Below are 72089 nucleotides of genomic sequence, written 5' to 3' on the forward strand. Positions count from 1 at the left end.
AAATGAAGGAATTTTATGCCAGACTGAGGAGCCGAACACCAGACCGATCTCAGCGGCCTCAGCTCTGCTAGTAAAGTGTTTGCGACATGGACCGAATTACGTGTAGTAACTGATCAGTTGCCAAACATTGTCCCCTGGTGTCGCGTTGCACACAGGCCCTCAGTGGCTGCATCGGCCCGGGGTGTCCACTTTGGTGCCTTGCCCTTATCGTTCCATCTGTCTCCAAATCATCAATGTTTGCTGGAGTCTTGCAGACTGGGTCAATAGGGGCATGCTGGATTGTATGGCAGCATCTGAAACAATCAGGTCAAAGTCATACGTATTCTTGTGTGCCACCTACTTGGGTGAAGGTCTGCACAGACACAGACAGACGGCAACAGACACTTCGTCGAGTTTTGTCGGATCAGTGAAAATATCTCTTTATCTTTTTGCTATTTTCTAATGCTTTGAGTTTAACCTTCCGTCCCTAGTAAGATTAATGGCTGTCAACTCAGATTGTAATCCAGTTTGCAAGGGCCTAGTTATATTACAATATCAGAAATTAATATTGCTGGATAATCAGGTGGTTTAAAAAATATTATAGCCTATATACACTTACCGGCCACTTTATCAGGAACACTGCTCGTTAATGCATCTAATCAGCCAAAGTCTATCAGACTGGTTCAGCTGATAGAAAGACAACAGTAACTCAAATAACCACTGGTTATAACCGAGGTCTGCAGAAGAGCATCTCTGAACTCACAACACGTCGAACCTTGAAGCAGAAGAGCCACAGCAGCAGAACACACACAGGTGACACTCCTGTCAGATGAGGACAGGAAACCGAGGTTACAGTTCGCACGAGCTCACCAAAATTGCACAGTAGAAGATAGGAAAAACGTGTCTGGTCTGATGAGTCTCGATTTCTGCTGGTACATTCAGATGGAGGGTCAGAATTTGGCATAAACAACATGAAAGCATGGATCCATCCTAACTTGTATCAACGGTTCAGGCTGCTGGTGGCTGGTGTTGAATATTTCTTGTCACACTTTGTGCCCCTTAGTACCAATTGAGCATCGTTTAAACACCACAGTCTACCTAGTATTGTTGCTGACCATGTCCATCTCTTTATGACCACAGTGTATCATCTTCTGATGGATACTTCCAGCAGGAACACACCATGTCACAAAGCTCAAATCATCTCAAACTGGTTAGACATTGACAATGAGTTCACTAAACTCAAATGGCCTCCATAGTTTTGGGATGTGGAGGAACGGGAGATTCGCATCATGGATGTGCAGCCGACAAATCTGCAGCAACTGCGTGATGATTTCATGTCAATTTGGACCAAAACCTCTGAGGAATATTTCCAGCACCTTGTTGAATTTTTTAATCGAGGAATTAAGGCAGTTCTGAAGGCAAAAGGGGGTTCAAGGTGTACCTAACAAAGTGGCCGGTGAGTGTGTGTATACATATCCTAAAATGCACATAAATATACTTTATATTTTTTTTAAATCGCCTTTACGAAAAACAAAGGGTTGCTTGACACATACCATTATAAAGCCTGTCTGCACATTGCCAGAAATGTCTAACTTCAATGGATGAAACAAAGTCTTCTGTTACAGAAAGCTGTTAATAAGAAAATAAAATATTTTTCAAGGTATTCAATGCGTTCTTGTGAGTGCTGTTTGATGCTAAAACAAACTGACAAGAGTGTTAGAGGCCAAACTTGAATTCAGGCCTCCAATAACTTCCCGAATGACTTCCATTATTAAGAAACCACAAGCACACAATATTAACACTGTTATATATGTTAGAATCATTCAGGAGTCAACATCAGGAAAGGCCATGTTCAGACAGCAGCAGAATACGGTTGTCAGTCCACTATTTGACTCCTTAATGCGCTATGTTCACACACAGTTCAGTTATTTTAAGGACCTGTGTTGTGTGAACGCAACTGGTCTGGACAACTAGTTGTCTGTCATGTCATACAGTGTTAGAGAGCTGCTCTGCGCTGCACAAACAAAGTAACAGAGTAAATGTAGCCTAAGATATGGTATCTGATTTTACAAACATACTCTTTTGGCCAGCTGCAAAATTCCCAATATTTTTTTAACTAAGGCAAAGCAACAATATTTCATAAATCAAATGAAGCTGAAAGGTGCAGTCAGTAATTTTTTGTCATAAAGGCACACGTAGTGTTGACCTCTATACTGACACCTACTGGCCTGGATGTATGACGTTTGTTTACTAACTGCAATAGTTTATTTTTTGGAAACTGATCAGCCTAGAGCAGTGATTCTCAAACTTATATGATTAAACAATATTTTGAACAATTCAGCAATACAGACAGCATATTTACTTCTGGAATGATGACAGATGTGCTCCATTAAAGTTACAATTTAAGGAGTACAATTTCGGGAAGCAGTCCTGCGCAGATGGTCTCTACAAGATAATACAATATTGTAAACTCAAATATAATATTTTTTCAAAGTATTTATTTTTTTAGTAACTAGCCACTTTGTGACCAGCAACAATGCCCAACTACCTGTACATTACACTTTATGTACATTAATTTATTTTTAATAATTATAAATAAGTCATCTTGAAGCTCCCTAGAAATGTAATGCAACCACTTGGTTGAGAACCACCAGCCTAGTGTAGCCTAAAATTCATCTCAGCATTTTACAGATGTTTTCCAAAACTGTTGTGCATTTCTAAAACTTTGCTTGGGGAAAAAAATGACTGAGTGCACCTTTAAGCTCAAATAAAAGAAAAAAATAAATACTGAGCTCAACAGCCCGGCTCAGGGCCTAAACGCACCGTTGGATAGCTAGTAGGTTGTTTACAGGTACCTTCAGCCCATAGCACCTAAAGTAGACAATAAATTAAAAGCATCTATAGGTCGAATAACCAAAGAGCCTTCTTGACACACACACACATGCTGATTTCTGCCAGGGATTTGTGCATACAGAGGCAATGAACATGAATGCATCCACCTATCATCCTCCTCTTACATCAAATACAGCCTAATAGGATATATTTGATTATTATTTTGTAATCCACAAACGGCTTTTTTTTCCCAGTCAGCCTGTTACGCAACAGTCCCAACCCATACTGATATATAGTCATATAATGTGTGTACAGACAAAGAAAATTCAATCCCCAATCATATGCATTTGATGATGATGCGCTGGAAAGACGCCCTTACCTCACATCCAGCAAATAATCGGCTATTTATTATGTCACACAAGTTCCTTTGTTGAAACCGGACTCGATTGAGAAAATAAATAAATAAAAACACTGTATACCCGCAAGATGCGTCTTATAGCGGTCCGGCCACGTACAGAAGACAGGTGCACCTGCGCAAGGATCCATACAGCCTCTTATTGCACACACAGATGCTCCTTATGCCAGTAGGCTATTATTTAAGACGCGTCTTACCGTTCCTCGGTCAGTCCTTAGTGTATTCCTCATCGTCCATATATAGGTCCGCTCGAGAATGGCTTTAAAATCATATGCCCAACCCGCTGTATTCTTTCACATCCTCATGTCATTCACTGATGCAGCAGTGCCAGCGAAGACACGCCCACCTCATATCTTACCCCCACTTGAATGACGTAAAGAAGCAACAGACTCCGCCCACGTCCCCTTTCATGCCTATTGATTGACGTAAGAAATGAGCTGCAGACCCCGCCCACCTCTGGAAAACAGCTGCCTGCACGACTGCTGGTTCAGTGTGTGGAAGCCTACTTATATATATATATTTGTGTGTATGTGTGTGTATATATATATATATATATATATATATATATATATATGTGTGTGTGTGTGTGTGTGTGTGTGTGTGTGTGTGTGTGTGTGTATGTATATATATATGTATATATATATATGTATGTATATGTATTATGTATATGTATTTATATATATATACTGTTTGGTATAAAAGCAAAAGACTATTAGAACATGTACTATTATATCAAATATTATAATGTTGATAGATAAAGTCGCACGTTTTTCATCCTTTTTTTGTTGTATTTTTGTGAATTATTAGCAAACGTATTTATATTCAAAGAACATTTTGCACAACTAGTAATGGCTTGAAACAATCTTTCATATTTTTTTTAATAAAACAGAAAAGTAGAATAGAAAAATAAAAGAATAATTCTCAAAATAATTTATTCCTCAAAATTGGATTTCATTTTAATGGAAAACCTTTCTCAAATGTCAATCAACAGAAAGAGGGTGGTACTTGGCGTTGATTGGCTACTCATTTATTTATTTTATTTGTTAGTTGTACCAATTTGATGTTTTATCAAACACTAATATGATCAATAAGTTATGACAACATACGTTTTTACATTGCTTTAACTCATCAAAATAAGTTAAGCCATTTCCAACTTTTTTTATAAGTTATACAAGATTCAACAAATTTTTTAAGTCAGTTTAATATAATTTAAGTTGAAATAACCAAACTTTGATTGTACTTAAATAGGCTAATATGTAAGGACAATAATATGGCCATTGATTATAATGCCACGGCATTTAATTAAATTGAAGCATTTTGGTATTTTGCCACAATCTGTCTTCTGTCATGTAACTGCAGAGAGTATTATATTTTATAAGCCTAATATTAATATTAATAATAATAATATCCCTTGAAAAAAAAACTTTGTTTCTCTAAATATATGTGAATTATTTTGTTAAGTGTATTGCCATGGTTTAGCAAGTAAAGAACAGAAAATATTTACAAATCCATTAAGGCTTTCTGCTAAAGCAAAGGAGGCCCTGTATTTTGAACTGATACATCCCCAATACTGTACACTCTGACGCCCTCTACTGGTCATTTGTCTTCATAGATTTGCACAGAGGTCAGTGCATATAGGATTTACAGGTTATGAATCAGGGTCCTCTAAAACATAATGTTTCTCTTCTTTGAAAGCCCTTATAATGGATACAAGACAAGAAATATGAAATATTGCAGCGGTCTATAACATTTTGATTTATAAACCCATTTAAACTAAAATAGTGTCGACATTTAGGAATGTTATATGTCAAACTATGGCAAGATATCAAAATGATCCACAGAGAATATATTGTTTTATACCTTAGGCTAGTTAGCGCACACAATCTGTTTACCAATGAAGCCAAGACAGCTTCACAAGAGCTGAAGTCCTCTGGGACAGAAATAAGAGAAAGGCATTAGACAACAATATCATGCAGCATGTGCATTTCATAAATCTGGAATATGAAGTCAAGGAAAAAGCCTATCACACCTCATGTGTGTAAAAGGCTTGAAAAGAAGAAAATAAAGTGAGATTATATAGTTTGTGCTAAAAACCCAATAAGCCCTGAAACTTGCAGACTTCCTTCAACTGGAAAGTGACCCAAAATATTGAATATTGCCTTGTTAAATAATTTGTTGGTCCATTATTTATTTAAATAAATGATACTTATTTATTTACATCTACAAACACACATTTTAACGTAAAATAAAATGCAGTGCCTTTTAAAATATAATGTTTTAACATATGTTAAAATGTACGGCTGCCACCATTCACTGTATATAACTTAGTCATATTAATAAAATGATTACCACTGTACATTATGAAATACCCTATACTGATTACTGTTAAATAATCTCAGATGAATTAGTTTATCTATAGTTTAAAGTTTTTATGGTAAAACTTTCCAATAAAGTTTAATTTGTTAACAGTTAACTACATAAACTTACAGTGAACAATACTTACAGCATTTCTTAATCTTAGTTAATGTTAATTTCAAAATGTATTCACTATAAAAAATACATTTGTTTGCAATGTTTTTACATTGCTTTAACTTATCAAAATAAGCTATTTGAAACTTTTTTATGTTATACAAGATTCAACTATTTAGGTCAGTTTAAGTTGAAATGACTCAAACATCCAAGTTGATTGTACTAAAAAATATAAGGCAGCAACGTTCTTACACAGTGTTAATACAAAAATGAGACCTTATTGTAAATTGTTACCTTTTTTACCATTATGTTTTATTTTTTTTAAGTGGGCTACCACATAAAATTAAATTAAATGTATAGATTACGGTATTATAGGCTACAACAATATTATAATTATTACTATTAATACATTATTGTTTAAATATTAAGAATACTATATTATTATGATACATTCAAGTACTGTAGGCTATATAAAGGGGTAGCTTATGAACTGTGTATTAGCCTACTGTTAAATATTCTCAGTTAGATAAATTATGCTTTAACAAAATGTTAGAATGGAGGTTGAAGCACTGACTAATTCAGTGTTTTCCGTTTGTGCATAATATTGTTTTTGTCCTTTAGATATCAAATGCGAAAAGGACTAGAGGAATGGGTGGACCCCAAAGGCCCGTAGACCAATCCCCTTGAAAGCAACTTGTTGAGCAAGTTTTGTTATTTAGACGCTCGTAGTCATTTGGCAGTGCAGGACTGACCCACTTCACTGAGTGTGTGAGTGTGTGTATGGCGAATAGATGCGCTGCAGAACATCGCGAACGATGAACGCCGGTCTGACACTGTTTACTTTATCATTATGTTTTGCTTTTATTCAAGCCAAATCCCCGATGCGGTCCTGTCCCAGCGGACAGTTCTTACTAAAAAATCAGTGCGTTCTCTGTCACCCCACCTGCACGGAGTGTGAGGGTCATGAGCTATACGAGTGCACCGCTTGTGGTTTAGGTAAGTGATAGTTCACTATTATATTCTTAAGTTTAACACTTAAGTATATTGAATAAAACAGGTGCCTCCATTTGGACCGTGCATATCCCTGCTGTCAGCGCGCATGCGCAACTTGATTTATTTGATTTTTTTTGTATCACAGCGATATCTCGTTACTTTGTGGTTACATAGCTTATTATATAATTAAAAGCAAGTTATAACCGGGGAAAATTTATGTAATGCTGTTTGTAAGTCGGTAGTGTGCTAGTTAAAATTGAACTCAAAATCATTTTTGGGTTGTTTTGGCCATTGTGGTACGAATCTGTGGCAGCATTGTGCAGGTTCACAAAAGGGTTTTCCAAGAGACAATTGGGAAGGCAAACCTCCCAGTCCTCCCTGCACAGCTGCTGCGGAAAAACAATGAAGCCGCTCTCCCTATTTATCAAAGTGACAAAGAGTGCTTTACCTCAAAAGAGAGTTTGTTTAGTGACCTCAAACATGAAAGTGTCGTGCCCACTTTTAATTACAGGAAGAGTTGAAATTAAGGGAATTTTAAACACAAATTAATCGACTATGCTTTTGAACAGTAGGCCTTATATGAACCTAAGTTTGACAGTATTCTTTTAACTGCCAAACATGGGAGTGGGAAAAACTGAGACCACTTCCTTTTCACTATCGGGAAAGCTGCTAATGTTTCTGGTAATGTTTGGACATAGTAAAACATTCCTCAAGTTAACTGATACTTCTGACAGTAGCTCCTGGCGTTTTCTTTAGCCTCAGGTCCCAGCAATTTCAGATTCACTGTGCCTTAAAGCCGGCCTTTTAGTATAGAAGTAGACCTATACTAAAGTGTAACATTTTTTCTGTTGTGTCCCAAATGATGTACTGTACATGCACTTATACTATGCACTATGTATTGTTGAATGGTTCATTTGTTATAAAGCATCAAAGTCTGATGGCTTCCTTTAAAGTCAGCATAACAGAAGTTGTGATAGTCTTTTCTTCCCCGTTGTGACATGTCCGAGTGAAAAAGCCTCGCAAACAAGAAAAAAATGTAGGGCCGGACTTGATTTTGCCCATCGGGGATTGATTGGATCATTGTCGTTTGCAATTTTCAGTGTTAACACACTACTCACATTGTTTATATTGCAAAATGGCATAGAAAACTGGAGAATTAGGTGTGTGAATTGGAACACACCTATCTCTACGTTTTTGTCATGGCACTTCTTTTTCAGTGGAGGAACTGTTTGAAATTTAAATCATTGTTCAATAATCCTACCATACACTATAGCTTTCAAATCAAATACAGTACATTGTGAGGCATAGAATTCAGATTTGGAACGACATGAGTGTGAGTAAATAATGGCAGAATTTAAATGTTTGGTTGAACCATTCCTTTAATAGTACAGAATGAATACGCAAACTCTTGTCTTTAGCAAACCAAGCCACTCTTTTGAATTCTGTTAGTAGGCGTTCATGGTTGCCATCCCTCCTTTTCAAGCATCTCAAAGAAGAGTGCTGTAACTCTTAATCTCGCTCCCTGCAGCCCGGGCCGGTTGAGGGGGGAGGCCTTGCATCCATCATTGTGTGACAACAACATTGCCAAAAGTGCCAATTCACTCTCCATAGCCCTTGTGTATGTGTCCTGGTCTTGGCAAAACTTGTCAGCCAGATAGTTACTACTGTTTCTATTTAAAGAAGAGTTCATGATAGACACAAGCAGATGTTGATATTTGAGTTTCATATAGTAGCAATTTGTTTGCAGAAAGAATAAGCATAAAGTGTGGCTTCTAATCATGATTATTTCAAAATATATTTTCAAAAGTTTGGGTTAGGTAAGACCTTATAATATTTTTGAAAGAAGTCTCTTATACTCACCAAGGCTGCAGTTATTTGATCAAAAATACAGTCAAAAACAATAACGTTGTAAAATATTATTACAATTTTAAATAACTGTTCTCTATTTTAGTATATTTCAAATGTGTATTTATTCCTGTGATGGTAAAGCTAAATTTTCAGCATCATTACTCCAGTCTTCAGTGTCACATGATCCTTCAGAAATCAAATGCTGATTTGCTGCACAAGAAACATTTCTTATTATCATTGTTGAAAATAACTGCTTTATATTTTTTTGTGGAAAGTATATAATGATTTGTTTTACTGCAACATTATTTTTTACTGTTGGAATTACAGAATTGCAAAAACTCACAAGTAAATCTCATAGTAATGACATTTGGGAGTTCAAATGCACCTAATAGTCATGGTAGTAATGTTAAAATACAAAAAACGTCTGAATCTTAAAAATATCACACATGCTTGCTCATGCTTTCATGACAATCACCCAAGATTGCTAGTTGCTAGTGTTGGAATGACCTCTAACCAATGTGATAATATTAAACAACATACAGTAATTTATTAAGAGGAAGCTAGTGAACCATTTGACTGGTAGGACATACAAAGGACATACAAATGTCTTACAAAAGCTCCTGGCATTATAATACTCTTGGTTTGATATATATATATACTAGCTGAGCTTCTTATATCCAAAATCAAATCTTATTCTATCCTCTGATTACTGTAACTGGATCATTATTTAAATAAGTTCATGAGTCACCGTGTCATGTTAAATGGATTTTGTGGGTCATTGCAGATGAGGAGGGGAAGGAGCGCTTCCTGTATCAGGGTCACTGCAGACTACACTGCCCACGAGAGTTTTATCCAGACCGAGACCAGTACACTTGCCTTCCATGTATGCCTAATTGTGAGATCTGTGCTGATGCCAACGTGTGTGCCAAGTGCAGAGAAGGATACAAGCTTCAAAGTGGCATCTGTCTGACAGTCCTGTGTGGAGTTGGTGAGTTTCTCCTGTAATAAAACTAAAGGTGAATTCTAATACAACATGTAGCAGTTCCAGATGTCACTTAACGAATTTGCTAAATTCAATTTGAAGTGATTTTGCTAACTTGATTTTAATTGATTTGCATATTTAAACATAATTCAGAGACTGTGTCATACAAAACAATTGTCTTAATGTACTGTCACTGTGATTAATTAACTGTTAAAACGTGTACCCTGTTCACCTGTGGTGTCATGCCTTAAACATCAGTTTAAACGAATCAAACAAATGAAAACAAACTGGAGTTGGAATCAAATTCGATGACAAGAACTAGCTATTACATAACTTCTAAATAATCATGTAACATACAAAAAGTCTGATACTCACAGACATTTGCTTGAACAGGTCAGGTTCAGGACCCGGATACGCGGGAATGTATAGACTGCAGTATTGGCTGTAAAACATGTTCCACGGGTAAGTAACATATACTTTTAATGGCTATGTGTATAGTATTTTTGTTTAATTAATAGTGCAGTATTACACAATTTCTGTAACATTATGATTAATTATTCATTAATATGCATTTCTTTCAGCCAATTGTTTTTTCTGTTGTTTCTCTGTACTAGTTTTGTGCTTAGTAGAATAACCTGCCTTATATTTGCTGAAATCTTACTATTTGTTTCTTACTATTTTTGGGGTGCTGGCTCTGAAAAAAAATGTGAGAGTCTTCTAGAGTCTGTTTTGCTCTAGAATGTCACACTTTTTCACACAATATGATTTGCATTCTGTAGCATTTTTGCTTTTGACAATCATTTTTAAGGTGAAGAAGTCTTGTACTATGCCTTAATCACCAGAAAAACTGCCACAAAAACACAATTCCTGTCTTACTCTGAGCAAGTTTGCAACTCTTTGTTCAATTCTCAGCTGATTTTCACATGTATGATATTATTTTATGCCTAATCCTGATTTCAAGGTTAGAATTATGGCCTGTGACAGAAGAAAATGCAAACATGACCTAGACTGCGTTTCACAAAAGCATCATGAGCTAAGTTGATCGTAGAGACCATTGGAGGCAATAGTTCTATGATCTACTTAAGCTTACAATGCTTTTCGGAAATGCAGCCCCAGATGTTTTTGTCTGCAGCGGGTTGCAATGAGTGCACAATGATGGAGATAAACAAAAACAGTCTTTAATAATTTAAGCAATGATTATGGAGTCCAGTAGAGGAGAGAGGGTGGGAGCTATGGAGGAGGATGTGGAGCTAGAGAGGGATGTGACCAAGGATGGGCTGACAGAGGAAACCCGTATGGAGGAGGCGATGGAGAGCTGACGACCCTGAGGACAGCCATGACAAAGGCCCATGGTGAAACCGAAGGTGGGAGGAGCCAGGGTAGATTCAGAGATCTGACCACCAGGAGAATTGGAGACCCAGGCAGAGCAGAGGAGATACAGAGAACGGGCAACACCGTAGGTCATGGAGGCCAAGGTGGATCTGTGGTGACAAGTGGCCGAGGTGGAGCCAGGGTGCTGGAAGACTGAGGCAGAGCCAGTGGGACTGAGGACCAAGGCGGAGCTGAAGGGAAGGAGAAGCCAGAAAGAGCCGAAGGGGTGGAGGGACGAGGCGCAGCCGAAAGTCCGGAAGACCGTGGCGTAGGCACAGTGATGACAAGGGACCCCTAGTGGAGCCAAGGAGGAGCCGACTGGTCGATGGGCCAGTAAATCAGTGGAGGAGGCAGGAGAGGGAGGCTTGGTGGGACCGATTCCAAAAGTTGTATTGACCAACGGCGCAGGAGACTTGGAGCTGTGTGGGACCACAGAGAAGCAGGAGACTTGGAGCTGTGCGGGATCAGCGGAGATGCAGGAGACTTGGAGCTGTGCGGGATCAGTGGAGAAGTTGTGGACTTGGAGCTGTGCGGGATCAGCGGAGATGCAGGAGACTTGGAGCTGTGCGGATCCAGCGGAGATGCAGGAGACTTGGAGCTGTGCGGGATCAGCGGAGATGCAGGAGACTTGGAGCTGTGCGGATCCAGCGGAGATGCAGGAGACTTGGAGCTGTGCGGGATCAGTGGAGAAGCAGGAGGCTTGGAGCTGTGCGGGATCAGCGGAGATGCAGGAGACTTGGAGCTGTGCGGGATCAGCGGAGATGCAGGAGACTTGGAGCTGTGCGGATCCAGCGGAGATGCAGGAGACTTGGAGCTGTGCGGATCCAGCGGAGATGCAGGAGACTTGGAGCTGTGCGGGATCAGTGGAGAAGCAGGAGACTTGGAGCTGTGCGGGATCAGCGGAGATGCAGGAGACTTGGAGCTGTGCGGATCCAGCGGAGATGCAGGAGACTTGGAGCTTTGCGGGTCAGCGGAGATGCAGGAGACTTGGAGCTGTGCGGATCCAGCGGAGATGCAGGAGACTTGGAGCTGTGCGGGATCAGTGGAGAAGCAGGAGACTTGGAGCTGTGCGGGATCAGCAGAGATGCAGGAGACTTGGAGCTGTGCGGGATCAGCGGAGATGCAGGAGACTTGGAGCTGTGCGGGATCAGCGGAGATGCAGGAGGCATGGATCAGTGGAGAAGCAGGAGACTTGGAGCTGTGCGGGATCAGCAGGAGACTTGGAGCTGTGCGGGATCAGTGGAGATGCAGGAGACTTGGAGCTGTGCGGATCCAGCAGAGATGCAGGAGACTTGGAGCTGTGCGGGATCAGCGGAGATGCAGGAGACTTGGAGCTGTGCGGATCCAGCGGAGACACAGAAGACTTGGAGCTGTGCGGGATCAGCGGAGATGCAGGAGACTTGGAGCTGTGCGGATCCAGCGGAGACACAGAAGACTTGGAGCTGGGCAGGACCAGCGGCAACAGGAGACTTTGTGGATTCACATTTTCCAATCCATTAAACAAAGTTACAGAGACCCTGCACAGCTCACAGGAGTATAGGTGGGGCTCTGTCCATTCCCTCAAACTCCAAGAGGACACCAACAGGAACAGATGATTTTGCCAACTCACGCACCTGGTCAGTAATCGGCTCTGGTGCTGGCATCGAGGTGGGCTCAGGCTCCGTGTCTGCAACTTACAGTGAGGAAAATAAGTATTTGAAAACCCTGCTGTTTTGCCAGATCTCCCACTTAGAAATCATGGAGGGGTCTGAAATTGTCATCGTAGGTGCATGTCCACTGTGAGAGACATAATCTAAAAAAAAATCCAGAAATCACAATATATGATTTTTTAACAATTCATTTGTATGATACAGCTGCAAATAAGTATTTGAACACCTGTCTATCAGCTAGAATTCTGACCCTCAAAGACCTGTTAGTCTGCCTTTAAAATGTCCACCTCCACTCCATTTATTATCCTAAATTAGATGCACCTGTTTGAGGTCGTTAGCTGCATAAAGACACCTGTCCACCCCATACAATCAGTAAGAATCCAACTACTAACATGGCCAAGACCAAAGAGCTGTCCAAAGACACTAGAGACAAAATTGTACACCTCCACAAGGCTGGAAAGGGCTACGGGGAAATTGCCAAGCAGCTTGGTGAAAAAAGGTCCACTGTTGGAGCAATCATTAGAAAATGGAAGAAGCTAAACATGACTGTCAATCTCCCTCAGACTGGGGCTCCATGCAAGATTTCACCTTGTGGGGTCTCAATGATCCTAAGAAAGGTGAGAAATCAGCCCAGAACTACACGGGAGGAGCTGGTCAATGACCTGAAAAGAGCTGGGACCACCGTTTCCAAGGTTACTGTTGGTAATACACTAAGACGTCATGGTTTGAAATCATGCATGGCACGGAAGGTTCCCCTGCTTAAACCAGCACATGTCAAGGCCCGTCTTTAGTTTGCCAATGACCATTTGGATGATCCAGAGGAGTCATGGGAGAAAGTCATGTGGTCAGATGAGACCAAAATAGAACTTTTTGGTCATAATTCCACTAAACGTGTTTGGAGGAAGAAGAATGATGAGTACCATCCCAAGAACACCATCCCTACTGTGAAGCATGGGGGTGGTAGCATCATGCTTTGGGGGTGTTTTTCTGCACATGGGACAGGGCGACTGCACTGTATTAAGGAGAGGATGACCGGGGCCATGTTTTGCGAGATTTTGGGGAAGAACCTCCTTCCCTCAGTTAGAGCATTGAAGATGGGTCGAGGCTGGGTCTTCCAACATGACAATGACCCGAAGCACACAGCCCGGATAACCAAGGAGTGGCTCTGTAAGAAGCATATCAAGGTTCTGGCGTGGCCTAGCCAGTCTCCAGACCTAAACCCAATTGAGAATCTTTGGAGGGAGCTCAAACTCCGTGTTTCTCAGCGACAGCCCAAAAACCTGACTGATCTAGAGAAGATCTGTGTGGAGGAGTGGGCCAAAATCCCTCCTGCAAACCTGGTGAAAAACTACAGGAAATGTTTGACCTCTGTAATTGCAAACAAAGGCTACTGTACCAAATATTAACACTGATTTTCTCAGGTGTTCAAATACTTATTTGCAGCTGTATCATACAAATGAATTGTTAAAAAATCATACATTGTGATTTCTGGATTTTTTTTTAGATTATGTCTCTCACAGTGGACATGCACCTACGATGACAATTTCAGACCCCTCCATGATTTCTAAGTGGGAGAACTTGCAAAATAGCAGGGTGTTCAAATACTTATTTTCCTCACTGTATAATGCATCGCAAGGTCTGTAACCATAGTTATAATAGATTATAATACTTATCTATTCATTATTACACCTTTAGAAAGTATAATTCATTAAAACACATGGCAAACAACCAGGTCCTGTCCTTGATGGGCTTGGTTGGTGGCTGGCTGGGCTCTGGGTCCGGAATGGGGCTAGTGATTTCTTCTTCTGTAGCACAGACAGTAAATAAAGATCCACAACTCACCAGCACCCACTCTACATAGGTGGCGAAACTCCCCTAAGGACCGTCCACAGGCATGCGTGCCTTGGACCACTCGCTGAGGCTAGTGTAGAAAATAATGCCGAACTAGCAGTCCATCTAGCTGCTAGCAAACATCAGTACTAATTACTATAATATTCAATAACTGAATCATTAATCTAAAAAAGGTAAGACGCAGGGGATCAACAGAAAACAGAATAGCACAACCATGTAAACGTGAACTAAGGGCTTAAATATACTAGGTGATTAATCAACAGAACTAGAGATAGGTGCAAAACATAATTCAAACACAATTTTACATCTTACATTTTGCATCATTTTACATAATGCATTTGCTTACAATTATTTATGATAATGCATTATAACATACATTATGAATACCTTTATATACACAAAGGCTTTAAGTAAAGTGTTATCAAAAGTTGTTTTTTAATATTTTTTAAGTCAGCATCATCAAATCAGGTAATACTAGGCTTTTTTGTGTGTGTGCAAATTTCAGCGCTGTGTAATCATTGCCTGTTTTGTGTCCACAACAGATGAGCCGGAGGTTTGCAACAGCTGTACCGACGGCTACTTCCTGTAAGTTACTATAGAAACTATACTGTAGAAATATTTGTCTGTTTATTTCTGCTGCTATGCAATTTAAGCTATGTTAAAGTCTTCTGGAGCATATTGCGGAGATACTTCGAAGAGAACAGAGGTTTGATTGTGTGTTTCTCCCTGTGTTATGGCCTCCAACTATTGTGCGCATCAGATTTCGCTTTCAGTTAAGTCTCACGCGGTTACCTGAGATCCAGGCTGCTCGACATAGAGGCACCTCTTATGAGTTTTTCCCTCAACTCACTCAATCTGTCCTTCTCTCTCTCTCTCCTCTCTAATTTGAGCCCATCTTTCCTCCGCTCGGTTGAAGCTGAAGGACTTTCTTTGCTCAGAGAGTTGGAGTGTCTTGTACGAGAGTCCTGACTAATGAATGTCCACTCAGAGAGGAAAAGAGCAATGTTAATCCCGCTGAACATTCCTCATGCTTTCATTGTGCTTGCCTTGTTGCCATGGCTGCTGTTGTCCGCCGTCCCACTCAAACATCTTGCTTAAGTGTTGAGTTCCAATGTGAGGCACCTGTGTCTCAGACGGAGCACTTGATCAGCCATGCTTATCAACTGCTTAACTAGAGTAAGATATGTGTTTAAAGACCCCATGTGGGGAAAATCAAGGTTTTAATGTTGTTTATATGCCTATATGAGAGTTTTTAATATGCTTTAAGACAAACCATGTGCAAATTCATAAGTTAACACCATTGCTGAGTTATTTTCTCCTAAAACTGCAGTGAAAAAAGTCGGTCTTAAAAACGCGGTTTGAAATCTCTGGTGTTTCTTACGTCACAAATTACCTTGTAACCAATCACGTCATTGGCAGTCGGGCTTTAGCATTTCAGACTTACTGCGAAGCAGGGGAGTCTCAAGAGAAGCCAGGTTATCCTGGTATATTTTTCTGTTTTCATTAGCAACACATTATTAGCTCTTTGATAACGTTGTCAAGCAAAAGGGTAATCGTAATTAATTATTGTGCCCGACGTTGTAAAGAGTGATACGATTGTGCAGCGTTTACTACTGTCAAGTTGACCTAGTGGATCAGGTATTCTGAGCTGGTGTGAGTGAGTGGAGGCGGGGCTAATTAGCATTTTCATAGAACCACATATACTAAATGAAGCAAGCATGTCACATTCAAGCTATTTTAAGGCATGAAGAATTTTTTTTCACAGGAATTTGTTTTTAAATATGTCATTTTGGTGATCAAAGATGAGTTTTAAGGGATACATTTATTGATTACAGGGGAGCTTTAACATATTGCACACACATGGTTTGTGTAGTTTCATTTAATTTATCTTTACGTCAAGATTAATTTGGACTCTTTTTATAGTTTCAATTCATACAATACCAGTCAGACATTAAAAGACAGTTACTCTTTATTATTACTATTTTCCACATTTTAGAATAATGATTTAGAATAATTTTTTTTTTTTAAGTTGAAAAAAATAAAATAATGTTAGTTTTGTATATAAACTAATTAACATGTAAACCTTTGACTTGTACTGTATTAATTGCTTTTATTTTCAGGATTGTTGTGCTTTACTAGATGTATTAGGAAAAGTGATATTGGAATTATTGGGAAAAGGATTTGGGGAATATTTACTATTATACTGTTCAAAAGTTTGGGGTTGGTAAGATGTTAATGAGTCTCTTCTTCTCACCAAGGCTGCATTTACCTGAACAGTAATATTGTGAAATATTATTACGATAAAACATTTTCTATTTCAATACATTTTGCAATATAATTTATCCCTGTGATGCATAGCTGGATTTTCAGCATCATTACTCTAGTCTTCAATATCACATTTTTAGCATAGACACTAGGGATGTAAACGGTTAATCGATTATCGATTAATTGTCGACAAGAATTTACTCGATTAAATAAAATTATTGTCGGTTAATTGAACATTGCGAACGTGCACGAGATTCTCGCGGGCGGCGAGAGACCCGACACAAACTTGAGGCGGCAAAAAAGAAACCAAATATGAGGCGGTCAAAACGGAGGGGAATGTGGGAGCATTTCAGAAACAGAGCTGCCAGCCCCCACGCATCACACCACACATCCATTATCTCATGCACAGAAAAATCGCGAAGCTAGACAGAGGCGGGGTGCGTTTCCCGAAAGCATCGTTGGCCAACTGGTCGCAAGTTCATCGCAATGTCCACTGAACTCTATTGGTAACGACGGAACTTGCGACCATAGTTGGCCAACGATGCTTTCGGGAAACGCACCCCAGGTTAGCTATGATATATAAAATCTCAGCTCTCAGATTCTGTCAATTTTATTACGAAATTCAAACAATAAATACCGTTTTGGCGCTTGTAAATGTTATGTGACAGATCCCATAGCGCACGTGAACCGATCATCTCAAACGCTACTAGCTAATAGTAAAAAAATAACACGAACACTGTTGAAAGATACAGTAGCCTACAACTTACCGAAATGTATATTTCTCATACATAATATCGATCAATCAGTGTTTTTCATCAGCGTGAATAGGTCAATAACATAGCTGGAGAACAATTATCTCACATTTACCTCAGGAAAGCCATTTAATGAACATAATAAAGGCTATAGCACGTAGTTGGCAAGAAAAGAAATAGCTATAGAGAGTATTTTGCTAAATATGTGTTCTATATTACATATTTATTATATTTTTACTTGTATCATTAAATAAAGTTATTATAATAAAAAACACATCATATTTAATTATTTTTAACCTTAAATAATAGCCTACTACCAGCTGATAGGGCTTTCTGTATGTTTACAGCATTAGGTGAGTTGTTTTTTTTTCTTTAGAAAAATTAATGTCTATCTTGTGTAGCCTACCTAATATTTATCCAAACGAGTCAAAATAAAATCACAATACCGGTAATTGAATTGAAATAATAAAAAAGCGTAGCTTACCAGAAATTGTACCATGTAAACATTGTAACATGTCACTAAACCTAATAAAATTCAGTTTAGTTACTAAAATGTTAGTGACAATCACAATACACTTATTGTGATGCAATTTTATTTTTACAATTATTTTTAAAAAATTTGTATGTATTTTAATTTTCTGTGCATAATTTATTTTGTTAAACTACATAAATTCCATTATCTGTACCGTATCCCAACTGTTACAATAAAACATCAGTTGAGCAATATAACATGCATTTTTATTCAGTATAAGCAATATTTTGCTTTTTATGTTAAAGACACTATTGATACCGTGAGAAATTTACATTCTCAGGAAAATAGCCGCTCATCAATTAATCGTTAATCGATCGATAAGGTCAATCAACTAATGATTAATGAATTAATCGATAATTTGCATCCCTAATAGACACTGATGTGCACACAATAATCAGAAGATTGATTGGTCGATTTGAAGATACTGTTCTTCCCAAATGGTCTATACAACAGGGAATAATAATGATAGGATTATTATGACAAAAGACTTTGAATTAAAAGCCACTCGGACGATCTTTCATTCTGATGCTTTCATTTATCAGAGGTCTATTGCCGAAAGGTTGATTTGAAGGATTGATGGCTTAATAATTCCAGCAATGCTGCCGAGGGCAGGTGCGTTGTGGTTTTGGGATGGTGTTCATTTCTCTGGTGTGATTAGTGTTCTCTGGTTACTCTTCAACCAGACTCCCTCAGTCAAAGCACTGAAACAAACAGCCCCAAAGTCTCAAGTTCATTATTTCCCTTACCCTGAAGGTGGAGCTTGTGAATCAGAGTGCGTCTTTGATTCAAAAGTAAGTCTAGAAAGACAGTTGCTGCTCTGAAGCTGTTCCAAAGTCTTTGAAAGCAAGTTTTCAAACAGGTCCAAGTGATAGAAGTGTATTGATTTTGTCCGATACTGAGGCGATATAAAGAGTTTTTCAACACTTTTGCGCACATTATTTGAGTGCAGAAAACTACACACCATACAATTTAACCAGCAGCTAAATTCACTAATTTACCACTGTGCTGAATTTAAATGAAATAATTAGCTTTCTTTCCAAAGTTGCAAAAAACTAATGAAACGGCGATGAAAGCATGTTTTTAGAGAGAATTCTAGAGAAATCGGTGCAAAACAGAAAATTAACAAATTGACACTACTGTGGCACTTTTATTAAATGCAATAAATCACCTGTGGTTTAGTGCGCGCAGACAAAATGGCTGCAAGTTTTTTGTTTTTTTCTCTGAGCAGATAATTCAGTCATTTGACTTTTTTGACGCACTTCCTTGAATGTATTGGGTAAAAACGGTACATTTTTTGATTTTCATCGTTTATTTTTTCGATAAAAATCCTGAAGGGATACACCAACTATTAGCATCTTTTCAGCACAAACCAGTGTTTTTGTTTTTTTTGTATCATTGAGATACTAGTATAGTTTTTAGATGCTGCATTCTCCACAACCACACTCAGAACTGACTTGCAAAATTGTGCAAGGCTGTGTGAATTGCTGTGTTTTTGGCATTACCTGACCTGGAAAAAGCTCATGCTTATTCTACTAAACAGCCCTCAAATATTATGTTGAAGGCCTGCTCACTTTTTAAACAATGCAGTCAAAATGTGACACGCCTTTGTTGTTTGTTCTCTATCCATACAGATACAGACACCAGTGTCGTCAGCACTGTCCCCAGAGGACGTATGAGGACCGGGGTAGAGGACTGTGTATCAGCTGCATAGATCCGTGTGTGGACTGCTGGAGCGATGCCCTGTGTCTCACTTGCCAGAGCGGATACTTCCTGAACAGTGCGTACTCTGCTTCCTCTGAACGTTCGCTCTCATTTTCCTGTCTGATAGCCATAGCTAGTCACATTACTTTGGCTGGTTAAGTCTAGCCTATCAAGCAAACATTATTGTAAAAATGTTTATAGATGAAATCATTCATTTGAATTTAAACTACATTAAATGAATAGTTCACCCCAATATCATCATTTACTCACCCTCTTATTGTTCCAAACCTGTATGAGTTTCTTTGTTCCAAAAGAAGATATTTTGAAGAATGTTGTTAACCAGACAGCTGATGGACCCCATTGACTTCCATTGTAGGAAAAAAATAGTGTAAGTCAAAGGTTACGTCAACTGTCTGGTTACCAACATTTTTCAAAATATCTTCTTTTGTGTTCAACAGAAATGAAAATATATTTATAGAAATGGAAATATATTTAATAATATTTAAATGAATAATAAATATATGCAACACTTACATCACCAAACAGATTGCAAAAAAAAATAATAATTGAAATTTACATTTATTGTCCATTAATTTACTTAAAGATTCAAAAATTGCTTATATTATTTACATTCATGCATGAATAGTTCAACCATGAAACTATTCACGTTCTAAATGGCTGTTTCAGTGTAACTTCCAGCAGCCCACCAAGACGAAACCTATGTACATTTACATTTAATATAATGTTTCATAAACTATCCCGAAAGTTATTATGACTGAAAGCCCTTTATATTTTATTTAATAATTATGTAAATATGGTCCAACAAGAAAAAAGGTTGAGAATGCCTTATATAACCTTGCATGTGCTCTTTATTGCAGCACTCACTCAGTCTTGCTCACTTATTTGAATAGGAAATAGAAATGGGATGCAAATATGGTTAATGCAAAATGTGAGTGGTTCATTCATGCAAATCACTCAGTCCAAAATTCACAAACATTGCTTATTCTTAATTATTACTACAATTATATTCTATGAAATAACACAACTGACTGTATTTATTACCTGTGTACCTCTACCATTCTAAAGTTTGGGGTCAGTAAGATTTTATGTTTTTGAAAGAAGTCTCTTAAAAGCACACTGTGTAACAATTGTGTTTTTGTCAAACAGCGACCCCTAGAGTCGCTGTAGAATACTTGCACTGTTGTAAATACCCCTCCACATACACCTCACAACACCTGAGTTCAGCTGGCAAGCTAGGCAATAAAACATAACGCAAAAAACACGTAAGAGAAACGAGTGTTTGTTAGCAAGCCTGTTAATAGCTCTGATAATCGAAAGCTAGCTAGACGTTATTGGACTGGTCTAATTATCAGCAATGGATGAATGAACAGCATGTAAAAAAAAATACATACTACAAGCAAGCGCAACAACACACAACACAACATAGAATGCAAACAAGTTTACAAATAAGAGATTTATTTACTGGCCACTTCATGCAATTTCTCAGATCAGATAGCTATCTGATTTATCAAAACGATTCCATTTACACCTGGTCACATAAATGTGTTTTTGCGAAACGGATTTAAATCCGATCTTCAATTCCCACACTATATGCGGATTTAATGGAGTGCACGTCACCGAAAGCAACAGATATGAGCTGCATTTTCACTTGTCCAGTTTCGTCTGGAATGCGGCACAGACCTCCTCCTGAAGTGGTTTGAGCGATCGGATTCAAATCCGTCTCGAATGCGTTTCAGAGGGCATTTACACCTGGTCTTTTCACGATCGGATAGCTATCCGATCACAGAAAACGCATGAAGTGGCCAGGTGTAAACAACCCCCATGACAAAAACATACGCACGAAAGCCGAAAACAAACGCTGGTTGGCCTCTCGCGTCCAAATTTGAGGAAGTGGTGGGGGAAGTGACGTATGCCGTAAAACAGACGAATTTTGTAGTTCTTTTTGTGCTCGGGTTACTACCCGAACCCCGAAGTTACGCAGTGCCAGTAAAAGCGATACAGACCCCGTCAGGCTATGGCAGACATGTCATTCAACCTATTGTAAGTCGATGTACCATCACAAGGGTCTTGGAAATATATTATTAAGGTTGAAAAGCTACACAGTGTTCCTTTAAGCTTACCAAGGCTGCATTTATTTGTTAAAAAATACAGTAATATTGTGAAACGTGTCACATGATCCTTCAGAAATCATTCTAATATTTAAACATTTCTTATTATTATCAATGTTGAAAACAGTTGTTATGCTTGATTTTATTTTTTGTTCATTTCATGTTTTTTTTTCAGGATTCTTTGATGATGATCAGACAGCTCAATGAAACCGCATTTATTTGAAATAGAAATCTTAATATTTACATTACACAGTACATTATTTACTGTCACTTTGATCAATGTAATGCATCCTTGCTGAATAAAAGTATTAACTGACCCCAGACTTTTGAATGGTAGTGTATGTCACACTTTGTGAAGAAATTGAATGCAGTACGTATTGTTCGTACCTGTATAACTATATATGAAAATCATTCTATGAAAATAAGAGGATAAGCAGTCTGTGGATATACATTTACATCTTTTTGCATTCAACCCTTCAGATGGCACCTGTGTGAAGGACTGTCCAGCAGACACATTTAAAGACACCAGAGGGTGGCGCTGTCAGCCCTGTCACAGCTCCTGTCTGACCTGCCACGGCCCAGGAGTGAGAGACTGTGACAGATGCAGTGGCTGGAGCCGCCCAGTTTACGGGAAGTGCCCGGTGATCAGCTGCCTCGAAGGCCAATATGTTGATGGTGAGAACTTCTGACATTTAATATAAGAACAATAAAAAGAATAAGTCTGCCCTCAGTTTTATATTTTCTCATGCCTGTTACAGTTGGTGTAATACTGCCCTCTGTTGGTAGTACTACACTTAAAACGCTGGAATTTAGCCGGGATTCTCACTGTTCTACACCTTAACTTAATATATGAATTTAGAATTTGTAATCAAATTGATGTTATATAACAATATATGCTGTGATGTTTCAAGTTTGGAAATATTCAAATCCTTAATATTTTTTTTACAGTATAAAACGGGGTTAATAATTTGCTTTGGCTTTCATTCAATGACAATAAATATCCAATTATTGGTAACACTTTATTTTACAGTATACACGTTACATGTAGTTAGTAACTATAGTAATAACTATAAATTATGCATAATCACATGCAATTAACCCTAAACCAAACCCTAACCCTATAGTAAGTACATTGTATATATATATATATATATATATATATATATATATAAATTAATACAGTGAAAGAAGGACATTTAAAATAAATTGTAACCCAATTATTTAATTTTGTATAAAGTATAAAGGTCTATATAAAAAATGCTTTTCATATATATACACCTTAAGTCTGTCAAAAAGCTGAAAATATACAGCTGCCTTTACATTAAGAAGATCCTCCTCATCAGTGTTATTTTATTATTATTTATATTCTATTACAGTATTTATATTATTATAGCGTAATTATTATAGTATTATAGTATATTTTGAATGAGCTTTTATTTTTATATTTAATTTTTCATTCATTTTAGTTTAAGTTTGCTTTTATCATTTTTAACATTTCTATATTTTTATTTCTATTTTAGTTTTAGTAATTGAAGTAACTTCACTTGTTTCAGTTATCAAAGCAACATTTCTAATTTTCAAGTTTTTAATCAAATCATCATATTTGGTATCAAAAAGTTTGAAAATACCTGTAGTAAATCAAGGAAAACTATATAGAACCGTGTATTTTTTTTCTTCTCCAAAGGGGAAAGTCGCACTTGTCGTTTCTGTGATGGATCCTGCCTGACGTGTTATGGCCCTAAGGCTCAGAATTGCATCACCTGTGCTACCGGTAACGTATAGGTTAGCTTTCCTTTCCCTCCCACCTGATAAACGTAAACATTTCCTCTTAATGGGTTCCTGCTTCATAAGAACTTGCTGAGTAAATAAGATATTGATAAGATGCATGTTTGCTTTTTTCAGCCACTCTAATGGCCGTCTTTTTTGCTAGGATACATGTTGGAGCAGGAGTCTGTGTGTGTAGACCGCTGTCCTCTGAGTTTCTTTGGAAACAGCTCCAGTTTGTTGTGTGAGAGGTGTTCTGCTAACTGTGAGGCCTGTGAGAGCAGAGACGAGTGTGTGAGCTGTAAGACGGACTCTTACCAGCTCTATCTGTTCCAGGGCAGCTGCTGGTCTGAGTGCCCAGAGTGAGTCACAATGGCTGTAACTTCTGGAAGTCTAACAGTTTACTTTACAGTGTCTTTGTTACATATGTATACATGTAGTAGTAATAACAGTAAATTATGCATTAATATTACTCAGTACTTAAAAATATAATTACACTCTAACAATGATACCTTAAAACAAAGTGTAACCGAGTTTTTTTTTGTTTTGTTTTATTAAAGAAATCAATACTTTTATACAGCAAGGCGATATAATTAATGCTTTAAATTAATTAAAAGTGATGGTAAAGACATTTATAAAGTTACAAAAGATTTCCATTTCAACTAAATGCTGTTTTGTTTGCACTTTGTTCATCAAAGAATCCTAAAAAAATTAAAAGTAATAATAATTGTATCATGGTTTCCAAAAATATATTAACTGTTTTCAACATTGATAATAATAAGAAACATTTCTTGAACATCAAATCATAAATGTAAATGTATATATATATATTAAAATAGAAATCCATCTATCTATCTATCTATCTATCTATCTATCTATCTATCTATCTATCTATCTATCTATCTATCTATCTATCTATCTATCTATCTATCTATCTATCTGTCTATCTGTCTGTCTGTCTGTCTGTCTGTCTGTCTGTCTGTCTGTCTGTCTGTCTGTCTGTCTGTCTAATCACTTAGATGAAAAACAGTTGGAAATACATTCTAAAACATACAGCATAGATTATATTTTTTCCTGTGACACTTAAAGTTGAAATTTAGCTGATTGGATCAATTGAAGATATAGGGCAACACTTTATTTTACAGTGTCCTTGTTACATGTTAAATGTAGTTAGTTACTATAGTAATAACTATAGATTATGCATAATTACATGCATCTGACCCAAAACTGAAACCTAATCCTAACCCTATAGCAAGTTCATGTAGTTAATTACTATTACTCAGTACTTAAATATATAATTACAGTGAAACAAGGACACCTTAAAATAAAGTGTAATGAAATGTTGCACTAAGAAAATAAGCTAAACTGAACTGTCGCTCAGTAGCATACAATTGATCAATGCATTGAAAAACTTGTATCTGTTGTTTTTCTTGCAGAGGTTATTTTGAGACTGAGCTGGGGACATGTGAACCCTGTGATGAACTCTGTCTGACCTGCGATGGCACAAGCACGCAGTGCCTTTCGTGTCGAGAAGGCCTTCATCTGGCAAACGGGCAGTGCAAGCAAAACTGCGCCCCCATGAGCTACGTGGCAGAAGACGGCACATGCAGACGCTGTGCTCCTCACTGTGACGTGTGCACCAATTTTTACACCTGCACTAGTGAGTGATTGTTACCTCTGAGATGTGCAAAACGTCTCTAACAAGAGTAGAAACGGTTACAGCCAAAATGAGCCCTGAAAACCTGTCAGTGTCACTTCTGTAGAATGACATTACATTAATTTTCCCTGTTATATTATCTTGTTTGCTATCTATCCATTTGCACATTTGCAGATCAGCTAACACTCCTTGATTACTTTCAGTGGAAATTAGATTAAAATGTATTTGAAATTCAAATATTTTGTGTACCTTTAATTTCAGGGTGCAGTTTTCTCTATTTGCTCTTAAACGGGGCATGTAAGGCAGTCTGTCCGAAGGGTTACTTTGAAGATTTGGATAAGGGGGTCTGTGTGAGCTGCCATCCCACCTGTACCACCTGCTCTGGTCCCCTATCTGACGACTGCGAGACCTGCTCTTCCCTCACCCCAAAACTCTACGAGGGCACGTGTTTGGAGGTGTGCCCAACGGGCACTTATTACCAGACCTCTGATAAAGAATGCCAGGGTGAAGTATTATCTGTAATGTGATGTATTATGAGCAGGGGTGCACATAGTCTCGCGTAGCCAGACCTTCAGACTGATGGCAGAGGGTCTCTATCGCAGCTTTTCTAAGCCAAGGACCGCCCAAGAGGACGTTTGACTGACATGTAACGCAACCAATCACAGTTCTTTTTGTTCTGCGTCATGTTTAGGGGCGTGACAATATAATGTCGATGTCCCTACAATAACACACCGGCCTGCTTCTAATAAATTATTAATTCAAAAACGTTGTGCAAGTTTACTGCAACAATGGAGCCGCGAACTTCACATACTTTTGAAAATCCAGCGTTTAGTTGATCCTGCTAAGCGCTCATTGTCACAGTTGTAAACACCACGGCTTTCTTCTTCCACGAGGGGTTTTGGCGTCACGGCATTTGTTTCCACGTGGACCGTTAAAGAACGCGACACACACGTCTCCCGGACGTCCAGTAGAATTCAACCTATCAGATCGCAACTTCGACAGTCCTGAAGTGTGCCATATGCATCAGACGTTCAGCCAAAGGTCCGTGGGCATGACGTGGCTGAGACTAGGTTGCACAAAACTTTTTTGGTCTGGTTCTCAAGTGAGCACCTGGAGATGCTGCTTGGTACTCAGGTATCCTACAAGCTGCCGATATGTAAAATAACACTATTTGTTCACTGTACAATTGAAATATTAGTATTAGTAATAGCCTATTAAATATTATATTTAGTTCATCTTTGTTAGAGCTGTATTTTTTTATTTTATTAACATTAATGACACAGACAAAGGCATATTCCTGCTTTGCTTTAGGCTGCTGTCACTTTAAGACCAAATGCAAGGACCGAATATACTGATACACATCCGATTTCTTTCTCAAATATTCACTTATGACATAACATAAAAAGAATTCTCGCTGAGATGGGTGTTTTGACACCATGGGTGTTCCATTCAAGCACAAGTTAAATCGAAAGAGGAATCAATTTGGTGTTTGAGCGCTGTCTGAAACGCGCCTCTCTCTCTCTCTCTCTCTCTCTCTATCTGTGTGCGCGCACTTCGGGTGTGTGTGCAGCTGTGCGTACGGTTTTCGCCTCTTCTTCCGCGTTTAAAATTGTTTGCATGTATAAATTGGCAAAACAAGACACTTCTAAATGATAAACTTTCACTCCATGATGGTTAAACTTCATTTTTTTACATGTCTGTACATTTAGCTTACACAAAAAGTACGCCCAAAGTATACTTACAGCTTAATGTTTATGGTAAGGTATGCGCACAGTGTGCGTGAGGTAAATTTCATTATCAGCATAGCATGCGCAGCCCATTTATTTTCTAAGAGTGCATGTGTACACTATCTCACCTTGCACATGCGCCTTGAATTATTATTATTATTATTATTTTTTTAAATTGTCCACAAGATGGCAACACTGCCCCGGGCCTGTTGTTTCACAGTCAAAATTCTATGATTTTTTTTTTTTTTTTTTTTTTTTTTTTTTTACGCGTACAGCGTACGTGATGTAAGTTCTGTCATCAGCATAGAACGCAAATACTGTTCACATTGTGTTTTTTCTAACATGGAATACTATGTTCGGCTCGCATATGCATCTTGAATTTTTTTTTTTGCACTAATTAGTTGTCAAAAAAGAAACGGATGAGATTGAACATCAACCAACCACACAAGTGGTTATAAACTGGTTATATGAATTACTGATATATTTTATAACCACAATAATTTAATATATGTAGATAAATGTGGCTGATATGCAAAAATGTTCTTATATGTCCCATATTTGTCTCCGTAGAATGTCACCAGACCTGTGCACGCTGTGTGGGTCCTGAGCCCACCCAGTGTATGCAGTGCGAAAAGGGTCTCGTTCTTGATCCCAACACCATGATGTGTGGGGTTACCGGGGATTCAGACTGCCCACCCAGAACGTTCCTCCAAAATAACCAGTTCACTTGCCAAGCATGTCATCGACTCTGCCAGTCCTGCGAGGGGCCGGGACCCACTGACTGTCAGACCTGTGCCCTGCCCAACTACCTCCACAGTACGTATGACTTGAACTTGTATCAATACATTTCTATTTCTTAAGTTTAGGTCTACTATTAAACTATAAAGAACCAATTACTCATCTGAATCACAACCTGTAATTATGATGAATTATTAATGTATACATTTTCAACAGAGGGTTCAAATTACATAGTTTGTGTTTAATTTGGTGTACACCCAGTGCACAGCTGTAGGTAGGTCTTTGCTAACCAGCTAACTCATGTTGAAATAGCTGAAATAGTTCTGCTAATCAGATGTGGGCCTACTATTACCTAAAATTCTGTCAATAAAAATTGTGTCGGATGTTTGGGTTGATCAACTAGTTCTTCCAATATGGTAAAATCGAAGCCATTGTTACTGTTCTTACACTGTGTACAATTGCTGAGGATTGAGGAAGCTTCCGGAGCTGAAATTAAAGGTGGTATCAGCGATTTCAGGCCCAAACATAAATGATCACATTCATCTAATATTTCGCTAGCTGCACGCCCCATAAGCATGCTGTCAAAAAAACGTGTCTCTCTAGGTAGCCTAGGCTCTGAGATCTGCACACAAAAACAGCTGTTTTCACCCGTTTTAGCCAAACACTCAAAACCCAAACAAATAGTGTTCCAACCAATCATCGACAGGGGCGGGTGTTGTGAGGTTTTCGCGTGCAGCCGTCATAGGCAGCCGTGCACGAGCGCAAAACCTCACAACACCCGCCCCTGTCGATGATTGGTTGGAACACTATTTATTTTGGTTTTGAGTGATGTTGATACCAACTGTTTTTGTGTGCAGATCTCAGAGCCTAGGCTACCTAGAGAGACGCGGTTTTTTGACAGCATGCTTATGGGGCGTGCAGCTAGCGAAATATTAGATGAATGTGATCATTTATGTTTGGGCCTGAAATCGCTGATACCACCTTTAAGATATGGTAATGGGCGTTTCATTTCCATCAAGCTATAGACCAATCACAACAGACTGGGCCATCTGACCAATCAGAGTGGAGTAGGCTCGTGGAAAGGAGGAGTTCAGAGAGGCTGAATCTTCAAACAAATAGTTTCAGACTCATTGAGAAATTTAGGTGATGCTGCAATGTATGAGGAAATGAAAGTGTTTTTTGACCTTAGATGCATGTAAACCTTTTTGCAGGAGACCAAAACAAAATTAGGAACCTTTAAAATAGCATAATAGGGGCACTTGAAAAATATATATATTTTTTTCTTATCTTTATAAGTAGTAATACTGAATTAAATCCCTCTCTTGGATCTAAAGTGCAGTAGAAACAGCAAAGTGGTGTTTTAATGTACAAGTTCTACTTAAAGTTACTGGTTTAAATAGACTGTGTTTGTGTTCCAGATGGTTCGTGCGTGAGCACGTGTCCTGTGGGAACTTACAGTGCCCATGAGGAGGCCGACGGGGTGGATCTGGGTTTCTGTATGCCCTGTGATCATGTGTGTACCACCTGCACCGGGGCATCTCCCAGAGACTGTCTGAGCTGTGCACCAGGTTACCTTCATCTGCTCTCTCATCTCTGTGTTAGCCACTGTCCCACAGGGTGAGATCATCTTACACACACACACACACACACAACAAAATGTCATCCATCCACTGCTAATTACGAGTATCAGAGTTAGATAAAACTGATTGCTCCTAAAACTTTTCATAACTTAAAGTAGTTAAAGACTGACTTTAGGTAAAGAATGACTTTGACAAGGGTCAAATTGTTATCGGCAAGGTTTGTACAGCTACCAGAGCCGTGCCCTAGTGGCGTGGCTACAGATATGTGAGCTGTGGTGCTCAAAAAATGGGAAATTCAGGTTTGATTCTGGCCTGTTTTGATCTAATTCCACAGTAAGTTCCTGCCTTCTCTTCATTGTCTGCATATAATAACAAGAGATGCATGTCTTGATGTCCCGTCCTCAGGTACTACAGCTCAGAGGAGCGCTGTGAGAAGTGTGACCGTTCCTGTGAGCAGTGTACGGGCCCAGGGCCGGACGCCTGCAGGGTGTGCACACCTCCTTTGTTAGACCTGCAGGGCACCAGACAGTGTGTGGATCAGTGTCCACAGCGCTTCTTTGAGAGCGGGCACAGCTGCAGACAGTGCCACACCAGCTGCAAGTCCTGCACAGGTGCTTCTGTTATCATTGTTCTTACATTTTATGAGCTTCTGTAATGCCAGTATCTACTACAATCTTCATTCTTATCAATATATGGTGGCCCTTGTTTGATCTCAAAATGTCAATGCAAACAGATATTCAGTTTGCTGATTGATTTTAATGTGATAAAATGCACGCTATAGAAACCGCTATGAAATAAAACCTGTTGACTTAACCACCAAGGAAGTAAATAATTCCTGGAAAAATCTATTAGCATTCCTGTCCATATCTAGGAATTAAGCCGGAACAGGATTCCCTGAATAGTAAGAGATTTGAAATCTAGTAATTATAAGGTACTCATACTTACTAATGACCTCCCACTCTAAAAGGAATATTTTGGGTTCACAATTTAAGCTCAATCAACAGAACTTATGGCACAATGTGGGTTACAATGAAAATGAATTTCTACCTGCCTACTTTCCCTTAAAGGAAGTGAAATTCTGACCTCAGAAATAACTTCAGATTAGCATCTCTTTGAAGGAAACCGCATACGCCTCGCCCTTTCTCATCTGCGTGTTTCTGTGTTGTTTGCAGATAGCACTCCTCAGGGATGTGTGACGTGTGACTGGGGCAGCGTCCTGCAGGATGGCGTGTGTTACCCTCGTTGCGAGGAAAGTCGATATTACTCACAGGGTGTAAGTGCTTATGTCAGAGTATTTATAGTAGTACCTCATTATTTACTGCTATTTATGTGAAAAGATGAAAACTATCATTACTAATTCTTGAAAAATTTGTAATCCAAATGTGAGCCATCATCACGTGGCTGTTGTAGCTAACAAATGTTCATCTGTCATTGATTAGGAAAGAGAAGTCATTTTAAAAGATAACAGCTTCTTGCCTGCAAAATAGTGTCATGTTCATTGTACAAGACAACAATATCTGTGACTAAAACATGGAAGCATAGTATGCAGTGTTAAGTTTACACAATTTAAAAAAGTTTAAACAAGCCTAAAGACTATAAAGTAAATGTTGAACTATAAAACTCTTTATAACAGAAGTTACTCTTTAGATTTATTTACCGTCATTACCAAGATGAAACCATCTAAAAAAAATGTGTGACTGGAAAGTATGTTTCTTAAGAATCTTTTGATCTAAAGGCATTACAAAATCTCTAGAATAGTCATTATGTCTTATTTGTAATAAGCACTTATTGAGTTTCTCATTAACATATTTTTTTAAATGGCTTTACAGATCAAATAATACAATTTTTAACAGAACAATTCATGTTTTTTAGAAAATGATATGCTTCACATTTCTGTGAAGCCCTTTTGCTTCCATTGTAAGTTTTCTTTACTAAGCCAACAATACATTGCAACTGTCAAACAGAACAAAAGATTTCATTCCACATGTATCTCTTTCAATGGCATTAGGGAGTTTGTGAACCCTGTGATGAGTCCTGTAGACATTGTTCCAGTGCCGGGCCCAGGAGCTGTCTCACCTGTCATTCGGGTTTTGCCCTACATGCCACTGACAGTCAGTGTTTGCCCTGCTGCCAGTCGGGGCAGAAGGACAGGGCGTGCTGTCTCTGCGATACAGGCTCAGGTATTGCTCGAGTTTTTACTTTAAGCCTTTTAATTGGTTATTCACAAAGACACACAATGCCACGCATTTTTACAATGGGAGTCATATATTTCCTGTTTTACTTAAAGTACCATTTTCTATATGACTTGAAAGCCATACAACAGCTTTTTATGAGGAACAGATGAAAAACATATGCCATAATTCACTGAAAATACTCCTTCCTGCTATAGCGGTCAAATTGTTGTGGTGGTTTAATTGAAAAAAAAAAATGTAACTATTAACAGTCACTATATATATATATATAAAAAAAAAAAAATATATATATATATATATATATATATATATATGTATGTATATGTGTGTGTGTGTGTGTGTGTGTGTGTGTGTGTGTGTGTGTGTATGTATGTGTGTATGTATGTATGTATGTATATATATACATATAAACACACACACACACATCGATGAGCCAAAACATTCTGACCCTCTGTCTAATATGCTGTTCATGCATGACCTCTACAAGAACCCTGAAGGTGTCCTGTGGTATTTGACACCAAGACATTAGATCCTTCAAGTCCTGTAGGTTGCGAGGTTGAGACAGTAGATTCCACGGTTGCTCAATTGGATTGAGATCTTGGGAATTTGGAGGCCAGGGCAACACCTTGAACTTCATCATGTTCCTCAAACCTTTCCTAACAATGTGTGCAGTGTGACAGGGTGCATTATTCTGCTGGGAGAGGTCACTGCTATCAGGGAACATCATTGTCATGAAGGGGTGTACCTGGTCTGCAACCATGTTTAAGTAGGCGGCACGTGACAAATTTATGTCCACATGAATGGCTGGACCTAGGGATTCCCAGCAGAACATTTTCCAGAGCATTACACTTCCTCCACCGGCTTTTTGTCGTCCCACAGTGCATCCTGGTGCCTTCACTTCCCCAGGTAAATGGCACACATGTAAATAGCCATCCACATGATGTAAAAGAAAACTGGACTCATCGGACCAGACGACCTCCTTCCACTGCTTCAAGGTTCAGTTCCGACTTTTGCATGCCCATTGTGGGCGCTATTGACAGTGGACAGGGGTCATCACAGGCACTCTGATTGGTCTGCGGCTACGCAGCCCCATACGTGGCGATGAACTTTGTGTTGTGAGTGACACATTCCTCTCCTAACCATCATTTACATTTTGTGTGACTTGTGCAGACAAGTAGACTTGGCTTGGACCAGACGGGATAGCCTTTGTTGCCCTCATGCATAAATGAGCCTTGGGTGGCCAACATCCTGTCGCCGGTTTGTGGTTTGTCCCTCCTGCTGGTAAATTCTCACCACTGCTGACCGAGATCAACCCACAAGCCTTGCAGTTTCAGAGATACTCTGACTTAGTCGCCTTTCCATAACAATTTGGCCCTTGTCAAAGTCACTCAGATCTTTATTCCTGCTTATTTTCTCCTGCATCCAACACATTGATAATCAGAACTGGTTGTTTGCTTACCTTGAAGATAAAGGCCTTGATTGAAGATGATCAACAGTAGGTGACTGGTCATAATGTTTTTGCTCATCAACATATGTGTGTGTATAATATTAATTTTACAGGTTTTACAGTGAAAAAGTCCCTTTAATGCTATTCTTTTTTTTTTTTCTTTTTTTTTTACAGCATTGTGTCTTGAGGCACCTGTTCCGAGTAAAACTCAGGATGAAGTTATTCTAAGGTCCCAAGCGGTACAGCACGCATCTGCAGCCTTACCTGCTGCTCTGCTGCTAGCTGTAGTGCTAGCTCTAGTTGTGTTTGCTCTGGTACAGGCAAGGGCCAAAAAAAGGTTATGCTGGAGACAGAGCTATGAACGGCTGAGCGGGGAGGCCAGTTCCCGGCCCATGCCCCATGGAGTACCAGAACCAGAGGACAGCGGAGACGAGGCAGATGTGGTCTACACCAGCCGAGATGGATCTGTCTATCGTCGCTATGGTTTCATCCACGAGCCAGACACGGAGGAGGAGCAGGATGAGGAGGTTACTGAGAATACACATCTCAACAGAACCTAAGATATGGTCACTAAATAAATTCTACTAATTCTTTACACGCACACTTCTGTGGTCAAAACTAGTGGTCGACTGATATTGTTTTTTTTTTTTATCTCTGATGCCAATGCTGATATTTTTGCTGGTTGGCCAAGAAGCGATATATATCACATTATTCAATTTAAAGATAGTAAAAATACTTGCTAATGGTTCAAATTAAATTTAACTGTATTTTACATAATGTTGACTAAATTAGAAATAAATAATTTGAAAATGAACATGAAATATTTTGAATTGCGAAATAAACCGATATATACTTTAGATCACAATTTCTGCCTTTGCAATCCCATTATAGTATATTTCACAAATAAAGAAATTGTTAAAAATATAAATAATAAGAGTTCACACGTTTTTATAATGGCTATAAATTTACACCACAAGATTTCACAGCTGGATTTGCCAAAGTTTGCAAGGTTTATGAAATGAAAAAGTTTTTTTAGATTCAAAGGCTTAAATTTTAATTATATAAAGGCGTATTGCTGTATGCTGACAGTACGAGAAAGTATAGTGTTTGTCTTTCAATTATTAGCCTAATTATAGCAAACACTTTTTTGTATATACTGTTTACTTTCTGGGTTTAACAGCTCTGTTTATAATTTATTAGACAGGACTGTTAAACAGACAGCAAACTAATAAAGATGGAAATGGGAGCTCAGATTCTTAGGTGCTGGCGTTCTCAGCGTTTTCAAAATTAAAGTCTTGGCTGTCAAAAAAAAAAAAGCCCTGCTTCCAACCTATCAGCCAAACAGAAAAAATTATTGGGTGATGCGATCATTAAAAATCGCCAAATATTGGCTGATGTATCGGTCGACCACTAAAAACCCACTGGACTGGAAAATGGTAACAACAGACAACTCTGTAATTAATGCTAAATCGATACATGATAGCATCTTTTTTATGTTCTTTCTTGATATGTTTATTCTTATATACTGTATATATTTATCTGGAATTTCAGAATATTGATGCCAGCGTCTATGTAGACTGTTATGTTATTGTAATATAACTCTGTCTGTAATGTAATGTTTGTTAATGTTATTAATGATGGTTACTAAAAAGTGGTACCAAACACTTTTTTTGGGGGGGGGGGGTGATTAGAAGGTGACAGTTTATTTAGAGATCCTATATTTTCTTAGTAAAGAATATTCAATCCATTTCAGAAGAAGATTATTTCTGTCTCTTTATTGGCTGTTTTGCTGAACAGTAAGTCTTGAGAATGCCTTTGCATACACTGTAAAAAAAAAAAAAAAAAAAATCACAACCTTTTTTCTTTTGTCAAATTAACAAATTAACTGTCCTTCCTGGGACCAAGCATTGGTCTTAGGAACCTTAACGGAAGCCCCATTTAAACCCTTGGAATCAATCTCAGAAAAAATGCTATCAACGTGGCTTTGTTATTAGCATTAACATCACTCAGAAGAGTAGGAGACCTCCCTCTTTCGGTAGGCTCATCCTTCTTAGACTTTGCACCAAGAGATGTCAGGGTTATTTTGCACACCAGACCGGACTACAATCCAAAAGTATCTTCTGCGGCTCCTCAGGAGGTCACTTTGGGGGCTTTATTTCTTTTGTCTCATGAGACACTGGAGCAAGAGAGATTACACCTGCTATGTTTGGTCGGTTTTCTGAGAATCTATCAACCGCTCAGGTCAGTGGCATAGATCAGTGGTTCCGAAACTTTTTTCCAGGAGACCCCTATTTTAACAATCAAAATTCTTAATGTCTCATTAGCTTTTATTCCATCAACTGGTTTAAATTTACAACAGCACAAAAATTTGGTCTGCCCAGAAAGCCTAAATTAAAATGTAAATCCACATTAAATTTAAAAAAAAAAATGTTATGGAACAGCAGAAATAGAGCAGTTTTCCCGCGCAAAGCAGCACATCGCATATAAACACTCCTTTATTCATATAATTTCCCTCAGTACTCGGATGTAAAAACCTTTCACTTCTTTCAGCCATGTTTTCACACAAAACAAAACATCTCGGTTATATATGGTAACCCTCGTTCCCTGAGGGACGGAACAGATGCCACACAGAGACCGACGAATAGGAATCTCGCTAGAGAGGCCAATCTACTTCGAGTGAAACTAAAACGAGCCAATACATATTAGCATGCATTCAGCCTTGCAGCGCGGGTATATAATGAGCAGCTGGTGTGATTGCACTTCAGTTTTTTGCTGAGGAGCCAAGCCTGAAAAGCTGGCCGCCCCGGCGGGCAGCAGCAGATATGGTCTCCGTTCCCTCCCTCAGGGAACGAGGGTTACCATATGTAACCGAGACGTTCCTCTTTGGTCGGTCAATCGACGCAACGTCGAGACCGACAAATAGGAATCCCTACTAAAGGGCCACAGCTGCTGCATCCCAAGCCTCTACACCCTCTTGCCTGGAAGGACGATAGGAGAGGGCTTACACTGAGTGTATCTGCCACTGTTGTTCTGTGATACAGTGAGATTATTGGATAACACTGGGAAAGAATCCCCGATCTGAGGCAGGGGAACGCTGTGGAAGCAACATTTTTGTGGAAAAATGTGGAAGCAATGAGTAATGTGGGTATACACATATGGACTAACCTGAGGGTTGTACTGCATATGAATAATGAGTGACTTAGCCAAAGGGAAAGACACGGGATTCCGTTTAGGAGCAGCCGTGGAGAATATACACATATGGGATCCCCGTAGGGGATGTCCGGGCCGAGGGTGTTGGAGGGCTCAACAGGTTTTGACTCTGGAGCAATAAGGGTGCACAGTAGGATGCAGCAAGCCGACAGAGCTGGTTCTCACAGTGCTTCTACCCGCTTAGGGTGAGAACACGGGAGGAGACCGGCTCTACACGTAGGCTATAGTATCTAGCTAACGTGTTAGGTGTCGCCCAGCCCACAGCTCTACAGATATCTGTTAGTGAGGAGCCACGTGCCAGCGCCCAGGAGGATGCAACGCCTCTCGTGGAGTGAGCATGCAACCTGAGCAGGCAGGGCACGCCTTGAGCTTGGTAAGCCAAAGCGATGGCATCCACTATCCAGTGGGCCATCCTTTGCTTGGAGACAGCCTTTCCCTTCTGCTGGCCTCCTTAACAGACAAAGAGCTGGTCTGAGGTCCTGACGCTTTGAGTTCTGTCCACGTACATCCGCAGAGCGCGAACGGGACAGAGCAAAGTCAGGCCTGGGTCTGCATCCTCCAGGGGCAGCGCTTGCAGGTTCACCACCTGGTCTCTAAAGGGTAGGAACCTTGGTCACATAGCCAGGCCGGGGTCTCAGTACAACGTGGTTGTCACCCGGCCCGAACTCTAGGCACGATTCGTCGACCGAAAATGCTTGCAGGTCCCCTACCCTCTTGAACGAGGCCAGTGAAATCAGCAGCAAAGTCCTCAAGGAGAGAAGCTTTAAGTCTGCTGACTGCAGAGGCTCAAAGGGAGCATCCTGAAGTGCTTGAAGCACCAGGGAAAGGTCCAAAGAGGGTATGGAGGGGGGTCGAGGAGGGTTTAACCGTCTCGTGCCCCTAAGGAACCTGACAACCAGGTCGTGCTTTCCCACTGATTTGCCATCTATGTGGTCGTGATATGCTGGAATAGCGGCAGCATGGACTTTGAGGGTGGAGGGAGACAGCCTTTGCTCCAACCCTTGCTGCAAGAAGGAAAGCACAGACCCTATCGAACATCTTCGGGGGTCCTCTTGGTGAGAAGAACACCACTCGACGAACAGGTTCCACTTCAAGGCGTATGCACGTCTCGTAGACGGCGCTCGCACAGAAGTGATGGTGTTAAGTACCTCTGTGGGTAAGTCACTTAGAACCTCCGCGTCCCGTCCAGGGACCAGACATGGAGTTTCCAGAGGTCCGGACGTGGGTGCCATAGGGTGCCCTGTCTCTGAGTCAGAAGATCCTTCCTTAGAGGAATGGGCCAGGGAGGGACTGTCACGAGGAGCATGAGTTCTGGAAACCAGGTCCGGGTGGGCCAATAGGGAGCCATCAGAAGGACCTGCTCCTCGCCCTCCCTGACTTTGCACAGTGTCTGTGCAAGTAGGCTCACTGGGGGAAACGCATATTTGCGGAGGCCCCGAGGCCAGCTGTGAGCCAGTGCGTCCGTGCCGAGTGTTCCCTCGGTCAGGAAGTAAAACAGCTGGCAGTGGGAGGTCTCTGAGGAGGCAAATAGGTCTACCTGAGCCTCCACAAACTCTCTCCACATCAGCTGAACCGCCTGGGGGTGGAGTCGCCATTCTCCCAGAAGCACAGCTCGTAACAGCTCGTCAGTCATAAAGTTGAGCACACCGGGGACATATATGGCTGGACGCGACCTCAGATGCTTCTGACTCTAGGGGAGGAGATGGCAGGGGAGTTGCGACAATCGATGGGAGCGTAGACCGCCTTGATGGTTGATGTACGCAACGGTTGCAGTGTTGTCCATACAGACCAGCATGTCTCTGCCCAGTAGCAGCCTCTTTAAGCGGCTCAGAGCGAGACGTACTGCTAGTAACTCGAGGCAATTGATGTGCCAATGCAGTTGGGTGCCCGTCCACACCCCTGACACTGCATGCCCATTGTGTGTGGCACCCCAGCCGGTGGCAGAGGCATCTGTGGATACCACTGCATGCCTGGACACCTGTCCCAAGGGGACTCCTGCCCGCAGGAATGAGCGGTCTGACCATGGGCTGAAGGTCTGGCGGCACGCCGGTGTGATTGCCATGATGCCACGCCCATCTCGGGACTCAGCTGTGAAGTCAGTGCTGAAGCGGTCTCATATGGAGCAGCCCGAGCGGAGTTACCGCTGCTGCCGCTGCCATATGCCCCAGGAGCCTCTGAAAGAATTTCAGTGGGACCACAGTCCTACCTTTGAATGTGTTCAAGCAGTTCAGCATCGACTGAGTGCGTTGCTCTGTGAGGCGCGCTGTGTGTGCGACCGAATCCAACTCCATACCGAGAAAAGAGATCCTCTGCACGGGGGCGAGTTTGCTCTTTTCCCAGTTGACCTGAAGCCCCAGCTAGCTGAGGTGCCTGAGCACGAGGTCCCTGTGTTCGCATAACTATTCTCGAGAGTGTGCTAGTATGAGCCAGTCGTCAAGATAGTGGAGAATGCAAACGCCCTGTTCTCTCATGGGAACAAGGGACATTCGTGAAGACACGGGGAGACAGGGACAGCCCGAAGACAAGGACCTTGTTCTGATATGCTCAACCCTCGAATGCAAAGCGCAGAAACGGCCTGTGTCGAGGAAGAATCGGGACATGAAAGTATGTGTCCTTCAGGTCAATCACTGCAAACCAATCTTGAGGACGGATGCATTCAAAAATGCGTTTCTGCGTGAGCATTATGAACGGTAGCTTGTGGAGGCTCCAATTCAAAACTCGCAGGTCCAAGATCGGTCGTAACCCACCACCTTTCTTGGGTATTGTACGGGACGTATCGCCTGCGATAATTAATGCAATATGGCTCAACTTGTCAGTTAACTACGGCTCTTTGTAGTAAATGCCGCTCAATCTGAAAGCAGGTGATTGTGATTTTCTACTAATCAAGGAACCGGCTTTACTGACGAGATGTGCCTATAACAATAGGCTTGTTTGAGATGAGCAAAATCTGCGCAGAACCGATCACCAGTGATCAGCGCGAGATGCATGCCGGTTAGAAATGTGTCCGAGTGCGGTCCGCCTTGCTCTGATGTCATGCTGACGTATGTCAGAAAACTCTCGCGAGCGCAAGGCGGACGTGTCGGATTCTGCAGTCGAGCGCAGTTGCTCTCCACCGACTGCGCTGATCAACAGCACGATGGGAAACGACTTGCTGACGACACAGCTTAATGCTCATTGGTTTAAACAACCGTTATGTATTGTTCTCTTTTAAAATGTTTCATTTTAAAACTGATCTCTTGTTTTTATGTGTATACGTTATGTGTGAATATTCCCAAACTATCTAACAGTGCGATCTCTATGGGTTATGCAACAACAGTCTGGAATGGAATTAAATAAGTAGCCTACTTTGTGTGTCTTGTTCATTATATTTATTTTCATATAAAAGCAACAGAACTTAAATTACATTCAGTTTTTTTTTAGCAACACTGTGCACGAGCGTGAATCCCGTGAATCCCGCGATATCCATCTTTGATCTCACAGGTGTCAGATCCACTGCAAGAAGAGAGAACTGTCTGGCTTGCCTGCGCTTTTTTCACTCCTCCCCTCACTACAGCCGCCTACTCTCGAGACTCGCATACATTTAAGACGAGGCTAGGCACATCTTAAACAAGCCTAATGTCATGCGATATATCGCCCAGCCCTATCTGCTGGGGAAAAAAATCTGTTAGTGGAAAACAACATTGTATTCCAAACAACAGCTACAAAACTTGAAAAGTCATAAAATGTTTGATGTGAATCTGAACAGACGTTAATGCCACAAAATTGTTCACACCCAACATTGCCAAACACTGTTAATCTGCTCTGATGTACAAACATTGTAACAATTGATATGATGACAGTGGGTATTGCGAGGAAATGAATTAATCCTAAACCAACTGTTAGATTACAGTAAGGAGTGTCAGAGCATAAAGTGCTCATCCTTGGGTTGTTACAAAACTTTATGGCTTTTTACACATTTTACACAGCTCTTTTCTATAGGCTACTTTAACATTTTAGTGGCCACATCTGCCAGACCACATCAGGCAGGCGACAATGGAAGAAAACATAAAAATTTCATCTATTCATAGGTAATTAATAGCATAGTTACGGTAACAGGAAAGCAATAATCTATAATTAAGCTTCTCAAGACTTAAAGTTTATAAATTACAATCAAGCTATAATACTGTACATAAAAAAATATTCAGATAATTTAATTCAGATGGTTAATGTAAATGAGTGGTTCACCCTTACTGTATATCAATTGTCCGAACGAACTGATTCACTAAAATTAATTTGATGCTCCAGCGCTACGGTCATATATTTCACATGTCTTGTCTGGACTTTTGTTGTATTTCCGTCCTGGTGCCCAGTTTGTAGTTCATTATAGTTTTTCATGTTTATTAGTCTCCCCAGGTGTATCTTGTTGCCTTGTTAAGCTTGTTTGCCTCTGTTAAAAAAAAATTCTAACCTCAGCATTCTAACCTTTCATTTAAGTAAAACAATTGAAAGTAGGGGGAAACTCACATTATGCAATAAATGCTTTTCTCTAGTTCACATTGGCCATAATTATTGTTACCCAAGTTTTCTCCTATAATGTCTGATGAGTTTGGAGAACCCCTGACAAAAGACCAGGGAGCATTCCTTCATACAGAATCTCTCCAGATCATTCAGATTCACAGCTCCATGTTGCTGCTTCTTCTCTTCAGTTTACCCCTTTAATTTTCTATAGGGTTCAGGTTAGGGAACTGGGACGGCCAAGGCAGAAGCTTCATTTTGTGCTCAGTGACACATTTTTGTATTGATTTTTATGTTTATTTTGGATCATTGTTATGGTGGAAGATCCAACTATGGCTCATTATAAGATTTCTAACAGAGGCGTTCAGGTTTTGATTTTAACTTTTGGTATTTGCAAGAATCTGAATAAGATGACAACAAACAAAAAAATAGGCCCACATCATTAAAGATTCAGCAGTATATTTAACTGTGGGCATGGGGTACATTTTAACCCTGTTTGCACCTGGTGAGTGTGCTGCCAAAAAGCATTTTTTGTTTCATCTGGCAATAGAACCAGGCCCCTTTTTAAGTTCCAGAAGTGTCTGACAAATGAATATAAGGGAGTTTTTTTTTTTTTTTTTTTTTTTGAATGAACGAAGAGATTTTTTTCTTGAGTTTTCTGGGGTGTCTCAGGGCTCAGTGCTTGGACCACTTCTCTTCTCCATGTTTTTTCCTATCACTGCAGACAGAGCTGACAGAGCTGCTTGTGGTCCTGGCCAACCCAGCACGTACTCCATCACAACTTCTCCATTCAGCTAGGTTCGTCAACCATAACTCCATCCAAGACAGTCAGGAACCTTGAAGTTGTGATTGATGATCAGTTGAACTTCACAGACCACATTGCTAGAACCCCCTGGTCCTGCAGATTTGCCATATACAACATTAGGAGGATTAGGCCCTTCCTATCAGAGTATGCTACACAACTCCATAGCTGTTTCTCAATGTCAAGGATACTTCCTTGGCAGGACTGGTCCTTCCAAGTCACTTCCTTCAGAGGCGAGGCTCCTCTTCAGCATTCTACTGTCTATGGTTTTTCAACGGCTTTGGAACAGGCTAGCAAGTGCACGTCAGTGCGTCATTACGTCAGTGAAAATGAAAAACAGAGCGTTGCTATGGACACAGTTCTGTTCACTCAGGCAATATAATGAATGAAATATCGTTTTTAAATCAATAAATGCCTTTTTAATCATATAGATTATTTGACTGTCAAGTGTGTTTAAACAGTGCAGGTCAATTTGACCCATAACATGTAATTATTTTTTTAAAACAAATGTTTGGTAACGTAAATATATTTACATTTGAAAGCATATTACCCGTTAACGCTCCGACTCCGTTAACGTCCGACATTTAGAATTTTTTTAAAGGGGTCATATAATGCCATTTTTGTACAAGCTAATATGATTCTTTAGGGTCTAAATTAAAAGTTTGTAATATACTTTAATTAAAAATTCTCATTAGTATTGTAAGAAAACACTCATTTTACCTGGTCAAAAACAGCTCTGTTTTCAGCACGCCGTTTCAGTGCATGTGTCTTTAAATGATAATGAGCTTTGCTCACCCCGCCCCTCTGTTCTGTGCGTACACCGTTTCTACACACAATAACCACGCGTTGTTCATTATAAACGTGGGATTATGAAATATATTGAGAATGTCGTACATAGAAAACATGCTGTAATGTACCCTGAGTATAAACCTTAGACGCATTCATCGTGAAGCCTGCAGCAAGGCTGGCAAATTTCGCAAAGATTAATATAAATACTAATATAAAGGTTAATAAAACATTACACTCACATCTTCTGGAGGTTCAGCAGGAGCACGTTGGTACCGATCCGTTTTTTCTCGTTTGTGAAGCTGTCTGGTGTGAAATGATTCGTGCAAACATGAAAGCACAGACGATCGTGGGGAATCTCCGTGAGGGAATCCCCGCGTCAATCCTTTGGGCATATCGCTTCAAAAACAAAACTCAGCCACTGCTTCTTCAACGGCTCGGATTTAGGAACATCCAAATGACTGCTGTGTTCCTTATTACATCTAAGAACTGAACACCACAATCGCTTAGACGCCATTCTACTCCAGCATATCAACAATGGCGGACTACTATGACGGCTGTCACAGCTCACTCAGGGCGGGTCTTGTGTTGAAACACGGCTGTCACTCACAATAGCGGGAGGGGCGTACGATCTTATGACGTCACAATATCGAACGGCTTGATTCCAGAGAGGGTCAAACATATAAGGAGATTAAAACAAAACCACTGGATGGATTTTTATCATGATAGGATGGTTGTGTACAGGCACTGCCAACAGACATTTCAGTGCAATCAACTTGTAAAAGTGCATGTACCATTATATGACCCCTTTAACAAGATAGCAAAGCTGCGCGCATTGGATTGTGGGTGATTTGAGAGCGTGAAGAGCGCGAAGGCTACACATATGCATCCTTTCCTGTGTATGGGATATTTTTCGAAAGAAGGACTGAGTCCTTGGTGGAAATTCCGAGGATCCTCAACCTCGACATTGGAACAGTCCTTCGACGGATGTCGATGACGTAGCATCCTCGAAATTCTGGCTTCCGAGGATCCTTCCTTGACATTGAGAAACGCCTCATGTCCAAGCTCTTTTTCTATCCAGACTGGACTGTAAAATCTCTACAAATGATCCAGGATGCTGCAGCTAGAGTGGTCTTTAACGAGCCGAAGAGAGCGCACGTCACACCTTTCCTAAAAAACTTGCAATGGTTGCCAATCGCTGCTCGCATTAAATTCAAGACACTGATGTTTGCCTACAGAACAACCACTGGCTCTGCACCTCTACTAAACTCACTATTTCAGACCTATGTGTCCTCCAGAAGCTTGTGTTCTGCAAGTGAATGGCGCCTTGTAGTGCCATCCCAAAGAGGCACAAATCACTTTCACCGGACTTTACCTTGACTGTTCCTACCTGGTGGGATGACCTGCTATACTGAGCTGCTGAGTCTTAAGCCATTTTCAAGAAACTGCTGAAGACGCATCTTTTCCCGGCAACACTTGACCCATTATTACTAACACTTACTATTCTATATCTATTTATAAAAAATAAAATAAAAACCTTGCTACGTGTACTGTGCTAGACTAACTGACTGGTCACAGCACTTGCATATTGCTGCCCTATTGTTAGTTTTGATTTGATTGCTTCTATTGTTCTCCTCATTTGTAAGTTGCTTTGGATAAAAGTGTCTGCTAAATGATTAAATGTAAATGTAGCCCTCCCAAACAAATTGTGGTGATGAAGGTACTGTTTGTTTATTGTTTTTAGGCTTTCTGACCCCAAGACTCAACTAATCTCTGCAAATCTCCAGCTGTGATGCTTAGAGAGTCTTTCCACTCGAACTATCCTCCTCACTTTGCATTATGATGATATACATACACATGTCCTTCTTTTTACAGGCAGATTTATAACATCAGGGTTCTTTTCACTTCTGTCTAGTGTATTTCTTGGTTCTGTGACAGAGCTCTGACACTCCTGATTTGTCATTGCTTTGTGTTGGCGCGTGGCTTCGAGCGTCCTCGAGCCGTGCGCTCTCGTCTGTACGCCTTGTTACATGTGCGGGGCATACCCAGATAGCAAGGTGACATTGATTAAATGTTGAAATTCCATCAGAATCATCATTTTGGTTGTGGTTGAAAATTCAATGCTAAATAATATTGGATCAATGTTGAAAAATCAATGCTAAAATAATATTGGATCAATGTTGAAAATTCAATGTTAAAATAATATTGAATCAATGTTGATAATTCAATGTTTTTCAGTGTTGAAAAGACAAACATTGAATCAATGTTGATTTTTGGTCAGCTTAAATTTCTCCACTGGTTGCCTAGACAATCCTAACATTGGTTGCCAACCGCCAATCAGATCAAAGCGCTGCATAACGGTCAACAGATTTAAAGCGCACAGATTTCAAGCGCGAAACAGACGAAGCATTCGGGCAACGACAAAGTGATTTTTAGAGGTAAGTTAATCTTAAATCTCTAATCTTTCATTTATCAATTTTATTTATCTATATTTCTTACAACTTGTTTCCTTTTCCTGGGTGAGTCGGAATTAACTGCTATGTTAAATGTAGGCCTATTAGTAACATGGACACAAACCAACGGCCGGGATTTTCCCTACTAATATATTGAATTTCAATTTGTCTTTTACCAAACGCCATCGTGGGAAAATTGTTCATTTTCATTCTAGGGCGAACTAACCCTGAAGTTAAAAAAGGCGCAAAGAAGCGGGAGTTCTTTGGGCACGCAAATGGAAGACGACGTGCATGATGGGTAATATATTTTTGTATTAAAATAATAGCAAGCTATTTATTTTTTTATTAATTTTATATCTGAGTTCTGATTTCTGTTCTGGTTCTTTTGTTTTATGCTTAGCCTACTCAGCTATGATGCTCTTATTTTTGTTTTATTTTATAATGCATGTTATATATTTTATTTTATTTTAAAATGCATATCTTGTTTTATCTTTTAATGCATGCTATATCGTTTAATCATGTTGTTCTTCTGTAAAGGTCTGTTTGGTCTGTTCTAAATGTGCTAAATAAAATTGAATTTGAAAAATTTATCAGAGTAATGTTTCATTCTTTCTTACCATAGTACTGCACTGTTTTTGTCTTTGTCACCACGAAATGCATTTTTTTTCCTGAATGTGATATTTCCTGTTAAGTTTTGGGGGCATAGATAAATACATTTACTTGTAAACTGAAGGACAGTTTACTTTGAATGACATTTTGATTAAAAACATATTTAATTGCAACCGTACATGGTCTCTGTCTGAAATGAGTCATTTAAAATTTCAAGCACAGTACAAGCATGATAAACTAGCATAGAATCTTGCTGTACATAAAACAAGATTGATTTTATATTGTTTCTATGTTGATTCAATGTTAAATAAGTGATTTAATTATGGTTGAAATAATATTGATTCTATGACCATATTGATTGATTTTTCATCGTTGAAATAACATTATTTCAGGGTGCAAATCTGATGAAAAATCAATGTTAAATTTCAACATTGATTCAATGATCTTTTGGTTAATACATTAACTAGGGTGACCGGTGACCATACGTCCTGTTTAACCAGGACATGTCTGGCCAGGATTTCGAGATCGCCCAAAATGCCCGGGATTCGGCTTTTGCTTTCTACAGTCACCATTCATTATGTTTGCATTATTACATTATTTGACACTGACACGTACGTGCCAGCTTTGCGGGTCATGCATTCTGCTTCACAAGGATCCCGACCAAGACGAAAACACAGGAATTTTCTTAGCAATGCTAAAACGCACATCAACCGATCACTTGTTTAGCGTTCATGTAAACACTACATTCAGATTCAGTCCTATTGAATCAAAAGGTGTGCATGTAAACAAAATGAATGGCGACGAGAAAGCAAAAGCCGAATCCCGGATATTTTGGGCGATCTCGAAAACCCGGCCGGACATGTCCTGGAATATGGTCACCCTACATTAACATTGATTCATTGTAGATTCAATGTTGGTCTATCTGGGTAGTGTTTGGATCCAGGTGTTGTACCGAAATCCGACTCCCCGGACAAATCGCACTCCCCTTCGCGTGCACGCGCAAGCGAGTTTAAATGCACTTCCTTGCCATAGGGTGGATTGCCCTAATGTGGGACACTGCCTAATGTGGGACACCTAAGGTCTAGTGTTTGTAGGTCCCCCATAAATAAATGAATGACAGTGAAGCTATGGGTAAGACAAAGCTGTGGTGTCATGTGATCAAAATCACATGACCTATCAAATGTCCAATCATATTTGAGGGTGGAGCAATCATCAAACAGGAGGCATCTTGTGTGAAGACCATCCAAAGGCCAGTGACATAGAGTTTTAACAAATTTGATATTAAGGAGTAAAATACATTTTAAACAAAGCAATCCTGCTACTTTTTAGCCTTATATGCTTATGAAATGTTTGTCCATCAAAAAATAGTCTAACTTTGTGTGTATAAACTATATATTTTATATTTTTATCAAATTTCCTAGTGTCCCACATTAGGACATGTGGTTTCCAAATCCGGGACAGCATGATCAGCCTAATGTGGGACAGTACTTAAATGAGTCAAAAATGTGTGGTGGGGCATGGTTTGTGGGACAAACATGGTTATTTACATGGTTTTAGTCTTGTAATGCAATATTACAATACTGTTAATGCAGATTTTTACAGTCATGTGAATTTTTTTATTCTTGGGGGACGGTTTGAAGGCTCTTTTTTGTGTGTATGTGTGCATGTGCATGCATACGTACGTGTGTGTATGTGTGTGTGTGTGTGTGTGTGTGTGTGTGTGTGTGTGTGTGTGTGTGTGTGTGTGTGTGTGTGTGTGTGTGTCATGTGTGTGTAAAAGGTAGGTAGTTGACTTAACATGAAAAATAGCTCTGAATCTGAGCACAGAAAACCAATAAAGCCATTCCACTTTATTTTATGCATCTGATTAATTCAATGAAATGTATTTCAGATCACAATGGCAAAGGTGAGAAAGACAGGGACAGATTGACAGATGCAGAAAGAGATGCAGAAACAGGTAAAGGAGAAGAGAAAGAAACTTAATCAGTGGAGGCAGGAAAGGATGAAAATAGCCATAGAGGAGTACAGGCAGATTGTTGAGGATGGTGGGGTCCCTCAGCTGAGACTGTTGGCCAGGGCATGGAATGTCCCTATCTACTCTCCAGTGAATCAAAAACAAAATAAGATTTTACTATTCTACATGTATCAATGTGATTTTTGGTCTTTTATCATAGATTTTTCAGTGTCCCACATTGGGGGACACAACTGTCCCACATTAGGAAGCTGCAGATTTTCTCAGACGACTTTCAATAAGAGCACTAATATGTCTATAATTTCTCTTATGAATGGGTTATCTGAATTTTCTCTTTTGATTTGATTAGAAAACCCCCTGAGGATTCCAAAAAGGTATTGGATGTGGATTTAATGTATTGTCTTCACATCGTAATATTCTACAAAAGTCTGAAAAGCAAAAAATGTCCCACATTAGGGCAATCCACCCTATATCCGTTTATCGATCGATTTTTCACACAACAAGCACCCAGATCCTGCATGGAAGCTTTGTCTACACTTAAATAAATTAACAGAAAGTGAACTAGTGTGGATAAAAGATGCAAAAAAACAAACACACACAAAAAAAAAAACAAAAAAAAAACATGGCAGATCGATTCAAACTATAAACTTCGACGGGTAAGGAATAAAGCTCCAGCTATCAAAACAAAACTGTTAATTTCACTTAATTTAACTGAACTTATCGTTTGTGTGTTAAACATGCTGTGGTTCATAGTAAAATATTGTATTACTCTCCCCATTGCACATGAATGTCATTAAAAATAATAATATTTAACCTTTTTTTCACAAAGATAGGCTTTAAGAGTTCATCAAATACATATTGTAGATATATGAGGCAAATACCTGTCTTTTTGTTTGTTTGTTTTTTGCTTAATAGCGTCTTAAAATAGAAATAAAACAAATTATTAGTGATAATTGACACTTAAAGCTAAGAATGTAAAGAAACATTAAACATTTTTTAATAGTTATTTTCCAGCACATTAGGGCCCCAAAAAGCATTATTTATTTTATTCATTCTTTCAATTTTACATCTTACATATAGCTTATGGATATACAATTAAAATAGCTGGAGCAATTGCTTTGCGGTCAGGTGCCCTTTTTTAAAATAAAAAAAAAACTGCTAAAAAACAAGATAGGTTTAGCAGGGGGAGTCGGATTTTTACAGCATTAAAATACGGACTGGTGAAATCACACTCCCCTCTCCAGTAACTGCTTTTTTGCGCAGTGTGTTTTTTTCCCGTCTTGCTCAACCCAAAAAATATCTATCATAATACTAATATAATAAATATAATATTTATCATAAAACCAATTTCCAAGTAAAACCGTATTTTTTAATTATTATTAAGTTATGTTTATTATATTAATATATTAATATAATAGATCATAAAACTAATTTCTAAGTAAAACTATATACATATATTGTAATTTTTATTAAATTATTATATTATATGAAGTATTAAAATATTTTAAAATAAAAAATACATTGGATATTAAAAAATATAATCATAAAATTATTAAATACATTTTTTTTTGGATGTAGTAACATGTACAGTATACACTCACACAAAATGAGTTAATCAACTGATTTCACCAGTCTGTATTTTAATGCTGAGAAAATCCGACTCCCCCTGGAAAACCTATCTTAATGCATCCATCCATCCATCCATCCATCCATCCATCTTCTTTCGCTTATCTGGGGCTGGGTCGCGGGGGCAGCAGTCTAAGCAGAGATGCCCAGACTTCCCTCTCCCTAGACACTTCCTCCAGCTCTTCCGGGGGGACACCGAGGCGTTCCCAGGCTAGCCGGGAGACATCTCCAGTGTGTCCTAGGTCTTCCCCGGGGTCTCCTCCCAGTGGGACGCGCCCGGAACACCTTCCCGGGAAGGCGTCCAGGAGGCATCCGGAACAGATGCCCGAGCCACCTCAGCTGACCCCTCTCGATGTGTAGGAGCAGCGGCTCTACTCTGAGCTCCTCCCGAGTGACCGAGATTCTCACCCTATCTCTAAGGGATCGCCCAGCCACCCTGCGGAGAAAGCTCACTTCGGCCGCCTGTATCCGGGATCTTGTCCTTTCGGTCATGACCCACAGCTCATGACCATAGGTGAGAGTAGGAACGTAGATTGACCGGTAAATCTTCACCAAGACAGACCGGTACAGCGACCGCATTACTGCAGAAGCTGCACCGATCCGTCTGTCAATCTCCCATTCCATCCTTCCCTCACTCGTGAACAAAACCCCAAGATACTTAAACTCCTCCACTTGAGGCAGGAACTCTCCACCAACCTGAAGTGGGAAAGCCACCCTTTTCCGACTGAGGACCATGGCCTCGGATTTGGAGGTGCTGATTCTCATCCCAGCCGCTTCACACTCAGCTGCAAACCATCCCAGTGCATGCTGAAGGTCCTGGATTGATGAGGCCAACACAACAACATCATCCGCAAAGAGCAGAGACGAAATCGTGTTGGCACCAAACCTGACACCCTCTGGCCCCTGGCTGCGCCTAGAAATTCTGTCCATAAAAATTATGAACAGAACCGGCGACAAAGGGCAGCCCTGCGGGAGTCCAACATGGACTGGGAACAAGTCTGACTTACTGCCGGCAATGCGAACCAAGCTCTTGCTTCGGTCGTACAGGGACCAGACAGCCCTTAGCAAAGGACCCCGGACCCCATACTCCCGGAGCACCCTCCACAGGCCGCCGCAAGGGACACAGTCGAATGCCTTCTCCAAATCCACAAAGCACATGTGGACTGGTTGGGCAAACTCCCATGAACCCTCCAGCACCCTGGAGAGGGTATAGAGCTGGTCCAGTGTTCCATGGCCTGGACGAAAACCACACTGTTCCTCCTGGATCTGAGGTTCTACTATCGGCCGTATTCTCCTCTCCAGTACCCTGGCATAGACTTTCTCATGGAGGCTGAGAAGTGTGATCCCCCTGTAGTTGGAACACACCCTCCGGTCCCCCTTCTTAAAAAGAGGGACCACCACCCCGATCTGCCATCCCAGAGGCACTGTCCCCGACCGCCATGCGATGCTGCAGAGGCGTGTCAGCCAAGACAGTCCCACAACATCCAGAGACTTGAGGTACTCAGGGACGGATCTCATCCACCCCCGGTGCCTTGCCACCGAGGAGTTTCTTGACTACCTCGGTGACTTCAGCTTGGGTGATGGACGAGTCCACCTCTGAACAAACTGTAACTAGCACAGAAGTCCAATAGCTGAACACCGCTCGGGTTCAGATCAGGGGGGCCGTTCCTCCCAATCACGCCCCTCCAGGTGTCACTGTCCCTGCCCACGTGGGCATTGAAGTCCCCCAGTAGAACGATGGAGTCCCCAGTTGGAGCACTTTCCAGCACCCCTCCCAGAGACCCCAAGAAGGCTGGGTACTCTGCACTGCCGTTTGGCCCGTAGGCACACACGACAGTGAGAGACCTATCCCCGACCTGAAGGCGCAGGGAAACGACCCTCTCATTCACCGGGGTGAACTCCAACACATGGCGGCTGAGCTGGGGGGCTATAAGCAAACCCACACCAGCCCGCCGCCTCTCACCATGGGCAACTCCAGAGTGGTGAAGAGTCCATCCTCTCTCGAGGAGTGTGGTTCCAGAGCCCAAGCCGTGGGTAGAGGTGATCCCGACTATCTCTAGTCAGAACCTCTCAACCTCACGCACAATCTCAGGCTCCTTCCCCGCCAGCGAGGTGACGTTCCACGTCCCTAGAGCTAGTTTCCGTGTCCAGGGATCGGGTTGTTGGGGCCCCCGCCTTCGACTGCCGCCCGATCCTCTCAGCACCGGGCCCTTACGGTCCCTCCTGCAGGTGGCGGCCCCACGTTGCTCCTTCAGGCTGAGCCTGGCCGGACCCCGTGGGCCCCCCACCAGGCGCTCGCATATGAGCCCCAACCCCGGCCACCAGGCGCTCGCATACGAGCCCCAGCCCCGGCCACCAGGCGCTCGCATACGAGCCCTAACCCCGGCCACCAGGCGCTCGCATACGAGCCCCAGCCTGGCTCCAGGGTGGGGCCCCGGCTGCGCCATACATTAATGCTGTGAAAATCCGACTCCCCCTGGAAAACCCATCTTAAGGCGAGACACGGCAGGCAAAACATTGATTTTCATGCAGTGGTCAATTTTGAGATTTTGGGCTAGTTTACTCCTTCAATATGTGTTCTTTCAAGCTGCTATAAAGAAAACGTTGAAAATATACATTAAGATGTTTATTTTATTACATGTTGTTTACTTGCGGCTGTAAGTTTCTCCCGAATTTACCCGGAAGTTAGCATTACAACGCGACACGCCGAGCTCCGTCTGTTTACTGAAGTCTGTCATGACCAGTATCACTGTGAAGCTCTGAGTCTCCTGCACAACGCTATGTAACCCAAATATGGGCATTTCCTTTCTATCAGTAACCAATCGTGAATGTCCAAAGGGGGATTTAAAGCTACTATGATTTCTCATTTAGAGCTATTTAAATCTTTAACTGCCATTTTCTCAAAATGAGTTTTTGTCATTCTCCAGTAGAAACATCTCAGCCTACGTAGCACCTGTGTACACCAAACTTTCCAGTTATACACTTAGCAGTATTCTGAAGATATTTTCAGAGGGATTTGTTAATAAATCTAAAAAATATGGTGAAAATCTATTTTTTATGGCTATGGACAGTATATTTTAATTTTATAGGTAGTGAAAGTATATATCCTGAAATCCCTCTGAGTTTTTATTTTCATCTTTAGTGTAAACAAAATGAAAAAATAATTTTTCACCTTGCTTTATCATATGTTCAGATCTATCTACCGAAAATATATGCAAAATCGTGCATATTTAATGAGATAATGCCTAATTTGCATAATTAAACATACAAATTTCTAAAACTTGTAATACATTTTTTTTATATACTTGTGAAAGTAATCAACTGAGGAAGTTTCATGGTGATATCTATTATTTAAAAATTTTACCCTATTCACCTGTAGTGTCTCGCCTTAATGAAGTTACAATCAAATGCTTTTGTCACCACACAATCACTAAACCAAGATGTGACAGGGGCAGTAGTGTGGTGAGTCTATGACCTTATACACCTGTGCTGGAGAGGGGAGTGTGATTTCACCAGTCCATATTTTAATGCTGTGAAAATCCGACTCCCCCTGGAAAACCCATCTTAATGCAGTTACAATCAAATGCTTTTGTCACCACACAATCACTAAACCAAGATGTGACAGGGGCAGTAGTGTGGTGAGTCTATGACCTTATACACCTGTGCTGGAGAGGGGAGTGTGATTTCACCAGTCCGTATTTTAATGCTGTGAAAATCCGACTCCCCCTGGAAAACCCATCTTAATGCAGTTACAATCAAATGCTTTTGTCACCACACAATCACTAAACCAAGATGTGACAGGGGCAGTAGTGTGGTGAGTCTATGACCTTATCCACCTGTGCTGGAGAGGGGAGTGTGATTTCACCAGTCCATATTTTAATGCTGTGAAAATCCGACTCCCCTTGGAAAACCCATCTTAATGCAGTTACAATCAAATGCTTTTGTCACCACACAATCACTAAACCAAGATGTGACAGGGGCAGTAGTGTGGTGAGTCTATGACCTTATACACCTGTGCTGGAGAGGGGAGTGTGATTTCACCAGTCCATATTTTAATGCTGTGAAAATCCGACTCCCCCTGGAAAACCCATCTTAATGCAGTTACAATCAAATGCTTTTGTCACCACACAATCACTAAACCAAGATGTGACAGGGGCAGTAGTGTGGTGAGTCTATGACCTTATCCACCTGTGCTGGAGAGGGGAGTGTGATTTCACCAGTCCATATTTTAATGCTGTGAAAATCCGACTCCCCTTGGAAAACCCATCTTAATGCAGTTACAATCAAATGCTTTTGTCACCACACAATCACTAAACCAAGATGTGACAGGGGCAGTAGTGTGGTGAGTCTATGACCTTATCCACCTGTGCTGGAGAGGGGAGTGTGATTTCACCAGTCCATATTTTAATGCTGTGAAAATCCGACTCCCCGTGGAAAACCCATCTTAATGCAGTTACAATCAAATGCTTTTGTCACCACACAATCACTAAACCAAGATGTGACAGGGGCAGTAGTGTGGTGAGTCTATGACCTTATACACCTGTGCTGGAGAGGGGAGTGTGATTTCACCAGTCCATATTTTAATGCTGTGAAAATCCGACTCCCCCTGGAAAACCCATCTTGTTTTTTAGCAGTTTTTTTTTTTTTTTTTTTTTTTTTTTTAAAGGGCACCTGACCGCAAAGCAATTGCTCCAGCTATTTTAATTGTATATCCATAAGCTATGTAAGATGTAAAATTGAAAGAATGAATACAATAAATAATGCTTTTTAGGGCCCTAATGTGCTGGAAAATAAATATTAAAAAAATGTCTAAGGTTTCTTTACATTCTTAGCTTTAACCCTTTCACGCATAGTGGTCACTACAGTGGACAGCTATTCAAAAAATAATTTTCTTGAATTTGCACGGGTTTTTATGGCAAAGTTGCACATCAGCCTCTTCATTGGACCCTGGTGCATCATCCTATACATTGCAATCAAGTGGCAAGCCGTTGTGTTTCGATTTTTTCCCCCTCCAAATCAAGATGGCCAAGGGTCAGTCAGACATGCCAAGTTGCTCCGGAATATCCACCCATTCCTACTATCCTAGGAGACTCTTGTAGGTAAAAAAAATATTGCAGCATCAAGCAATATCTAATGAGTCATATCACAGTAAAATTTTCCAGGTTTTGATTTTAGATTGAGAGAAAACTCTGCTTAATCACATGTCCACTGTAGTGGACGTCATGCATCAATTGCTATATTTCAGCTACAATTCACAATTATAATGTGAATATTGTTTTTGAAACTTAAAACTTAAAAAACTTAATCTGCAGTGACTTTTTTTACTGTAAATAAATGTATTTGTATTATTAGAATGTAATTTTCATTGACATCGAAAAAAGTCATGTGATTACGTAATGTATGGCACTTGTAATGCATTACTTTACTTGTTAGATCAAAAAGTAATCTGATTTCGTGATGCACGTTATTGTACTGTTTTTTTTACTCATAACATCAAAAAGTAATCTGATTATGTAATGCATGTTACTTGTAATGCGTTTCCTTACTCATAACATCAAAAATTAATCTGATTATGTAATGCGCTTATTGTAATGTTTCTTTACTCATAACATCAAAAAGTAATCTTATTATGTAATGCATGTTACTTGTAATGCGTTTCTTTACTCATAACATCAAAAAGTAATCTTATTACGTAATGCATGTTATTTGTAATGCGTTTCTTTACTCGTTACATCAAAAAGTAATCTGATTAGGTAATGCACATTACATGTAGTTAATTACTTGTTAGATCAAAAAGTAATCTGATTAGGTAATGCATGTTACAATACATTACTCGTAACATAAAAAACAAATCTGATTACATAATGCATGTTACTTTTAACACATTACTTTACTTGTAACATCAAAAAAGTAATCTGAATAAGTTATGCATGTTACTTGTAATGCGTTTCCCCCAACACTGATCATTTCAGATGAGATTGAAAAAACGTATCGCTAGGTTTTCTCAGAGGAGGGCTATGATAGAAATGTGCATGTCCATCTTGAACATAATCAGAATTATCAGCTAATAAGGGTAAATCTCCATACTCTGGTGCACTGGAGGGAGCATCTGAGTGGTTTCCACAGTTGTACCTTGACAGGCTGTAGAAAATTCTGATGGAATCACGTCCTCATGTTCTGATATCAAAGATACGCGAAGTGCAACTTGTATGAAGTTGTATGAAGCCTTTGCAATATTTTGCATTTATATTTTTTGTATATATCTTATAGTTTTCACATGATTTAATATAATTGTATTGATTAGTTTGTTAAATTCACATACTTTATCTGTTTGATTATTGTCTTATATTTAATACAGTATATCTTCAGTTTAAACCATAACCGCATGCTGTCCACTAAAGTGGACATCTGAAGATCTCTTTGAAAAATCAATTCTTGTTTTCCATGCCCTAAGAGCAATAAAAACACAGGAAAAAAAAAAAAATCCTGACTGAGGTTATCATAATTCATGCATGAAAGGGTTAAGTGTCAATTATCACTAATAATTTGTTTTATTTCAATTTTAAGATGCAATTAAGCAAAAAACAAACAAACAAAAAGACAGGTATTTGCCTCATATATCTACAATATGTATTTGATGAACTCTTAAAGCCTATCTTCGTGAAAAAAGGTTAAATATTATTATTTTTAATGACATTCATGTGCAATGGGGAGAGTAATACAATATTTTATATGAACCACATAGCATGTTTAACACACAAACGATAAGTTCAGTTAAATTAAGTGAAATTAACAGTTTTGTTTTGATAGCTGGAGCTTTATTCCTTACCCGTCGAAGTTTATAGTTTGAATCGATCTGCCATGTTTTTTTTTTTTTTTTTTTTGCATCTTTTATCCACACTAGTTCACTTTCTGTTAATTTATTTAAGTGTAGACAAAGCTTCCATGCAGGATCTGGGTGCTTGTTGTGTGAAAAATCGATCGATAAACGGATATATGGCAAAGGAAGTGCATTTAAACTCGCTTGCGCGTGCACGCGAAGGGGAGTGCGATTTGTCCGGGGAGTCGGATTTCGGTACAACACCGGCACATCTATCTAGTTTGCGAGCGCACATGATGATCTTTCGCTCGTTCTCGTGTGCTCTGCCTTGTCGTGTGGTGTGAGCGTGAGCGTGAGCTGTGCTGGTTCGTTGTCATGTGTACGTTGTATGTTTACCGAAGTGAAGTGAAGTGAAGTGAAGTGAAGAAGTTTTCCCGCTCAGGGTAGTTTTGTTTGTATTTTGTTTTATTTTTTGCTTAATAAAAGCCTTTATTTCTTCTGCGTTTGAGCCCTCACCTCATCTCCTTAACTACAAACCGTGACACTTTCAGTTGATTGAAACTTCTTAATTATTGCCCTGATGGTGGAAATGGGGATTTCCAATGCTTTAGCTATTTTCTTACAGCCACTCTCTATTTTGAGAAGCTCAACAGTCTTTTGTTGCACATAAGAACTATATTTTACTCATTGTGATTAATGATTAAGGGAACTTGGCCATTGTGTTTCCTCACATTTATACTCCTGTGAAACAGGAAGTCATGACTGGACAATGCTCCCAGTCCCCCTGGAGTGCTAAAAAAACGTGAATATGAATAAGAATATACTTCAGAGATATTTTACTCAAAATAATTTCTAGAGGTGCCAATAACTGTGGCCAACATGCATTGGAGAAAAACGTCTCGGTTACGTATGTAACCCTCGTTCCCTGAGTAGGGAACGGAGACGTTACGTCGGATGACGACGAATGGGGTTTCGCTTAGAAATCCTATCATCTTCGAGTATTAAAACACGAGCCAATGGCAAAGAAATGCCATGGGTCTGCGGAATTTGCATAGCGTACCTCCGCCCCACCCTGGGGGTATATAAGGAAGTCGCTGGCAACATGCAGATATGTCTTCGCTGAGGAGCCGAGACTGAACTCAGGCGTTCCAGCGGTACAGCGGAAGTGGCAGGGAGACGTAACGTCTCCGTTCCCTACTCAGGGAACGAGGGTTACATACGTAACCGAGACGTTCCCTTTCGTTGTCACTCCGAGTTACGTCGGATGACGACGAATGGGGTTCCCGTATAATCACGCCACCTCTCGACTGTCTACCAGTGCCCTGCGTAAGTCTGAGCTCCCTGTCGTGAAACTAGCACGGACGAAGGAGTCCTACTTAACACAGGAATACCAAGGTACACTGGGAAGCATATCCAGTGGAAATATGCAATCATGCCCAACCCGAAGGGGGGGACTTGGAATACACATATGACCCCGAAGGGCTGCATACGGAGTAACACTGGGGTGTCCAGCCGCAGGTGGAATATTTCAACCCCAGGGGTGGCAAGGTGGCTTGCCAAGGGAAAGACACATGCTCAAAGAGGCTTACAGTGGAATACACATGTGGGGGTCGCCCGAAGGGAACCATGCACATGGTGGCACCTAGCCAAGCGCGAAAGCTGCCCGTGGCATAACTCTGGCGTTGACGTCATCAGTGCTGGAGGAGACTCAGGGCTTATGAGGCTCACCTGAGGAAATATCGCACGTATCCCGTCCGTGGAGAGGAATGGCGAGCAAGCGAAGACACCTGAGCAGAATCTAGTACCGGCTAGTTGAAGCGAGTACATGAGAAGAAACTGGCTCTACTCGGAGATTGTAAAATCTCGCAAATGTGTTAGGTGTCGCCCAGCCTGCAGCTCTGCAGATGTCTGTTAGCGAGGCGCCATGCGCTAGAGCCCAAGAGGCTGCCACACTCCGAGTGGAGTGGGCCGTCACACCAAGGGGGCACGGTCGACCTTGCTGCTGGTAAGCCAAAGCAATGGCGTCCACTATCCAGTGAGACAACCTTTGTTTGGAGAGAGCCTTTCCCTTCAGCTTCCCACCACGACAGACAAAGAGCTGGTCTGAGGTCCTGAAACACTGCGTTCTGTCTACGTAAGCACGAAGGGCGCGTACTGGACAGAGCAGTGCCAAGGCTGGGTCTGCCTCCTCCAAGGGCAGCGCTTGCAGGTTCACTACCTGATCTCGAAAGGGTGTGGTAGGAACCTTGGGCACATATCCAAGCCGGGGTCTCAGGATCACGTGAGAGTTAGCCGGCCCGAATTCCAGGCACGCTTCGTCAACCGAAAATGCCTGCAGGTCCCCTACCCTCTTGATGGAGGCCAATGCAACCAGGAGCGCTGTCTTCATTGACAGGAACTTAAGCTCCACTGATTGCAAAGGCTCAAATGGAGCACTCTGCAGGGCAGTCAGAACCACTGAGAGGTCCCAAGAGGGTACGAGGGGAGGGCGAGGAGGATTTAGTCTCCTCGCTCCCCTCAGGAACCTGATGATCAGGTCATGCTTCCCCAGAGACTTACCTTCAACTGCATCGTGATGTGCGGCAATGGCGGCAACATACACTTTCAGGGTGGAGGGAGACAGCCTTCGCTCCAACCCTTCTTGCAGGAAGGAAAGCACGACACTGATCGGGCATTTCGTGGGTTCTTGCTGTTTAGAAGAACACCAGTTGACGAAGAGGTTCCACTTCAACGCATAGGCATGTCTCGTGGACGATGCTCTAGCGGAAGTGATGGTAGCCACCACCGCTGGTGGTAGGGTACTCAAACCTGCCTCGTCCCGTCCAGAAGCCACACGTGGAGGTTCCAAAGACCGGGACGAGGGTGCCAAAGGGTGCCCCGTCCCTGAGAAAGGAGGTCCTTCCTCAGAGGAATTGGTCAGGGAGGTGCTGTCGCAAGGAGTATGAGTTCTGAGAACCAGGTGTGGCTGGGCCAGTATGGGGCAACCAATATAACCTGCTCCTTGTCCTCCCTGATCTTGCGCAGGGTCCGCGCAAGAAGGCTCACTGGGGGAAACGCATACTTGCGTAGGCCCCGCGGCCAGCTGTGCGCCAGTGCATCCGTGCCGGGCGTGCCCTCGGTCAGGGAATAAAACAGGTCGCAATGGGACGAGTCGTGGGAGGCAAACAGGTCTACCTGTGCGTCGCCGAACTGATCCCAAATCAGCTGAACCGTCCGGGGATGGAGTCGCCATTCTCCAGCGAGAGGCTGAACTCGAGACAGCTCGTCGGCCGCCTGGTTCAGGTGTCCCGGGATATAAATGGCTCGAAGCGACCTCAGATGCTTCTGACTCCATATGAGGAGGTGGCGGGCGAGTTGCGACATACGGCGGGAGCGTAGACCACCTGATGGTTGATGTACGCTACTGTTGCGGTATTGTCTGATCGGATTAGTACGTGCTGACCCCTGAGCAACGCATGGAAACGGTGCAGGGCGAGACGTACAGCCAGCAACTCGAGGCAATTGACATGCCAAAGGCGCTGGGGTCCTGTCCAGGAGCCCGCGGCAGCATGTCCATTGCACATGGCGCCCCAGCCCGTGGTGGAGGCATCTGTTGAGACAACAACATGCCGGGAAACTCGTTCCAGGGGCACTCCGGCCCGTAGAAAGCTGAGGTTCGACCACGGGGTGAAGGTCTGACGGCAGGCCGGAGTCACTGGGACCCGGAGCTTGCCGTGTTGCCATGCCCACCTCGGGACTCGATCGCGAAGCCAAAGCTGAAGCGGTCTCATATGAAGCAATCCGAGCGGCGTTACTGCGGCTGCGGATGCCATATGCCCCAGGAGCCTCTGAAAAAGTTTCAGTGGGACCGCACTCTTGCCCTCGAACTGGCGAAGACAAGTCAGCAGTGACTGCGCGCGCTCGCTCGTAAGCTGCGCGCACATGGCGACCGAGTCGATTTCCATACCGAGAAAAGAGATCCTCTGCACTGGGCAGAGTTTGCTCTTCTCCCAGTTGACCCGAAGGCCCAGACGAGCTAGGTGCCGGAGCACAAGATCCCTGTGTTCGCAAACCTGGTCTCGAGAGTGAGCTAGGATCAGCCAGTCGTCGAGATAGTTCAGGATGCGAACCCCGTGTTCCCGGAGGGGAACAAGGGCTGCCTCGACGACCTTCGTAAAGACGCGAGGAGACAGGGCTAGCCCGAAAGGGAGAACCGCGTACTGGTATGCCTGCCCCTCGAAAGCAAACCTAGAAACGGTCTGTGTCGAGGTAAAATGGAGACATGGAAGTAGGCGTCCTTCAGGTCGATCGCTGCAAACCAATCCTGTGGCCGCACACACTCGAAAATGCGTTTGGCCGTGAGCATCTTGAACGGCAGCCTGTGGAGGGAGCGGTTCAGGACGCGCAGGTCCAGGATCGGTGGTAACCCACCCGATTTCTTCGGAACAATGAAGTAAGGGCTGTAGAAGCCGGACCTCATTTCGGCTGGAGGGACAATCTCGATCGCACCCTTCGCCAGTAGGGCGGTGACCTCCGCTCTCATGACAGGGGCATTGCCACCGACCATAGTGAAGCGGACTCCGCTGTAGCGGGGAGGAGATCGCGCGAACTGAATCGCGTAGCCGAGCCTGATGGTTCTCGCGACCCAGCGGGACAGTCTGGGAAGCTCTAGCCAGGCTTCCAGAAAGTGCACCAGCGGGGTCATACGGACCACAGACGTTCCGTCGGGGGTGCAGCGAGGCGGAATGACCGGCCCAGGCGTGGGTGGCATAGCGGCCCAGTGCGGGGGCACGGTCATTAGCCGCGTCCTGCCAGAGGAGGCCAGGGGAGGACCAGCGTCCCACGGGGGCGTGCTCTGGCAGGGGTCTGGCGACAGAGGGGGATGAGAGGAGCGTGGCCCGTGGGCGGCGCGTGCTGTCATCCACAGCCTCTTGGGGCTCAGAGAAAGAGCATAAGTTCTTTTGTAGAGATCTTACCCAGCCCTCAAGCGGGGGAAGGAGTGGTCCTGCTACCAGCTCCTGAAGAACTGAGCCCTAACTCCAAGCTGCCTGTCTCAGGTTTGTGCTGCTCAGCCAGGTGTTAGCCAGCTAAGGGGCAGAGACAGGCGGTGCCAGCCTCCAGCGACCCCCTTGTGCTCAGGCCAGTGAAGGCTCGAGGGAAGGAGCCGCAAGGAGGCGGCGTCGGCGGGAAGCAGACTAAGCAGACCACACCGACGGATGACCGTCAGTGCAGAAGCCTCAGTCTGCTTGTGGATTGATCGAAGACTGTTGGGCGCAGTCCTCAACCACCCCGCCGACCAGGCTGCCCGCCTCAAGGTGCTGTTTAGACTGGCGTGGCAGTCTAAGGGGCGGAGACGGGCAGCGCCGCCCTCCTGCGGCTTCCTCCTGCTCAGGTCCGTTTGCAGGCCAGAGGGGAGCAGCCGCATGGAGGGGGGCTTGGCGGGAAGCAGACTGAGGAGGCCGCACGGATGGATGACCATCGGTGCCGGACCCGAGTCTGCTTCAGGTGGTCGAAGCCACCCCGCCAAAGAGCTCAGCCTGGGACATGGGGGAGCTGAGAAAAAGAATTCTCAGACCCTGCCACATCAACCTGGCTAGGCCCATGTCTGGACCACATAGTGGACATCACCTGACCCAGGATCACGCAGGTACCGATGTCGCCCGAGAGCGAGGTCAGTAGTGTGCGTGGCGGAACAACCAGGCCGGGCATGGGAGGCACAGCGTCCCAGCATAGGGGCGTGGTTAGAATTTCCGCGTTCTGCCAGGGTTGGCCAGGGAAGGACTAGCGTTCCACTGCGGCCGGTTCGACAGAACTCCCGGGACAGCACTGCATCGAAGGCGCAGGCGACACACAGCACTGCATGACCGTGCCACTATAGTGACAGGGAACATACAGACCATGATCGCCATGCGATCGAAGCAGCGAAGGCGGAGGACACCCGCGGGCCGCGAAAGTCACGTGGAGTTTCGCGCAGCGCAGGCGTCCTGATGCACGTCCGGGAGAAGCTTACAGCGCTCGGGGGGAGGGCGGGGCCACTCCAGCCGATGCTTTCAGCTGCCCGGGAAAGCATGGCTGACAGCTCTGGATCGGTCCCGGCAACGATGGCACTCCCGTGGGAGGCAACGCAGTCGAAACTTCATTTCCAGAGGAATCAAGCCCGCCTTGTGATGCTGTGAGTGCATGGTCTGCGATGTGGAGGGGGGTGTGGCCCGAGGAATTGACTCGTCGGTTGTTGTGCCACACCAAACCCTCAGATCACCCTGGCCACCAGCCAAAGTATCCCTTCTCGAGGAAGAGATAAATTGGGGTGTGGCAGAGGGGACTCTACTCACATGGAGATCATTGAGTCTTGATCTATAAACATCGCGATGGTCATGTTCCCGCAATGAAAACATGACTCATCAACGAGCGCTGCCAAGCGTGATTAAGCCCAACACGCAAAACAGCGCTCGCGACCGTTAGGCAGATGACTGACGCACACACATCCAGAAAATACACGGGCGAACCGTCTTGAAAAAGACGTGCCGCGTGCAGCTCTTTTAGAGAGTGGAAAAACTCAGCAGAGTGCTGAAGCACCCAGGGAGAAACACACTCACTGTCGGCAGATTACTGCACAAATCAGCAGCAGGAAATGCGATCTCGCTGGAAGCGCCGTCACACCAACACACTGAAGAGCCGCTCGTCTCGAAGAGATTTGAGATGACACTCAAAAGGCTTGTGGAGTGAAGTACTGAACTTGGCTCCGAAGCGAAAACATATCTGCATGTTGCCAGCGACTTCCTTATATACCCCCAGGGTGGGGCGGAGGTACGCTATGCAAATTCCGCAGACCCATGGCATTTCTTTGCCATTGGCTCGTGTTTTAATACTCGAAGATGATAGGATTTCTAAGCGAAACCCCATTCGTCGTCATCCGACGTAACTCGGAGTGACAACGAAAGGGAACATTTATTTCATAATCTGAGTTTCCCCCCACATTCAATTGTTTTTGTTATTTTCACAGCCACCTTCGCTCATATTTACCAAGGGTGCCAATATTAGTGGAGGGCACTGTATAGCCCTTGTGGTTCACTTGTTACTTTGTCAGTTGTTGTACATGTAATGGTTACTTATGGTTCTGGCATCCTTGTGGTTTTGTTCCTTGAGTACTTGATCTGTTCAATGTGTTACTTTATTTAAAAAAACGCCTGCATTTATATCCTCACCTTTGTCTGCTCTCTCCTGCTCATTGCAGCTTCATTTTTGGCAATTTTAGAAATATTATTATTTTTAGTGTTTTATTGTATTTATTTAGTGTAAAAACAACATTGTATTCCAAACAACTACTGGCATCTGTCAAGCTACAAAACTGAGTTGACAGTTTTATGAAAGGTCATAAAATGTTTGACGTGAATCTGAACAGACGTTAATGCTAAGAAATTGTTCACACCCCACATGCCAAACACTGTCAAATTTGCTCTATGTACAAACATTGTATTACAGTTAATATGACGTCACTGGGTATTACGAACAAATTATTCCTAAACCAACTGTTAAATTATAGTAAGGGGTGGTAGAGCAAGATAAATATTATGGATTACATAGAACTCTGCATAACTGTCTAGATCTGATTAGAAAACATGAAAAAGTGTGAGTGTAATTATAATTGGTATATTGGGCATTCTCTGTACATTTATCAAAATTAGTAGAACTAAACCCAGTAAAGTAGTTAATATTTCCAAAATGTCATGTAAAAACACACAGATTCAATTTGTTGACAAGCACTGTTAGGACTAAAACTGATAGGACTAAAAACCAGTCCTGTTGATGTCAAAACAAAAAGGGGAAAAGAAATAAGGAGGGCAACTCAAGTGTTACAAGGATGGCATCAAAGCCAATTTGAAACTATGCAACATCGACCCAAATTACCTTGAAGAGATGGTCATAGGGCACCATGGCGAGCACAATGACATACTGCCATTCACTCCTTTGAGTCCAGCCGGATCACTGTTGCAGTAGACAAACAAAAGCGCCAAAAGCTCAATACTTTAAAAATATCAACATCTAGCCAGTTTATGTGGGACTCCTGTGGCCAACCATGTGCTTTGAGGATTTCCCTTAAAGTTTCCCCCAAAACAGACTTTAGTTGTGATTAATATTTTTATTTTTTATTTTTTATTACAGAGTTTGTGAAATGAGTTTGTCACAAGCACACAAAAACTGGTCAATATAATAGTTTTTAAATCAATATTTTTTGTCAAATTATTTATTTATTTTGTAGGTAGCCATGTAATAAGTGGGATAATGCATAGCGAGGCGGTTGTTATAGCGAATAACAACCCCTTCAGGCTGATTCAAGACCCCTCCACTTCACGTCGAGGTCCCGTTCAGCCTGTCAGGGTTGTTATTCGCTATAACAACCGCCTCGCTATACATTATCCCTTACATACATATATAGATATACACATACATACACATGCATATATGTGACCCTGGACCACAAAACCAGTCTTATGTGTAATTTTTAAAAAATTGAGATTTATACATCATCGGAAAGCTGAATACATAATCTTTCCATTGATATATGGTTTGTTAGGATAGGACAATATTTGGCCGAGATACAACTATTTGAAGATCTGGAATCTGAGGGTGCAAAAAAATCTAAATATTGAGAAAATCGCCTTTGAAGTTGTCCATTTCTATTGGCGATAGTGCTGCATCCATTCACAAAAATAAATATTTTATATATTTAAGGTGGAAAATTTACAAAATATCTTCATTGAACATGATCTTTACTTAATATCCTAATGATTTTTGGCATAAAAGTAAAATCTATAATTTTGACCCATACAATGTTTTGTTGGCTATTGCCACAAATATACCCGTGCAACATAAGACTGGTTTTGTGATCCAGGGTCACATATATATAACTAATAAATAAACCTAATGTAGGCCTACCTGAAACCCTAAACCCTGTGGTTTAGACTGATGTTAAAATAACACTTGTGCTACAGTAAAACACTGCTGTTGTAAGACTGGAAGAACTGGAAGAACTGGAAGAGAGAGCTACACTCTGAGAAGGAAATTAACATTTGAACTCACCCTTGTGCACTATCTCACCTGAAAGTCTCACCACCGAATCATTCTAATATACATTTATTCTCCTCATTCCCTACTCTTTCTCCCTTGTTGGAAACTCAGAAGCAAAGACCAGGAGACTTGGTTCTTTCTTCAGCAGGATTCTTTATTGAGAACACGAGCTGTCGTAGCTGCAGTCATCAAGTCTAACTAAGGGAACCTTGGTATCTTACAGGCATTCAGTGGGCTGTCCTTAAAGGTGCTGACATTCTTTGTAATTGTTGACCTTAAACAGAGCCTTAGAGATGACCACTAAATCTAATCATCTAAAGACAACAGAGGCAATTACCCCCGACTGATGGCCAATACAGTATAGTTCACCTTAGTTTTTCATGTGATGTTATGTAAGGAAGTAGGATCAGCAGATCTTAAACATAGGGGAGCGCGCGGGGCACAACCTAACGCGGGGCTAGTTGTAACACGCTTGTTTTAAATACTTCTGCACATGCTTGGATGACGAAACTTTGCGTATTTACTAGTTGCCATATCAACACTATATAGAGAAAAAATTCCGCCAAAATTATTATTTTTTTGGAAGATATCCATAGACATTTATTAAACCATAGCAAAAGTAAATTTCTTAAGTTAATTTTTCATCTCTATTTTTTGTGTTTATTTAAAATAAGACAAATCTGATTTTATTTTAATCTCCAAGATGTTATTTAACAGTTGAGATAGTTCTGTAATGCTTCGCTAACTAGCAGAAGACACTAGCAGGGTTTAAATCCCAGTTGTGCAGGCGGGGGCATGTTGTAACACTGTGTTACAATGTGCCCCTATTAGAAATATGCTATTATATTCTATACTTTTATTAATTTTATTGAGAAAACGTGAGAAAAAGGTGAATAAAGACAGTCAATGTTCAGAAATTACTAATTATTTATTTGTTTTGAACTATGTTGTATAGCTGCGTTTTCATGTGTTCGTAGTCAAAACTCAAAAATTTGTTTAAACTTAATTATTAAAAATTGCCATTATTTTATATGAAAAAGTTTTTTAATTGTATTTTATTTAGAAAATATTTTAGTTTGTTTTGTATATTTTTTTTATTAGATCAGATAACATTTTAAGCTGTCATATGTTATGTTACAATGTACCCCACCTATGGGGCATGTTGTCACATTTCACTTCCATTCTTTCGGGGTACATCCAGAAAAAAGTATATACTGTATTAATAAAACAAAAACACAATTGTACTAGACGTGGGAAATTAATGTGGGAAAAAATAAATACTCTGAACCATAAGTAGATTTACACAAACTGAGAAAGTCAAAAGGCGTTACTTTGTGCCCCGCTCTCCCCTATTCTTAAATTTGTAATCCTACACCCTAATGCTGAGATCACCAAAACTCACACAAGAATCTATATGTTTTAATATTAATAATTATCATTGAGTATTATTCATGTTTAGTATCATTTGAAATGTCTCAGTGCGACTGGTACAAGTGTCTCATTCCCAAATAAGTAAAACCAAAGGTAATAAGGTTTTTAAGAGTTTAGAGATAACTGGCACACAAAGGAAGGTGGTCTCTAGACAAATGGACTCCTACCCCCAAAGGGTGTAAACACTGAATGCAAATTACCATTGTTAGCAAATGTTTCTATGTGAAAAGCTATATAGAAACTCGGGGCCTTTTGTAACTCAAAGTTGGCCCATGATATGAAATATATATAGGCCTATATATTTTTTTTTATTACAGAGTTTGTGAACTGAGTTTGTCACAAGCACACGAAAACTGGTCACCTCGATGTCTGTCAAAGTCTGGTACTATTTTAGAAGTTGAGATTCGCAGTATAACTGCTGGAATAGTGTTTGCCATGTTTTATAGGTAATTAAAAAAATGTCTTTATACATCAAGCTTACTTTGTTCAAACTCATTAATAAATGAATATTGCCTTATTACTGCAGTCTGTGATGACTCCTCTACAGACACCAAAGTGTGGAATTTTACAAATGACCTGTTGACCTTGCCACAGTAATAGCTTGGACTGGAATGCTTTTAGCATACTTGTACAATTCATATACAAACCCACCTTCTCCTCCGTAGTTTTCAGTTTAAAGATGGGGTGAATTACTGTTTCATGCATACTGAGTTTTTTACACTGTTAAAGAGTTGGATTCCCATGCTAAACATGGTCAAAGTTTCAAAAGTTAAGCTGTACGTTTGAAGGAGTATTTTTGTTCCAAAAATTGTCCTTCCGGTTTGTCACAAGTTTCGGAAAGTTTTTTTCGAGTATGGCTCTGTCTGACGTATGATAGAGCGGAATTTCCTTATATGGGTCCTAAGGGCACTTCTCCGGTAAGATCGCGGGCGCGCGCGCACTCGTAAAACAGAGCAAGAGAGTGAAAGCAGTTCGCCATCAAAGCGCCCTGCCCGGCTTTTGGGAAGTCAATGTCACCAAAGAAGTGTGTTTTTGGTTGCCAGGGCAAGACAACCCTGCACAGATTCCCAAAAAACCCAGCGTTAAGGCACCCGTGGATGGAGTTTGTTTTCCTGAGCATAAACGGAGTTGTGATAGACTGTTGTTCCCTGCATTTCGACGATGATTGTTTTATAAACAAAGCCCAGATCGATGGATTTGCAGATCGTCTAATGCTTAAGGATCGAGCAGTCACAATGATAAAGGTTCGCGGTCATGCGTTGGAACGGTGAGTAAAACTGTTGAACAAATGTCTCTGTGTGTTGTTACTAGCTCAGCGCGTTAGCACAGCTTTAGCTTCGCCCACACGGCCCGCCCCCAGCCGCTCGTTTTTTTCCGGAAAGACTCGGTACAGCCAATCTTTCAATTAAAAATATAATAAAACAAAAGACTTTTTGGAGATATGAAGGATGCAATATTACTCTATAGGTACTCAAGATTAACAGGAGATTGAGTGAAAATGAGCATTTCACCCCCCCTTTAACAACATATCAAAAGCAAAGAAGTCACACAACAATCCTGTGCAATCAAACACATCTGCCAGCAATTATCAAGTAATTGAAGACTTTGTACAAAGTAACATTAGCTGACAAGATCCAGTACAAACGTTACTGTCGCTAGTGAAAGGCAGCTGTCACAGTTGCGATACAACAAGTCCAGAAGTCTGTAGACTAAACCGCCCCATTTAACAACGCTGAGTCTGACTTTCGGACCCTTCAAGGGATGCAGCCTCTGAATTGGGATACAGCTATTGTCATGCCAGTTCCCATCCCAAACTGTCACAAAGCTTATAGCAAACAATTCTTTATAATGTCATTATATGTCTGTCTTCACTGGAATTACCGGACTAGCCACACCTGTTAATTAGAAGAGAGTTTAGTAAGACTAAAAGCCTTTATGATAGATAGATGGATGACAGACAGACAGACAGATAGATAGACATCTCCCTTGTCACACAGGTTTTTCCCGGTCTCTGCGATTCAGACTCAGGCATTAGCCTCAGGATAAACTCTCTGCTAAACAAAGATGCGTCAGTTGAGTTCATGAAGTGTCCAACATTCCACACTTTGTTTTTTTCGGTTAATTAAGTGAATCATCTGTTTATTTATGGTGCTTATTTAAAGAATTGTTTTGTAATTTTTTTTTAAACATGTCATAGTGCACAAGTACCTGAATTGGGACACACCTTTAAAAGTGTACTATGTAAGCAATAAGGTACAAAAGGCTGTGCTGGAAGTCTTGGCTGAATATTAGATAGCGGTAAAGACTGTCTTTATGAGTGAGTCGTCAGTAGAGAAGACATTCATTATTGAAAGGACTGAAACTTGCTGTGAACACGGAGAAGCGAGAAGCAACTGCCATGACATCGGGTCACGGGAAAACCTGTTAACTGTTAAAAGGAAAAGATATCACAGCAGACATTCAAATGAATTTTATTACAAATATAGGACTGACCTGAAGAAAAATGCTTTATCTACTGTAAATGCAGGTACACTCGCTTACTCGGTCTATTACAATACTCTACTTCTATAAGCTTCAGTGAACAATATCAATGAGAACAAACATATGTTTACGTTGTTGCTAAGAGTGGTTGCTAGTGTTGTGTAGTGATACATAGAACAGTCGTGTGAAGTTTGGTTTTAGTTAGTTATTTGATGCTATAAAAACGGGATACTTATTAAATACAGTGGTTAAATTAACCTTTTTTCTACTGGTCTTTGTTTAAAAAAGGTTATAAAAATGTCCAATAATTATCAATACCAAATGATATGAAACATTATATCATGATACATTTTATAGCTGTATCGCCCAGCCATATGCAAAGGTATGAAAAGAAGAGTAAATACAGCTGATTACACATATTTAGGGCATGAGGTCGGTTTACATGTTCAGCAACATTACTTCAGCCCCAGTTATGTGACAGCAACACTGCCAACTCAAGAAGTTTAACAAGTGCAAACATAATCCATTCACCAATAGGTAAGATAACCAGCTTCCTCAACGAGACCTCTGTTAGTTTCAAAATCAAAGACACATGATATGTGTTACTTAAAATTTTCCTTAATGTTTAAAAAAAATGTTTCTTTTTTTCAAAACATATTGACAAACAGACCTTCCGGGAAAATAATAGTCACACCTCTGCTGAGTAATAATTACTATGTCTAAAATTTCAGCCCTTCCCCTTTGTATGATTTGCTGGCTTTCTCTTCCTGCCACACTGTTCTGATATATTAACAAGAGAGACTGTTTTATACCTCACTGACTCAGGTCTCCTCTCCTGGCAGGTTATAATCTTAAAGAAATTAACATGGCATTTAACAATCAGAAGATTTTGAAAATGATCTCCATTCTTTCTGTGAGTACAACCTTGACCGTCCTCTTGATGAACCGTCCAGAACAAAGGACAAATTGTTCAAATAAAGAAGAGCCGGTCTTGAATCACTTACTAAAGCAGGATGTTGGAGAACTACAGGCTTGTTCTGCTATTATCCAAGGAGACATGGATGGAGTGGACAAGGACAATTTCAGGAATCTTGTGACCTCGAAAAAAAGAAAATCCCTGCTATCAGAGTCATTTTATCTCAACGCAACCAAGGATTGTCCATCCTACATCCGAGACAGAGGGTTTCTGACGCTTTCTCTCAGTAAAGAGGAGAGAGATTTCCCCATTGCTTACTCCATGGTGATCCATGAGAAGATTGAGATGTTTGAAAGGCTTTTAAGAGCCATTTACACTCCTGACAATGTGTACTGTGTTCATGTGGACCAGAGGTCTCCTGAGATCTTTAAAGAAGCAGTTAGGGCCATTGCGTCCTGTTTGACCAATGTGTTTGTGGCCAGCAAACTGGAGAATGTGATCTACGCCTCCTGGTCTCGAGTTCAAGCGGACATCAACTGCATGCAGGATCTGCTCAAGTCACCCGTCCAGTGGAGGTATCTGCTCAACACCTGTGGCACTGATTTCCCCATTAAAACCAATGCTGAAATGGTTCAGATCCTAAAACAACTGAACGGAAAGAACAGTTTGGAGTCTGAGACGGTACAGTCTAAAAATTGGCGCTGGCAGTATCATCACAATGTTACGAACAATGTGATTCGGACCGATGTTAGAAAGTCACCCCCGCCAATACAGAGCCCTATGTTCTCAGGAAATGCTTACTTTGTGGTTTCAAGAGAGTTTGTGGATCACATCATTAAAAGCAAAGAGATTCAAGATTTCATGGAATGGGAGAAAGACACATACAGTCCAGATGAGCACATGTGGGCTACGTTACAGCGGATGCCTTCAGTACCAGGATCAAACCCTCCAAACATAAAGTACGAGCAATCGGACATGAACGCAATTGCTCGTCTAGTGAAGTGGAGCTACCATGAAGGAGATCTAAGGAGTGGGGCTCCCTACCCACCATGCACTGGGACGCACAGACGGGCGGTGTGTGTTTATGGAGCTGGGGACTTGAAATGGATTGTGAGGCAACACCATCTTTTAGCAAACAAGTTTGATCCAGAAGTAGATGATGTGGCGATTAAATGTATGGAGGCTTTTTTAAGGTACAAAGCTATTAATGGTCGATCATTACTAACAGTTCAAAAATCTGACATTATTTTATGATGTTTTTAAAAACATCATAAAAATTTATTTTAAAATGTTTGTAAATTTTGGGGAAATGGATGCTGATATGTAATTGTTTAATACAACACGTTCTATGCTGGTCATATTTCAATGCAAACTATCAAATAAAATGTAAATTAAATTAATAGTTTGGCTTCATAAAATATTTGTACTTTTTTTCTACAGATGCTAATATTTCATATAAACCAAGATTTGATTATAATGAATTTAAATAAAAAAATAATTAACAGAGTACAAGAGTAAATGGAACAAATCTAGCGGGTCAGGCTGCAGAAAAACGGAAAAAATATTTTTTTAGTACACTTAAGGGCCACCCTAATATATATAGTATAGCCTAGGCTATAGCAGCCTACGATATAGCCTAGCGGAGTCTACGAGGGCGATTATCTAAAAAGTGTCAATGATGTCATCTTACTCAGCAAATATATGAAGAGTTTGGTTCCAAAACGCGACAAACGTACGTTATATAGGCCTATATTTAGTTCCTGCAAAAAATCTGTATTGGTCGGTGTTGTAAAGTCCATTCTTAATTTTACGTAAAATGCGATATCCGCCGTGTTATTCTGTCATGTTTTCTCCCTTTCTTTTTCCCTTTCTCTGCAGAATGCGATCTGCTCAACTAATCACAGCGCAGTGAGCGCACCATTCCACGCTTTGTAAACCGTAACGGCGGCGCTTTTAATAAACCGTTTTCCTTCTACTTTGTGATCCACACTTTTTTAAAAAAAAATAATAGGCTAATAATTAGTAATAGGCTTAAAATAATTTTGACGGCATTGGTGACCCTGTGGTGGTTTCTGCGGTGGGGAAGAAACGTAAGCCATCGAAATCTAATCATTTTAGGCTACTTGAGGAGATTAAGAAGATGAGGCACGCGGGAGGAGGAAAAATGCCGAATGTTTCTTGTACTCACACGACAGCATCAAACTTCTGTCACGCTGACACTTTGACCCCAGGGGATCTTTTTAAAAACTTTCAATTGTTTTACTCAAAGTAAACGAAAACCGAGCAGGACCATGTCATGAATTTATTGCATTTTGGGGGGAAACATCCTTTTTTATAATAAATATTTGAAAATCTAAATCTGGATCTTTCCACTCTTTGGTAAAGGAAACACATTATTACTCAAATTAATCATAATGGATTTATCGCGTTTTGAAACCAAACTCTTCATATACAACAGATATAGGCTATACAGGAAATGTGGGCATCACTGGTTGTGAAGGCGGTTCATCAGTTGTAAACAAGTCATTGCGCATTGTGCCGATCTGAGTCGAAGTCTCGCCGCTATTC

The 72089-nt window shown here is 41.1% G+C and overlaps 2 protein-coding genes across 2 annotated transcripts; both read left to right on the top strand.

Moving 5' to 3' along the window:
- The first annotated feature begins 6412 nt into the window (after positions 1-6412).
- LOC308685101 (cysteine repeat modular protein 2) lies at positions 6413-34701 on the top strand. Its single transcript, XM_081356634.1, has 16 exons — positions 6413-6691; positions 9321-9524; positions 9912-9980; positions 14932-14974; positions 19570-19715; positions 22249-22443; positions 23453-23539; positions 23699-23894; positions 24969-25192; positions 25451-25693; positions 27487-27732; positions 29073-29271; positions 29640-29845; positions 30407-30507; positions 31243-31414; positions 33048-34701. Exons 1-16 carry the CDS (start codon positions 6487-6489, stop codon positions 33431-33433), a joined length of 2922 nt encoding a protein of 973 aa, XP_081212760.1. The 5' UTR covers positions 6413-6486; the 3' UTR covers positions 33434-34701.
- Positions 34702-69470: 34769 nt separating this feature from the next.
- gcnt3 (glucosaminyl (N-acetyl) transferase 3, mucin type) lies at positions 69471-70775 on the top strand (the record flags this gene model as incomplete). Its single annotated transcript, XM_081356253.1, has 1 exon — positions 69471-70775. The coding sequence occupies one exon, from the start codon at positions 69471-69473 to the stop codon at positions 70773-70775; it is 1305 nt and encodes a 434-aa protein (XP_081212379.1).
- Between the last annotated feature and the right edge of the window lie 1314 nt (positions 70776-72089).

Source organism: Scardinius erythrophthalmus (genome assembly GCF_964197995.2).
Source record: "Scardinius erythrophthalmus genome assembly, chromosome: 24".
NCBI classification, from domain to species: Eukaryota; Metazoa; Chordata; class Actinopteri; order Cypriniformes; family Leuciscidae; genus Scardinius; species Scardinius erythrophthalmus.

What these genes read in the sequence shown, in the direction of transcription:
- LOC308685101 (XM_081356634.1), top strand. Translation starts at nt 6,487, where the DNA reads ATGCGCTGCAGAACATCGCGAACGATGAACGCCGGTCTGACACTGTTT. An exon ending in TTGCATCACCTGTGCTACCG is followed by an intron (nt 23,540 to 23,698) that starts GTAACGTATAGG and finishes CTTTTTTGCTAG; the next exon opens with GATACATGTTGGAGCAGGAG. An exon ending in TGCTGGTCTGAGTGCCCAGA is followed by an intron (nt 23,895 to 24,968) that starts GTGAGTCACAAT and finishes TTTTTCTTGCAG; the next exon opens with AGGTTATTTTGAGACTGAGC.